This window comes from Schistocerca cancellata, chromosome 1, assembly GCF_023864275.1.
Source record: "Schistocerca cancellata isolate TAMUIC-IGC-003103 chromosome 1, iqSchCanc2.1, whole genome shotgun sequence".
Lineage (NCBI taxonomy): Eukaryota > Metazoa > Arthropoda > Insecta > Orthoptera > Acrididae > Schistocerca > Schistocerca cancellata.
In genome coordinates this window covers 67,892,943-67,965,031 of record NC_064626.1, presented here as the reverse complement: position 1 = coordinate 67,965,031, position 72,089 = coordinate 67,892,943, and positions in this window count along the sequence as shown.

The following is a 72,089-nucleotide window of genomic DNA, read 5'->3' as shown; positions in this document are numbered from 1 at the left end:
GTCTTCAGCGATGAGAGTCGCTTCTGCCTTGGTGCCAATGATGGTCGTATGCGTGTTTGGCGCCGTGCAGGTGAGCGCCACAATCAGGACTGCATACGACCGAGGTACACAGGGCCAACACCCGGCGTCACGGTGTGGGGAGCGATCTCCTACACTGGCCGTACACCACTGGTGATCGTCGAGGGGACACTGAATAGTGCACGGTACATCCAAACCGTCATCGAACCCATCGTTCTACCATTCCTAGACCGACAAGGGAACTTGCTGTTCCAACAGGACAATGCACGTCCGCATGTATCCCGTGCCACCCAACGTGCTCTAGAAGGTGTAAGTCAACTACCCTGGCCAGCAAGATCTCCGGATCTGTCCCCCATTGAGCATGTTTGGGACTGGATGAAGCGTCGTCTCACGCGGTCTGCACGTCCAGCACGAACGCTGGTCCAACTGAGGCGCCAGGTGGAAATGGCATGGCAAGCCGTTCCACAGGACTACATCCAGCATCTCTACGATCGTCTCCATGGGAGAGTAGCAGCCTGCATTGCTGCGAAAGGTGGATATACACTGTACTAGTGCCGATATTGTGCATGCTCTGTTGCCTGTGTCTATGTGCCTGTGGTTCTGTCAGTGTGATCATGTGATGTATCTGACCCCAGGAATGTGTCAATAAAGTTTCCCCTTCCTGGGACAATGAATTCACGGTGTTCTTATTTCAATTTCCAGGAGTGTATTTGGGCAAAAATTCGTTACCCTTTTTTATTATTTATCACCCCCTTCCAACACCACAGCATCGACGTGCAACACCCGACTGGTTACGTCAGAGCATCACCTGGAAGGTGGAATGGCGCAGCTGCTCTTCAGCGATGAAAGCAGATTCTGCCTGCATGCAAGCGATGGTCGTTCGTGCTTGTGGCACTGACCTGTTGACCTCTGTTTCGTAGAGTGCATTCGTCCAAGACGCACTGGCCTAGTTCCAGGCCCCATGGTCAGGGGTGCGATAAGCTACAACTTTCATTCACCTTTTGTTGTTGTGGAGGAGGTGCTAATGCAGAGTGTTGTTAACACGTTCTTTCGACGTTCTTTCAATGGGAGGGTGACGTGTTGTTGCAAAAGGAAAATGCTCGCTAACACACTGCCCGTGGAAGTCGACGTTCTGCGAATGCCGCGCAGCAGCTTCCCCGGCCAGCACGATCTGCAGACCTGTCAACAGCCGAGTACCTGTGCGGTGTGACGTGGCGACAAGTGGCTCGTGCGACTCGTCAGCCGACAACTCTCACAGAGCTACGTGAACAGGTGGACCAGGCGAGGCGCGGCGTATCCCAGGACAGTACTCGCAACCTGCACTATCGACTGCATGCCAGGGTCAGCGTAACGCTGCCGCCTGTGGCCGCTGCACTACGAGGTAATACGGGTGTCACACCAACGGTCGATGCCTGGTACCTCAGAACGACTTATGCTTCGTGCTATTGATCTGCAAGTGTAATCATTTTTTGCACTCAATATGCACTGTTGCAACAATAAATCGAAAATGAACTGGAAACCTCTAGATGGGTGTACTTCTTTCCTGGCAGTGTACTTCAGCCGCCTTTTGACGGAAAGGTATCTGCAGCCAAGGCGTAAAGAACATGACAGGGGCTTCATGATGGATAATATTAGGTTTAATAAGTTTTAGAAGTCACTTCCCCTGTTTCACGTAATTTATCCTTTTGAGTTTTTATCAGAATATCAGCACGACAATCTATAAGTGTCAGATGTATTATATGAAACAGTTGTGGGCTATGCCAGAGGAAATGGTACCTCAGAGTGAGTAGACCTACGGAATGCTCATTAAGAGAAGTTATTATAATAATTCCCGTTCGAATCTTCATATCTTACACTATTCTCGTTCACTGATATTTACCATAAAACGAAAAAATTATTTACGTCATTAGAAATTGCTAGAAAAAAGTGCTCTGGATGATTTTTGAGCTGTTGTTAGAACAGGCGAAAGTATCTGCAATATGGATGGTCAGAATGAAAAGGGTACATCATTACACCTTGTCCTTTCTCGTAGTCAACAGCTGCATTTTTGATGTGAACAAATCAGTATTACGCAGTTATACGATGCATAGGATACAAGAGGGTATTGTGAAAAGTAATTTTTTATGTGTAGTTTTTAAAGCACTTTAAATAAAATTTATTAAATTTGTACATCTTTATTCTTCATGTGAAAATATTTATTACTCAACATAGCCACCCTAGCGAAGAATAAATTTCTCGTGACGAGTAAAGAATTCATTGATTTTCTGGGGGTCTCGCAGTCCGTTGCAGAGCTAATGGTGGTGCCATTGGAAGTGAATACCAAACGCACCGGAACTTGAACATCCTACAGTACTATAAGCGTGACTTTGCCTCCTGACAGCATGGCTGGTGATCTTTTGTAGTGAAACTCGATTAATACTCTCTTGCTTCGGAATCAAACTGGTGAATGTAGCTTTCGGCACCTGTCACAATACTGCTAGAGAGCCCATCAGTCTCACGCTCAAAATGAAATTTTGTGCCAGGCCTGGACTTGAGCCCGTGTTTCCAAATTTACGCAAGTGCCTTAACTGATTTGGCTATGTGATCATGCATCCAGGGCCGATCCGCATTTGAGGCAATCACCATGCATACTCGATTACGGGCACTGTTCCTCACACACCGAGACAGTTACATTACACAGCACCATGTCACACAGTACAATTCGGAGCACTGTAGCGGAAAAGGCTTGCAACCTTCGTCAGTTAAGGTGGAAACTGCACTGAGTAATATGCAAAGCGTGTAATATCTGAAGCGATAATCAGAACAGAGCAAGAAATTTGGTGGCATTGCCTTTCAGCACTCCCTTGTAGTTATTGCTTCCCACCCTGAATCCAACGGCCTTGCCACAGTGGTGACACGAGTTCCTGTCAGATCACGGAAGCTAAGCGACGTCGGGCTAAGTTAGCACTTGTCTGCACTGGTCTGCCGAGCGCTGCTAGCAAGCAGTGTGCAGTCAGCCCTTGTGGGGCCAATTGATGAGTTGCTTCATTGGGAAGTAATCAGCATGGTTTCAGAAAACATCGTTCTTGTGCAACGCAGCTAGCTCTTTATTCGCACGAAGTAATGGCCGCTATCGACAGGGGATCTCAAGTTGACTCCGTATTTCTAGGTTCAGTTAAGATGAAATAAGCAAATACGTTTTAGTTCTAGTAGGCATTAACTCGGGATAGAGGAGGGATAAGGAAATTACGTTGTTAGATACAGACTGGAAGGGTTGTAAAGGGCCACGTATCATTACCGTAACCATAATTTTAAAGGCAGTTATCGAAGGCTGAGTTTTGTTTCACGGAAACCCCTGCTTGTGTTGTTGCAATTGGAAAGAGCAAACACAGATTTGGTCTTTAAGATTTAATGAATGAATTTATTGGTAAAAATAAATGTATCACAGTGTCTAGGTTTCATTGGGGCATTTGCAAAACACAACAAACATAAATAAAACGTAGATCATTGATTTACAAGTCGTTTAATGACCCCCTCCTCTCTCATTCCTCGGTATGCTCCCTCCAATTGGTATCGAACATTATATTTTGCTGTGCCCTTCTCTATTTATGTGAATAATCTCTACTAGAACAATAAAACATGTTTACTTATTTACCTTCATTGAGCTAGCCATGACCTGGAATAATGTATCATTTTATGCATGTAATTTTCCGTCTTTTTAAATGTTAAATCAAGTATTTGGGTTCCCATTTAAAGAAAATGACTTGCACCTCCACGTTATCTTGAAAATCAGATTCCAGGTCAGGGCCATTAGTTGCATTGCGTGACCGTCTTTGCTATTTACAACTTACACCTAAAACAGTTTGCTGTATCTCATCTCTATCCCGCATTATTCTCATTTATAGATTAAAATGGTCCACCCCGCATGACTTTTAATCTTGTTTCTGGTTAAAAATGCCAGCCTCGTCCCAAGAGTGGGCAGTTTTCACTCAGTTAATAGCAGGTAGAAAGCCAATCTGCATTTGGATTGTACCGCCTTCACTCTTCTACAGAACTGGGTGCAGTATTGTGCAGCATCCATTTTCCATAAGCTACCACAAAAATCAAAAAATCTTAGACGTAATCCACGCGTTTTCAAATCCAAGCTGAAGAGTTTCCTCATACGTCACTCCTTTTATTCGGCAGAGACGTTCCTTGCAAAATTAAACTAATTCCTGTGTTACATTATTGATTACGTTTATATAAACTCATAATCTGTCGTTTTTTGGAATTCATAAACATTTTAGTTTGTCTGATACTCCTTTTCTATTGTAATTTCATGAACTGAGATTTTCCATGACCACAGAGATCTGATCTTCAGATTTATCCAGCGGAACTAGACGTGTAACATAAATAAATTAAATAGTATCCTACACTTCAAGTACAAGTTAATACAACAGATGATATCAACATGGATTCCGGAAACAGCGATCGTGTGAGACCCAACTCGGTTTATTTGTTCATGAGACCCAGAAAATATTGGACACAGGCTCCCAGGTAGATGCCATTTTCCTTGACTTCCGGAAGGCGTTCGATACAGTTCCGCACTGTCGCCTGATAAACAAAGTAAGAGCCTACGGAATATCAGACCAGCTGTGTGGCTGGATTGAAGAGTTTTTAGCAAACAGAACACAGCATATTGTTATTAATGGAGAGACGTCTACAGACGTGAAAGTAATCTCTGGCGTGCCACAGGGGAGTGTTATGGGACCATTGCTTTTCACAATATATATAAATGACCTAGTAGATAGTGTCGGAAGTTCCATGCGGCTTTTCGCGGATGATGCTGTAGTATACAGAGAAGTTACAGCATTAGAAAATTGCAGCGAAATGCAGGAAGATCTGCAGTGGCTAAGCACTAGGTGCAGGGAGTGGCAACTGATCCTTAACATAGACAAATGTAATGTATTGCGAATACATAGAAATAAGGATCCTTTATTGTATGATTATATGATAGCGGAACAAACACTGGTAGCACTTACTTCTGTAAAATATCTGGGAGTATGCGTGCGGAAATATCTGGGAGTATGCGTGCGGAACGATTTGAAGTGGAATGATCATATAAAATTTATTGTTGGTACGGCGGGTACCAGGTTGAGATTCATTGGGAGAGTCCTTAGAAAATGTAGTCCATCAACAAAGGAGGTGGTTTACGAAACACTCGTTCGACCTATTCTTGAGTATTGCTCATCAGTGTGGGATCCGTACCAGATCGGGTTGACGGAGGAGATAGAGAAGATCCAAAGAAGAGCGGCGCGTTTCGTCACAGGGTTATTTGGTAACCGTGATAGCGTTACGGAGATGTTTAGCAAACTCAAGTGGCAGACTCTGCAAGAGAGGCGCTCTGCATCGCGGTGGAGCTTGCTCGCCAGGTTTCGAGAGGGTGCGTTTCTGGATGAGGTATCGAATATATTGCTTCCCCCTACTTATACCTCCCGAGGAGATCACGAGTGTAAAATTAGAGAGATTCGAGCGCGCACGGAGGCTTTCAGACAGTCGTTCTTCCCGCGAATCATACGCGAGTGGAACAGAAAAGGGAGGTAATGACAGTGGCACGTAAAGTGGCCTCCGCCACACACCGCTGGGTGGCTTGCGGAGTATAAATGTAGATGTAGATATTCTATAAAACCGTAGTCACAGCATGACTGTTTTAGGTTTCGCTGGAGAACTCCCCACTGTAAGCAATACTGCTGTTATTAATTCTTAGAACTAGTTATTCTTCAGAATACTGCCCAGAAAGTCGACAGTATGACAATACAGGTTGTGATGAAGGACAAGGACGTCACCAACATCCGCAGATCCAACGGAGTGACGCCGCACAGCTGATGAGCGGGACTCTGGCTGCGTGCCAGGCGCCAGAAGCGACGCAGCTCCACCGCTTCTGTGCTGCTGAGATTCGAACCCAGCAGTAGCCGGCACAGGGCAGGAGCTGTCTGTGCCGCCTCCCTGGACAGCGCGTGCGAGGCCGGCGTTACCATCAACACACGTGACGACTGCCACGAGAGAACCAAAATATATATCACGTGTGGCCATCCGTCCAGCTCTAATAAAATTATTGCAACAACGTTCCAGGAAATGCTGCACAGTGCTGTCACCATGCAAGAAACTAAGAACGGCTCGTGCGCCGACAGAACCTCCTGCGACATGCGGCACAGTGCCGAGCAGACTCTCCTCAGTTTCCGGTAGCGGTCTGCAAGTGGTCGGCGCTGGCTGATCATTTGCTCCGAAGCTCCCAGGCACTGGTTGAGTTGTCGTATGTCAACCCTCACCAGAAGAACAAGTACCACGTACTTGGAAATAACAGTTGGTACAATACTATTTGTGAAGAACATGGGGATAAGTTCCCAGCTCATGCCGTTTCTCGGGCAATCCAACGAAAAAAGAGCAACAATCAGAGCTAGAGACATGGCATAAACTGCCACATAGGAGGTCTTTACTGCCCCGTTGGAGAAAAGATGAGAGTCCAAGACGCCGCTGTCCCGATATGACAAATGTGTGAAGATCTTCTGGTACCTGCGCGTGTTTCGAAACAGGTCTGTAGCGACCGCCGTTATCATGGTGACGTTGCGCGCCGCCGCATAGGCAACCAGCCACACAAATTTTAAGGAATCCTTTCTTCTGACGTGCAAAGTTTGCACCCAATACCACATATGTGTTGATGATACCAGGATCATGATGAGAACAACCGCTGGGTACAGTGTACCAGCACGTGTCCTCCGTAGTTGACACCTCTCAGCGTCCACTGTGAATGGCGTCAGCCCGAAAACCTTGCAGATGGCGTGGCTTCGTGCTACAGACCTTAAGAGGTCTCTGCTACTCTCCATTTCAGCATCGGCTAGCACTGCAGGAATCTCCAGTACCTGTGATGGAAGAAAACAGATCTTCAGTTAAAGTAAGGGAGAATGTTGCGTTACATACAGAATTCTCGATGTATAACTGAATAACAGTGTTAACACAGCCATGAGGTAGCATTTACGCAACGCATGCATTTAAATCAAATCAGAAACTCGACTATCCGTATATGCCGCTGGATCTCTTCACAACGCAAATAAAGAAATCTGAGGTAAGTCAAATGAGACACAAATTACTGCGTATGAGGGTATATAATCTTGAGTGTAAGTAGCTATACTCGTTCCACGCAATTAATAGCACTGACGCTACCGTAATACTGTGATCAACTGCGAGAATTACTATAATTCTTTCCTAATAGTCAGCGACTTAGCACTTCCCAATGTTCAGTACAATGAGTATCACAGTGGAAGCCTTGACAGATGAAAGAAAGAGCCTGAGAGCGCTAAACATTATGAGTAGAGTAAACGAAAATAAGGAACATAGCAAATAAGAAGACATGAGAAGTCATACACACTCATGGTCGGGAGCAGCACAGACGGCGCGCTAAATCTCTTGGAGAACGAAATGGCGGTTGCCTGTTGCAGGAGTAATTTCGACAGTCATCTAGATAAACTAAACAAACCTAAACCATCGGGAGAAACGAAAATTCTTGCCCCATTTGTCCTACACACGTGTTCCTAGACTAAAGTACTCCCTCTCGCAATTTACTATCAAGTTTGCCGCTTTTCTATTACAATTGCACTGTATTTTCTAGTGTGTGCTTGCTTGAAATTACGGACGTGGTTTACCTAAACTGAAACGACGTGTTACATCGACATCAAACCAGTGAAAACACTCATTTACAGAATTTGGGTAGGTTTGAGAATCATTATCTCTCCACGTAACTCTGTCGTAATGAACGTCATAGGATATTCAGTTCAACTACGTATCTTAATCCCAAGCTGAATAACGCACCTGATTCAGTTATTTGTATTAAACCCTTTCCATCACTTTATTTTCACACGCGTTTCTACGAACTCCAGCACAGTTGGTCTGTGTTCATAAAAAGTAATAGCATTAACAATACAGCTTATATAGTTAAACTAAAATTAATAACTACACTGCAAACATGATGAAGGAGGGGGGGGGGGGCGGGGGCGGAGATGGATAGATGCACATGATGCATAGTGTGAGAAAGAGGCAATCTTTGGACACTGTCGTAGATTTTCTTATGTAGAATCTACATTCTATTTTCTCGTTTGTGCATATGAACGAAGCACCCAAATCAGGATAAATGTAATTATCTTTTGTTCAGTTATTACGTGAGCTAATACCCTTTCATGATATCGTACGTCTCACTTACTATTCTATCGATGGGTATTTTGCGTGACAACTGATACACTGTATCGCAATACTACTAAGCTGCGTGCCGATAAATTTGTTGAATTTCGCACGATAACACGCGTTGCTTTATAGTTAGCTGAGGACATCAGCAGAGTAATACAAAAACACCTATGGGCCTCTCACAAAGTCCAACAATGTGGTGGCTAACTCGTCATGCACATTACAGCCGCAGGTTTATCTTCCCATTGAGTGGTTTTCGTTGTCATAGCACCAATATAAATTTTTATTGTTTTTAATTATTATTTATTCATTTAAATATTGTAGTTCTGTTTTGATATATTATGTTACGCTGTAAAGTAAAAATATTACTGATGACCAGACTTTCATTCCTCAATAAAGGAGAAGAAGAAAGAAACGAATTTTTCTCTCTTTATTCCAAAACAACACATTGTTTCTTGTAGATGGAGTGCTCTGCCGATTGCAACAGCTGCACTACAGAAGACAAAGCACCTTCCGGAACACATTAACTTCTAGTGTGTGGTGTTCCATACTGTTTAATTTGACTGCCATTTCTGCATGTAATTAATTTCGACTTATACATGCACTGCTTTCTTAGCCACAGACATATTGTTATCTTGCTGTATGCCAGTGGTAATCAACTATAGGTTTGCATACAGTGCAGTTGTCGGTGACGGTCGGCCGTATATCTAACTATAAGAATTGAATTGTTCGTGACAGAACTTATGTAACTTCATTCCTAAATTGTATTATCTGTGTTAATGGAATTTCTAAACACAAGGTATTGACTTCCACATTCAACACTTACAACAACTGTGATGGAATTTTCGATAAATTTCTTTACGTTTTAGGTAGGTCTATTCGTTCTAAATGATATCAGGATGATTCCTCGTATATGTGAAACTCTCTATTTCTTCTAAAATATTTAGCAGACTACCTTTTCGGCGGTTGTGGGGACCGACGGACATCATATTCTGTCATTGGCTGAGGTTTAGGTGTGAGCAAAATGAAGACAGTTTGATGTCTGCGTGATTCAGATCTTCTGTGATTACTGCTTCGAAATTTCTTCCTCTCTGTCCGGTGTATACTTTCTCTAGGCTACCCCATTTTAACTTAGAAACAATGGAATGGGTAAATTTGTGGGATTGTTCTAGTTTCTGAGAAATACGAGGTAGCATTCTGTTTATGATTTGACACTTGTTGGCAAGTTGATTGTCCGAAGTGAATTTTTTATTTTATCTCAAAATTTTCCCAAATATTTTGTGACATTTACAGAACTGTTTAGTTTCCGCGTGTTTTTCTTAGCGTAATACTGTCTTTTGTTTTATTTTAATTCGTGTACAGCTATTTAATATAAAGTTGGTTGACTATAGTGGATTTATGCCGTTGTATCTATCATCTTTATTCTATTGTTTTGTTTGTATTGAGGAGGTTTATTTTATTATGTTAATCATGCTTTATTATAGATGTAATATCTTTGTTGCACTTATTCCATTATCAATAATATATATATATATATATATATATATATATATATATATATATATATGTGTGTGTGTGTGTGTGTGTGTGTGTGTGTGTGTGTGTGTGTGTGTTTGTGTGTGTGTGTGTATGTGTGTGTGTGTATGTGTGTGTGTGTGTGTGTGTGTGTGTGTGTGTGTGTGTTCCAGAGAATACATACACAACATCAAAAAACAGATATTGGAAACGGAAAAGATACCGAAAGCGTGGCGCTAAGCACTGATACACCCTCTACACAAGAAAGGGGATGAGTCGGACCCAAGCAACTAAAGGGGGATCTCACTGCTACCTGTCACATATAAGATACTTTCGAAACCACTGCCAAATAGATTGGAGAAGCAAACGGACCACCTGACTGGCGAATACCAGGCTGGGTTTCGTAAACACATGTCGTGCGCTGAACAGATATGGAACCTTGAGATGATATTGCAACACAAACAGAACATAACCATCACCTCCGTCGACTTCAAGAAGGCGTACGACTCAATGGACAGAGAAACCCTCTTTAAAATACTGAAAGAATACAGAGTAGATAAGAAGACACTAACCACAATTCAGCAAACACTAACAAACGCGACATCTAAAGTGAAGTTCTGTTGAGAGCTCTCAGAAGAATTCGAAATCAGAAAAGGAGTCAGGTCTCTCGCCATTGCTGTTCAGCATAGTACTGGACAAAATAGTGGAGGAATGGGAAAGGACACAGAAAGGAGTCCTGTTAGGAAAAGTAAGAGTCAAGTGCCTAGCGTTCGCAGACGATTTAGCCATCGCAACGGTACGAGAAACAGAGACAATAAGACGGCTACGAAGGCTTTCGCGACGTATTTCTTGAAGAAAAATCTCTCGGTGTACATGCCGCGACAAATCAGGATAAAACTCCAAGCTTTCGACCACTACCTCCATGGTCGCCGTCAGGGCTAAAACTGACTGTCGTGAACTAGCGAGATTCCCACTTTTATATGCAAAGGACGGCTTCTGATTGGCTGGAATACGTCATAGCAACAGCGATATGGCGCGTAGTGAAGTGGTGCCCTCTACTTCCATAGATGTAGTTTCTATCCCGCGTTGCTTGCAGCGCCATCCCTTGAATCAGGAGGTAAAGTGCGGGAAGTTTTTCTCTGCGATTTTTTCTTTATCCAGTGCACCCTTCCAAGGCATACTCGGCTGGGTGTTGTGTGCTGTCCTTAGGTTAGTTAGGTTTATGTAGTTCTAAGTTCTAGGGGACTGATGACCATAGATGTTAAATCCCATAGTGCTCAGAGCCATTTGAGCCATCCAAGGCATACTCGCAGCGATAGCCATTTACTCAACAGACGGCTATGTCATCGTGGATGATGGTGGGCACCGCGACCACTCCCATAAGAAAGTGCCGAAAGCGGCTGCCATTGTTGAGCCCTGGGCGGGCACCAATCCCAAAGACGGAATGAGCCTTGCATAGCCCTATCCTGCCGTGGCAGCGAGGTATAGTGACTGCTGCTGGCGGCTCCATATCGTTCCCTCAACGGGTGAAGCCTGCGTGTTCTACTGGTACTGCTGGCTTCAAAATGACAGCTAGTGCTACAGGATAGCAGTGCGCCTGTCATGCCAATGCACCGTTTTTATTCGCTTTCTGGACACCACTGAAGCCTTTCAGTGGAGGAAATCCCTTGCCAATATGCAGGAACCTTATCTTACCTTTGTGCTGGCAGATTTTTCAGGGCCAAGCCTGGTCTGTCTCAATTTGGATAAACAGATAAACAGCCCTGTCACTGTAAATGAAACGCCGAAACCACGCACATGCCAGCAGCAACCATTTGCAGCAAAGCTTTGCCACCATACTCCCACATATTTGTCCACAAAATAGTAATGGCACCACATTTCCCACTCCAATGGTCAGACATAGCTTCTGGGTCCACATTTAGAAGAGATCTACATCTAAGATTACGACATCGAGAGAATACCATATCACATTTTACAGAAAAAAATCCCATCACAAGAGTGTCTGGTGGCTTATACGATACGGTTTAGAGACTGCATTTAACATGTTATCATAACCCATCATATTTCTTTTTAGACTACTTATTTACTTCTTGACTTAACAGGCCACTGGATCTCTTGGAACGCATATCACATTCTACCTTTATTATCCTGCTTTTCTTGTGCCCTTGGCAATTCTTTCACCTTAGTACACAGCATGCTCAGGGCCTTCTATCCTTCTAAGCTGAAGGGAACACATTCCTCATGAAGACACACACTACAATATTTCCCACGCACTCACCCTCGAGACCCAGGGATCCATTCTACGAGAATGTATACTATCAGTCGATCACACTTATGGGTGGGTTTACATATAGGCAGATGAAGTCTACAAACAGTAGCGTCAGAATCACAACAGTACCAGGTATCTTGTGCGCATGGTCGCAGTTTGGTCGTTCCTCTGCCCCATTCTCCTGCACATGCTACATCAACAGCTCTTATAAAATCGGTATTTCTTGCACAGCTGTGAGTCGTTTCAGGGAATGGATACATTCGGAATTCAGGATGTTACTGAAGGAGGCTGAACTCCGCATCGGAAGAATCTCTAGTGGTTACTCTAGCCGCTGCAACTGCGTTTCCTTACATTCAGCTTGGTTGTCCCCATGAGCATAGCTGGTAGATGGAATATTTCCCATGTTATGCCATATGCGTCTCCATTAATCAACAACGCACCTTTCAGTTCCAGTCGCCTTGTCGCTGAGCTCTGTAATCAGTCCCAAGTCTGGCGGAAGTTACCCACGCACCTTTTGTAGCTACAAAACTATTGCTCTGATGATAACACAAATGGACTCAGCTGCCCATGTAAGATCTGCTGAAGAGCTTCCTACAAGTTCGTCATCACCAACCACGTGTCCCAAATGCAGTCCACTAGTGGTTACAACAGCCATTTCACTCTCACAGCTAATACATCCACCAGCGCTTGTATGATTCCCGTATCGCTATTTATGGCCTCCCCTGATATCTTTGGATATTCCATCACTTCGCTCTGCACTTTCCGTTACATACGCGTATTGTTGAAGGAGTCACGTTCCTAGCGTGTTATCTGCGTGGTGTGCCACTCGACCAATTACGTGCTACCCGCTGCCAATTTCTTCACTTCTTCTACATGTGTGTGTGTGTGTTGGGGTTTATGGGCGCTCAACATCGAGGTCATCAGCGCCCTGACACACATTAAAAGGAACGAATGTGGACATACCTAAGAAAACTGAAAAACACATTCAAAGAAAGCAGGAAAAGAGGGAAAATACTACATAAGAAAGTAAAACCTAAGGGAAGGGAAAACATAGCAACAAGAATGACACAGGAAAGTGTCATTGGCTGGCCACTTACATAAAAGATGGGCGAGCTTGTCACACAGTGAGCAAATTAAAATCCTCTCCCTAAAATCTTTGTAAAAACATTGGACAAGGCACAGAACTTTAAAACTTTAACCACATTCGTCCGAGTGTTGTCTAAAAGAGTTGGCAGGTCCGTTGGCAAATCAGCCGAGGCCCGCTGGTCAGAAAATAAAACGCAATCCAGTAAAATGTGGCTCACAGTGACCTGGACGCCGCAAGCATCACACAATGGAGGGTCTTCTCGCCGGAGCAGGAAGCCATGCATCATAGGGCTGTGGCCTATTCGAAGCCGAGTGAGGAGAACCTCGTCCCGTCGATGGGGCTGATAGGAAGACTTCTTCTACACTCCCGTTGAGCTCTTAGAGGTTAGTGGTGTTTGCCATATCGAAAACACTCTTCAAAATTCTCCAACAAGCAAATCGCCAACCTTTATTTCATCGACATCGCGAATTCTGTACAACTTTGACTGGCTGCTGCTACATGTGTTCCCGAAACCGTTCATAAGATTTCTGTAGCTTTTCGCATTTCCCTGAAACTTTTCCGAGCACACCCTTGGTCTTGGCTCCTCGCTGAAGACATGAAACACGACCTCCAACATCCTCACTTCATTTCTCAATTCCCAAGCCTAGATAACTAATCTTAGCGTGCATTGACGGCTGATCACCACCAAGTGCTCTCCCTTGTAAACAGAACTCCTCCCTCCAGGTGCTGACATTGTGGCGCCTCCATTTCGCTCCAGGCGAAGAGATGCAGTGCGGTCGCGACCGGCACCTACTCCACCCTCACAGAAACTTGAGCACAGGGACTACTATGACCCTTCCACGCACCCCACAAGGACCGCTGTCATTGGTCAACTTCCTCAAGCAAAGTAAATTCAAATGAATCCTTACATTAACCATTATTACGCAGGGAACTCACTCCTTACCTACAACTCATTACAATCCGTCACTCCACTCATAAGACTCTAAGCAATTTTAATAAACGCAAAAAAATAGCTGAACTCAATGCAGTCGGTAAGTTCCAGATGTATCCATCCACGTTCTCATGTCCACGTCTATGCTTCTGCCTTTTCCCAAACGCGACGGAAGTGCTACCCTTTCGCAAACTGCTGCAGATTTCAATGTTGAGCCTTCAACAAGTGTCAGCCTGCGATGAAACATCGCCGATATGGGCTTTCGGAGCTGAAGATCGAACCGTGTACTCTTGATAAGTGCACGACATAGCTTTAGGCCTCGCCTGGGCCCGTCAATACCGACATTGGACTGTTGATGGCTGAGAGTCTAGTTTCAAATTGTATCGAGAGGATGGATTTGTATGGGCTTGGAGACAACCTCATGACTTCATGAACCCTGCATGTCAGTAGGGGACTTTACAGGCTTGTAGAGGTTCTGTAATGGTGTGGGGCACGTGCATCTGGAGTGGTATGGGACCCCTGATACACCTAGATACGACTCTGACAGGTGACACGAACGCAGGCACTGTATCTGATCACCTGCATCCATTCATTTCCATGGTGCATTCCGACGGACTTGGGCAAGTCCACCAGGACATTGCGACACCCCGCAGGTCGAGAATTGCTACAGAGTGGCTCTAATGCACACTAATGAGTTTAAACAATTCCGTCGGCTACCAAATTCGCTAGACATGAACATTATTGAGCATATCTGGGATGTCTTGCAACGTGCTGTTTAGAAGAGACCTCCACCCCTCGTGCTCTTACGAATTTATGGACAGCCCTGTAGGAAGCATGGTGTCAGGTCCCTCTAGCGCTACTTCAGACATTAGTCGAGCCCACGCCACGTCGTGTAGCAGCACTTCTGCTTGCTCGCGGGAGCCCTACACGACATTAGGCTGGTGTACCAGTTTCTTTGTTTCTTCAGTGTAGTATCCATTTCCTATGTTATTAGCGTATTTTTATGAATAATGTTGCCCAGTCTGTGATTCACGATACTGAGAGTGCAACAGTCTTCTGTGTTCGAGACGCACAGTGTTTGATAGTTTTTGTTTGGACGCAGAGCGAGTAACAGTTGTTATAGTATCGATTATACACAACATCAAGGTAAGCACTGCTTTTTTTGCACCGCATAGTTGTTGATGATTAATGAAATCAGGCGCCGCCCATTTTCTTTATCTTTCAGATCGTAGCACACTGCAAACGATTTAGGTAGCACATCTATACCTATCACAATTAAGTCAAATTTAGGGAATAAATTTCAACATAAAAATGCGTCTGGTTCCTCTATTTCTTAAAATAACATAAAGTACAGACACTGAACACAACAACTAATAAAGTGAATAAGTCTATTTTTTGTTTCTTGTTGGTTTGATGTAGCAATCATATCCACATACCGAGAAAGGTGACTTGTTATTATTGAAAGAAAACACTTTCCATATGAAGCCCGGATGAATCTTCCTTACACATCCATCCCAATCATCTCAAATGGGTGTGATGTTTCGCGTTTCGCTTATGAATTAAGTCCGCGTCCTGTGAACTCTGCACACAAGTTTTTCACATACTGATACACATTTTCCTTCCTTTACTTTCACGAGACCTCTCAGCCACCCGTCAGTCTGTGACTCTGCAGCCTCCAAGACCAGAGAGCACGTGATAATGTGGCTCTCTCAGGATTTCCTTGTGCAACTTAGCTGTCACCACTACCTGTCACCCTGACCTAGTTACCTTGCACAACAGACCGTCGCACATGCTGAGTTGCAGCTGCTGTACAGCATGCGGTCACTGTGAGCATTCTGTGCTGCTTGCCGTCAAGTAAGGCCGTGACTCATTACGTTAGTGGGAGTCTGCTGGGAGTGAGGAATACGTGAAGGTTGCCAGGGACAGTTGAGACAGTTGACTTTGAAAGCAGGCGGGGTTTCCTCTTTGGGCACGTGGTGGGTAGCAATATACACAGTAGTCGCTTTTTTGCCGTCTCCTATACTGCTGATGCAGAGAATAAAGCATTTAAAAGTGATTACAAGTAAAATTTAAATACGATTGCTATACCAGGTAAGAACATAACTGATGAAAAAAATTTAATAAGTTAACGAGCTCTAGAACTTAACTGTTCTTACAGGGTGTTTCAAAAATGACCGGTATATTTGAAACGGCAATAAAAACTAAACGAGCAGCGATAGAAATACACCGTTTGTTGCAATATGCTTGGGACAACAGTACATTTTCAGGCGGACAAACTTTCGAAATTACAGTAGTTACAATTTTCAACAACAGATGGCGCTGCAAGTAATGTGAAAGATATAGAAGACAACGCAGTCTGTGGGTGCGCCATTCTGTACGTCGTCTTTCTGCTGTAAGCGTGTGCTGTTCACAACGTGCAAATGTGCTGTAGACAACATGGTTTATTCCTTAGAACAGAGGATTTTTCTGGTGTTGGAATTCCACCGCCTAGAACACAGTGTTGTTGCAACAAGACGAAGTTTTCAACGGAGGTTTAATGTGACCAAAGGACCGAAAAGCGATACAGTAAAGGATCTGTTTGAAAAATTTCAACGGACTGGGAATGTGACGGATGAACGTGCTGGAAAGGTAGGGCGACCACGTACGGCAACCACAGAGGGCAACGCGCAGCTAGTGCAGCAGGTGATCCGACAGCGGCCTCGGGTTTCTGTTCGCCGTGTTGCAGCTGCGGTCCAAATGACGCCAACGTCCACGTATCGTCTCATGCGCCAGAGTTTACACCTCTATCCATACAAAATTCAAACGCGGCAACCCCTCAGCGCCGCTACCATTGCTGCACGAGAGACATTCGCTAACGATATAGTGCACAGGATTGATGACGGCGATATGCATGTGGGCAGCATTTGGTTTACTGACGAAGCTTATTTTTAACTGGGCGGCTTCGTCAATAAACAGAACTGGCGCATATGGGGAACCGAAAAGCCCCATGTTGCAGTCCCATCGTCCCTGCATCCTCAAAAAGTACTGGTCTGGGCCGCCATTTCTTCCAAAGGAATCATTGGCCCATTTTTCAGATCCGAAACGGTTACTGCATCACGCTATCTGGACATTCTTCGTGAATTTGTGGCAGTACAAACTGCCTTAGACGACACTGCGAACACCTCGTGGTTTATGCAAGATGGTGCCCGGCCACATCGCACGGCCGACGGGTAATTTCATTCAGAGACTACGCCATATTATTGCTACGCATGGTGGATATGTGGAAAATATCGTACTATAGAGTTTCCCAGACCGCAGCGCCATCTGTTGTTGACAATTGTAACTACTGTAATTTCGAAAGTTTGTCTGCCTGAAAATGTACTGTTGTCCCAAGCGTATTGCAACAAACGGTGTATTTCTATCGCTGCTCGTTTAGTTTTTATTACCGTTTCAAATATACCGGTCATTTTTGAAACACCCTGTATTTTGCCTGTGTAAAACGAATGGGATGTCCCGTTGCGACCAGTGTCAAACGCAGATATCAGTATCGTGGCAAAGTTTTCACAACGAGGCCTTGGAGTTAACCAGCATAACATCTGGGTTGTAATTTAACATGCATCATTGGAAATTTGTTTGTACTAAGTTTAAATCCATGGAACGGTAAAGAGGTATTTTCTAATTGCTGGGTCTATTAAAATAAACTATTTTTATTACATTGTATGTTTGTTCATTAAGGTTTAAATTTTTTTTCATGCTGGATTATCATATGTTAAAATAGACTTAAGCTTATTCAGAATTTTCAGAGGTTGCTTATTGAATGTACTAACCAAATGCTAGAATACCGTGGTTAACTGCAACGCCAACGTGATGCCAATTATGTATAATGCTGCATTCCACGTTATTTAGCTACTATCAGTCTGCTAATTAATTGGGATAATTGCTGAATTTCTGCAGAGTGTTGGCTTACTTGGGCAGTCTGGAGGAAACTTCTTTTTGATAATTTGGAACCCATAGACTAAAGAAATTCAATGACCAGCATTTTTTCGGGGTACAAGCGATGAACGGATCTTTAGGGGATTCTATTGAGAGTGTCCGTACGGTAATGATGTCGCTCTGCTTAGAAATTTTGAACAAAAAGCAGTACTTAATATTTCGTAAGGAATGCGATCGAAACCGGGTCAGGTTTGGTTTACTGATAAGCCACACACGTTTGATAGTTTAGATAAAATGGTTAAGGAGATTGGGAATATGCGATTTAATGACGAAAAGTGGATTGCTTGTCGGGGTAGGAGGGGGGGGGGGGGGAAGGCTACGTACTACAGCCGTTTCTACTGCCACAACTGAATGCAGGACTAGTCCTGTAGTACGTGACTTGACTGTGATAAGTTCGGTGATTTTTCTGAGGATTGTGAGCAGTCGCGGCCGAGGAAGAGACGCAGCTGAGACGTTTTGAGGTACGGCAGTGGCAACTCGGCTCCGAGTGGCTGACGTAAGGTACACGCCGTTGACAGAGAGCGTCTCCTTGATACAGAAGTAGCTTGTGCTTACCTCGATTCCAGCAGTAAGGTTTCTTTAATTGATCACGGATGGTATTGTATTTACCACCACACAGGAAGCGCAAACCATTTGCAGGAACTGGCATTCCATTTTAGGTGAAGGTGTACTGCAGGCCTAATGGTAAACAGTAAACATTAAACGGTTAACGGTAAACGTTAAATGCTAAATGGTGAACGCTGGGTGCCTAACAGTAAATGCTAAATGGGAAATGCTAAACGATAAACAATAAGTGATTAAGGGTAAACCCTAAACGGTATGGAAATAGGCAGGTATAATTACAGTTGTCTACGAATAGTTATGATGCATAAAAATGTTGTCTAGTTCAATCATTTCTATGAAAAGTCAAAGATGACTGTGTATGTAAACATAATTAAAGCATAATATTAAAAAATTATTCCAAGGACAAAGTAACGCATCATTTATATATACACATATCTCTATATTTTTTAATGCTACAAATATCGTACACATGTCCATTGTCCCTTTTGCAAAGTAATAATATCTTGTTTCACACACAACCGCATCAAAATGGTTTCTTATTTTAATAAATTACTTAGGAAAAATCAATCAGAGTGTAGTATTTAAATAATGTCCTCATTAAATCTGATCTCTCACATGGTTTGCGCACATCAGTCTCGTCACTATATGTCACATCACAATTTCTTTTATTGCAAAGAAATATAAATACTAGAGCTCTTAAACTTTTTTTTCATCGGTTACTTTGCGTCAGTTCAGCTTTTCACCTGTCACTGCCAGACAGAGGGAGCAACCTAGCCCAGGCTGAGGTACCGCCGCCCCTCTTACCTATACTGATGAGACACAGCCCAGCTCAGAGACAGACACATTCGCTAATTTTGTATGGGAAAAGACCATAGAGTGAATATTGGTGCACATCAAATTCAACTCCTCGGTGCGTCTGTACCTTTTTGATGTTATTACTTGGCGCAGGTACCAAGGAACCAGATCAGGCTCATACTGTGAGTTACAAGAAGATCTGGGGCAAGGAAGGAGTGCAAAGTTGCAGAGGGCAACTTTTCCACACCGAGCCGAGCTGTAATCAAGAAGTGCAGACGCCACCTAATGGCTCATTCTGCGAGGCTCGCACTACAGACCCATAACCTCTGAGTTCAGCTGCTCCACGGCGTGGTGGCGCTGATGGAAATCCCGAAGGCATGGGGAACTGACAATAATTGAGTCAGCACGACTGTGAGAAGTCCACTGACACCTTTGGATAAAGAGGACAAACGAATGCATCGTTGGCTGCGATGACGTTATATCCGGCTTAAATACGACTGTTTCCGAGCTCACAGTCTCAGTGCTTGGTCCTCTTGTCTGCCCCTCTGGTTCTGGAGCAATGGCAGTCTCGCTACTTACAGTACACAATGAGGTGACGAAAGTCATGGGAAACCTCCTAATATGGCGTAGGACCTCCTTTTCCCCAGCGTAGAGCAGCAGCACGGTGTGGCATCTATCCAGCTAGTCATTGGTAGTCCCCTGCAGAAGTATATAGGCATGCAGGCCCTGTAGTCGTCCATTATTGCCGAAGTGTTGTCGATGCAGAAGTTTCTCCACGAATTGATCTCTAGATTATATCGCAAAATGCGCCATGGGATTCACATGAGGCGATGTGGGAGGCCCAATCATTCGCTCGAATTGTCCAGATTGTTCTTCAAACAACACTTGTTTGCCCGCTACATGTCACATTGTCATCCATAAAAGTACCATTGTTGTTTGGGAACATGAAGGCCACGAATAACAGCAAATGGTCTCTGAGTAACCGAACTTAACCATTTGCAGTCAATGATCGGTTCAATTGGACCAGAAGACACAGACAGTCCACTTCATGTAAGTATCGACTACGACGCCATTATGGAGCCGACACCAGCTTGCACAGTGTCTTGTTGACAACTTGCTGTACATTGCTTCGTGATGTCTGCGCACATTTGAACAATGAAATCGGGACTCATCTGACCAGGCCACATTTTTACCGTCGTCTAGGGTCCAACCGATATTTTCACGAGCCCAGGAGGGGCGCTGTGGATGACGTCGTCATGTTAGAAAAGGCACTCGCGTCGGATGTCTGCTGCCACAGCCCATTAACACCAAATGTCACTGCTCTATTCTAACAGATAGCTTCGCCGTGCAGCCCACATTGGTTTCTACGGTTATTTGACTCATTGTCGCTTGTCTGTTACCACCGACAACAATACGCAAACGCAGCTGCCTCGGTCGTTAAGTGGACGCCGTCAGCAACTGCGTTGCCCACGATGAGAGTCAATGCTTCAAATCTGGTATTCTCGGCACACTTTTGACACTGTGGTTTTCGGAATAATGAATTTCCTAACGCTTTCCCATCCGTCAAACTCCAACTACCATTCCGTATTCAAAATCTGTTAATTCTAGTCGGGCGGCCATAATCATATCAGGAACCTTCTCACATGATTCACTTGAATAAAAATAACAGCTCCGCCATGTCACTTCAGTGGAACTCAGGCGCGTGGTTCGGAAGCAAACGGTTCGAAACCATTCTCTCAAATGACACTTTCTTTAAATCGATCACTGAGCAATACAATAAATTCTTTGAAAGGAGGTTGCAAACTCAAAATCTAAAATTGTACATTCGTCACACATATATTTTTTCTCAGCTACTTATGGATATGACTTTTCCTCGGAATAAAAACACAGGCAGCGTTCGAATATTACTATATAATGATGACAGGAAGTGGTGCTAGTCTTCACACAGGTCTACAGGTTGTTTATGTAACTCAAATGACATGTATCTATGTTATCAGTACTTAGCAACATTAACAGACAACAAGTTTCGCGCGACGGTGTTTTGTAATATGTACCCCGATCTCTGTATTTTTTCGTTTATCTACTACAATTATCCTATCATAATTTGAATGCTGTATGCGATAGACACTTATAAGCACGTCTTTAGTCTATTGTTCGAACATGTTTCAACTCCATAAGGAACAGTAGCTGGCCAAATTTAATTTATTGGCGTATAGCATATATTTAAAGACACGATATGCATCTTGTCTTATAGGTTATAACCCTGCTCGAAAGGGCATCTTAAATCATGATTTATCATTTGACTGGACGTATGTTTATTTGCTATTACCTTCGTCAGTTCAGTGTGTAGTCCTGTGTAAAACCCTTATTTTCATTGATGTTAGCGTCCATTAGAATAACTTCTTTCCGTGCCCAGGCTGAAGCACGAACGTTGAAAGTCTCCGTTTTTTCAAAAGTCGCACTGAGACATTGGCTGAGTACCATTCACTAATGTCATCAAAAGCCAATAGAGGTATGCTCTTCGTGTTCAGACTACGTTTCCCTAATGTCATCTGTCTTGAGCAGCAGAAGTTTACAGAGTAATGTGACGTTCATCTTAAATTATCGATTCGGCTCTTGAACTCTGAAAGTGAAAATCTGCGGACATCTGACAAGAAACTGTTTCGGATCTTTGAACCCATCGTGACTGAGTATTACGGCAGTAAGTACTCGATTTTTGAAAGCTGAATTCTCACAAACACATTCTAGAGCACCATCACTGGTTTCCATGCCTCAATCATTATTTATAGTTGCATAAAGTACTATTTTACTTGATCACAAGCTGAGGACGATGATGATGATAATGATGATGTTAGATCAGAAGGACCGTATATTCTGTAATATTAAGTGAGGAAACAAACATCAGCGGTGAGTAATATTGTTAATAGTAAAATATATACTAAATAAAAATAAAACATGGGTGAGGTATTAGAATTTATATGTGTGCGTGTTTCACGATTATATTTTTTTTGGTTCCACAGCAGCAAGAGCTATAATAACAGGTATGATTAGGGTGTAAAATTGTCAAGACAGCTGCGATGACGGTTGTGGTGGTGGTGGTTGTGGTTGTGGTGGTGGTGGTGGTGGTGGTGACCTCAATTATGGCTAAGCTCCCACACCAAGCTTCCCATTGAGCTTTTCCCAACTTTTATAGCATCCCTCTACTGGATAGCATCCCTCTACTGGATCAGTATCACACAGTAACATTCCTGGGAATACCTGTCTCCTATAAACACCAAGTATGAGATAAGAGATTAACCTAACGAAGCTGGGGAAGTTTTTTTTTTTTTTTCGGAGAGACAAGAAAGAAACGAGTGCCGAAAATTGGAAAGGCTTACTGCACTCAGCTGTTTCTCACAACTGCAAGCCTCTACAGAAGCGTAAGAGATACTCTGCATTTAAAAAATTGTTGTGTGAGACGCACTAAAATTTGTCTTACAGAGAAAAAAGATCCTGCACCTAATAATCATGACGGTTATTTTCCAAGAGATAAGATTACACGCACCTGTTATATCGCAGGTTGTCATCTGAAGTGAACTCGCTCATTTGCCTCGCTCCACACTCTCAGTAGTACTGTCTCCAACATTTTGTTTTTCTTTTTAAATTCTTCTGCAGTAATTGGGTGGACTGTTTCCAAAACTGATCTTCTCAAACATTAAAACCTTTAAGCAATAATCAATGTTTTGTTAATTTACTCTTCGGTAGATATTATTTGATTGTAGCGTGAATTAATGTCTACTGCTTTAGAAGCTAGTAAGCATACTAATCGCAAGTCATTCAAATTATTCCAGTGAACAAAACTGTTATGTTCTAGCCATTTTTTGGAGACTCTTTCAATCGCTAACTTCAAGCGCGTTTTCGTCCCCTCTCTTACCGACATGTATATCTCACTGTTGATACACCTACTTTATTTAATGCAGGCTTCACGATCTGAGTGTATTTATAGCTACAATTTGAATGCAATGCTTTGCGACAGGGACAGCTTTGCTTATGGGCGTTTTTAGACTTGAAGATGTTAAACCTCTAGTGCTGTGTAGCTCGTTTTGGTATATCTAATTTTAAACAATAAATTATACAATCCTCTCGCTTTAGAGTAGCCTATATTGTGAATAATTAAACCAACCCCATAGGCATCTACTGGTGACTCGGCAATTATCCACACTCTTGCTGTAGGTTAGATCTGATGTGTGCAGTATAATGCGTTCTGTCTGCTAGTTTGCTAAAAAAAAAAAAATAATCATGTTTCCAGTCCACCCCATGCATCCAATATAATTTTTGCTCAAAACTCTACTTCACCTTTATCACCATAATCTCATTTTTCATAAGAACTAAAAATGTCTGTGTTATTCTCCTATCCGAATAGTTCTCCCAATTCATCTAGCGGCTGAACATTTTTCCAGTACTGTGCCAGCAGCTTCAGTTTGTCATTTTAGAAGCAATGCCAGTTTCAACATCTGAGTTTTAAGTCTTACCTTTCGTTCAATCTAATTAAAAGACATGTTGATAACTGCAGAAACAGGCAAGCTGGGATCTGGTGGTTGAGATAGGTTTCTGTTAGGACTTACCTCCGACTAGAAAAACGTGCAGGCTTCCTCTCTAGAAGCAAAAAAGATGTTCTGCGTTAAATAAAAGCGTAACTGGTTAAAAAGAGTTTTTTAATTAATATTTATTTATGTTATGACGAGAGGTGGGTGATGGTCTACTCATAAAAAAAATGTAGAGTGGATTCCCTCAAGAAATTTCTTGTGCATCAGATCGAACATACCAAGAAAAAAGGATGGAGAAGATTCTTCTAAATTTGTTGTGAATCATATCTGAAAAAAAAGATTGTTGTGAGGCTTCAATTTTTAATTGAAAACCACAGGAAATGGAGACAATGAGACCATCATGACAAAGAGCATATTTAAAAAAAAGTACTTTTGTCCATGCTGGTCAGCACAACAATACACATGAGGCGCAGTGTGAGCTATCTGAGTTACGATTCTGACCGAGTGAGAGTGTAAAACAGGTCAATTGTCGCATACTATTGATTATACACAGAATCAATCCTTATTTTTGCAACACACAGTTGTTGCATGAAATATACCATTTTGGGCAATGGAATTTTCCTCATTACTGCCCTAATAGTATCCATTTTGTATGCTATATTGCCCAGCCTCTAATTCACGATAGACATAGTGTAAGCTACCTTTAATATGTGTTCTTTGGACACTGAGCGAGTGACAGTTGCCTGGTAGCAACTAGGTAAGCCTTACTTTTTCTGCACCACATAGTTGTTGATGATTAATGAAATGATTCGTTGCCCAATTACTTTATGTTTCAGATCGTAGCACGCTCCAGACGACACTAAAACTATTGGAGTGGGATGGTCGACAAATTTCTGTTATCAGGGCTAAGCAGCACTTGAAATGGTACAAAGATCGACACCACTGAGCCGTGGACGACTGGAAACGAGGGATCTGCAGTGGTTTACTCTAGCCGTCATCAGTGAAGTACGAAGGTGATTGTGGTTTATGGCGTGGGGGTGTTCTTCGTAGTTAGGGCTTGGTCCTCTTATTGCACTTAAGAGGACACTAAATACGTAAGGATATCAAGATATTTGACATAATTATGTGTTACATGCAGCCGAGGAGTAGTGCGGAGGAAATGATTGTTTTATCAACACAATAACACACCTTATTAAAAAGGAGCTACTGTGAAATAACGATTTCTGGACAATAATATTCCTGAAATGGACTGGACTGCCTAGAGACCGACATGAACCTAATGCAACAAATGTGGAATGAGTTAGAACGCCGAATTCGCTCCAAAGCTAAGCAGCCAACATTACTGGTTTTGGTTGTTACAGAAAACTGGGCTGCCATTTCCCCACAGACATTAAGACGTTTCATTGAAAGTGTTCCTAGCAGAATAAAAGCCATCATAAAGGCAAAGTATAGACACATGGGGCACTAATTGTTGTATGTTACAATTTCGTTATGCTAGGACAATTTGCTCTAACATGCTTCAGTCTAGAGCGACAGGCAATAATTTGTAACGAACATAAGAGCATCGATTTTTGTCTAAAAGACTCTACGTTGCGTACGGGGATATCCAATTTGAGAGACGTCCCCCACAGAAGTTCACTCATAAACAGTCCATGTTTTTATTTGTCTGGATTCAACCTATGCTTTAGATTATGAGCGACAGAATGTATCCGCTTTTTCAGAAGAATTAAAAATGTTTATGAAGTAATTGGGCCAGTTTTATGTCTACACTGCATAGCGATAGATGCAGTTGAGATCCCGAGCTTCCCCGCCTGCACACAGTGTGTCGTCGGAGCCACGCACTGGGGCACCTTGCACGCAGACCAGCAGTGCGTGTGACTCGCAGACAGGGCACTTGGCTTCTGTACAGCGCCGGGACAGGAAACTGTTTGTGCGTGCGAGCACCGCTGGACGTGATGTACGATAGCAGTTAGATGCTGGTTCTTCAGTTTCCTTGTTAAGTCGTAGCACATACGACTTGCTGGGCAGACGACAATCGCAAAGGTATGTGTTGATCCATTGTGGGCGTGGGACAGCGGCTGGTCAAATATTTAATAAAGTATTTCGTCTAACAGCTATGCAAATAAAGAAACTTCTTTCTTTTGTTTTGGCTACAAATTTCGGCAGTCCATCATGCGATCTTCAGGCGCTATATGCACCTCTAACAATTATCTACATTGGTATACTGGGGTCAACAACTCAGTTGCAGTCAACTCTTCCAAGCAAGCATTTGAGAATTCGCGACATCCAGAAACAGATTTTGTATTGGAGCAGCAAGGTCCGTCTGCTTACTCCGTTTCTTTCGTGAACACACATGCATGCATATACAATGAATTCCCAGATAAACTGGTATATAAATGAGTATTCAAATACAGAGGTATGTAAACTGGAAAAATACCATGCTGCGGTCGGCAACGCCTGTAGAAGACAACTAGTGTCTGGCGCAGTTGTCAGATCGGTTACTGCTGCTACGATGGCAGGTTATCAGGATTTAAGTGAGCCTGTACGTGGTGTTGTAGTTGGCGAGCGAGCGATGGGACACAGCATCTCTGAGGCAGTGATGAAGTGGGGATTTCATTTCACGCGTGTACCGTGAATATCAGGAATCCGGTAAAACATCAAATCTCCAACATCGCTGAGCCCAGAAAAAGATCCTGCAAGAACGGGGCAAACAACAAATGAAGAGAATCATTCAAAGTGACAGAAGAGCAACCATTCCGCAAATTGCTGAAAATTTCAATGCTGCACCATCAGCAAGTGTCAGCGTTCGAACCATTCAATGAAACAACACCGATATGGGCTTTCGGAGCCATAGGCCCACTCGTATATCCTTGATGACTGCACGACACAATGTTTCACTCCTATCCTGGGCCCGTCAACACCGACACTGGATTGTTGATCACTGAAAACATGTTGCCTAGTCAGACGAGTCTCGTTTCAGATTGTATCGAGCGAATGGCCGTGTACGGGTATGGGGGTACATCATGAATCCATGGGCCCTGCACGTTATCAGAGGACTGTTCAGTCTGGTGGGGACAAGTGCAGTTGGAGTGACATGGGACCCCTGATACGCCTACATACGACTCTAACAGGTGACACGTACGTAAGCATCCTGTCTAATCATCTGCCACCGTTCATATCCATTCTGCATTCCGACGGACGGGCAATTCCAGCAGAACATTGAGACACCCCACACGTCCAGAATTGCTGTAGAGTGGCTGGAGGAACACTCTCCTGAGTTCAACCACTTCCTCTGGCCACAAACTCCCCAGACGTGAACATTATTGAGCAAGCAAGCTTTCAGGAGTAAGTGGAAGATAAAAGTATGTCCAGGCTACGTGAATACATAAGAACCTTGATTCCGAAACCCATCCTGTTCGACAGGCTTATTACATCCTGTTCGACAGGCTTATCACTTCTCAATTCCATCAGTTTCATTACCCAAGAGATTTTGTGACTAGGAAACAGACTGCGAAGGTCAGAGATGGGTATTTGGTAGAATTCCATGTATTCCCTTGCAAGAATATAATTTATTCGTTAACTGAATATGCAGGTTCGCCGAAGGCAAGTAATTTTTTGACCTAAAAATATTTTATAGTAAGGTGAAGAACGTTTAACATTACGTTCATCCCTATGTGTACCCATATAAATTCTGAAGATAGTGTCCGCTTGCAGTTAGTATGATTCCCTGCTGCGTGTTATGAAAGTCAGTTACATTCGTTTCTGCCAGTGACGCATTGTTCACCCTGAGCCACGGCTTTACCTTGACGGCGAACCTCTCGCTGTGGTGGAGTCACATAGGTTTTTGGGTGTGGTTGTGATGCCCGGTTGACTTGGCTGCCTCATATTTGGCAGCTAAAATGGATGTGTTGACAGCATCTAAATGCTCTGCGATGCTTGAGCCACAACAGGTGGGGCGCCGACCGATCTACCCTCTCACAGCTCTACCAGGCATTAATCCAGTCTCGTCTGGATTATGGGAGTCTGGCTTATGGCTCAGCATCCCCATCTGAGTTGTGGGTGCTGGACCCAATCCTAGACAGCGGAATACGACTTGCCACTGCTGCCATCCGGACCAGCACGGTGGGCAGCACACTTGTGGAGGCAGGTGTCCCTCCACTGCGGTTAAGACGCCAACGTTTACTGGCCGCTTATGCTGCCCATGTTTGTAGCTTGCCCGGGCATCCAAATTATCGTCTCCTGTTCCCACAGTCATTCCTCCATCTCCCAGAACGTCGGCCCCAGTCGGGTTGTACGATCGCCGTCCGCGTCCGAGAGCTTCTCTCCGGGCTTATGGTTTTCCCTGTTCCACCTCCTTTCTGGACCGCTCTACGTACACCCTCGTGGTGTGTGCCTCGCCCTTGCCTTTGGCATGACTTGGCACAGGGCCTGAAAGACTTAGTACCTCCAGAAGACTTCCGCCGCCGCTTTTATTCCATCTTCGCCATGTATCAGGGCTCTGGCGTTGTTTACACTGACGGTTCGATGGTTGATGGTAGTGTTGGTTATGCTATAACTCTAGGGGACCATTCCGAACAACGTTCATTGCCAGCTGGCTGCAGCGTTTTCACTGCTGAGATGGTCGCCATCTTTCGTGCCCTAGAGTATATTACCTCCCGCTCAGGTGAGTCCTTCATGAACTGTAGCGACTCCCTGAGCAGTTTACGAGCTATCAACCAGTGCTTCCCTCGCTCTCATCTGGTGATGGCTGTCCAGGAGTCCCTGCATACTCTTGTCCGTTGCGGCCGATCTGTGGTCTTTATGTGGACCCCTGGCCATGTTGGGATACCAGGCTATGAAAATGTTGACCGCCTGGCGAAAGAGGCCACCAGTAAACCATCTCTGGAGATTGGCCTCCTGGCGACTGATTTGCGGGAAATCTTACGCCGCAAAATTTTCGATTTATGGGACACTGAATGGCGCAACCTGCCCGTGCCAAACAAACTCCGTCCAATCAAGGCGACGACGACTGTGTGGCGGTCATCCATGTGGGTCCCTCGCAAGGAGTCTGTTGTCCTCTGCCGGCTGCACATTGGGCACACTCGGCTGACGCACGGCCACTTATTGCGCTGTGAGGACCCACCTCTATGTCGCTGCGGATCCATTTTGATGGTGGTCCACATTTTGTTGGCCTGTCCGCTTTTAGCTGTACTCAAGCAGACGTTTGCGCTGCCTGACACGCTTCCTGCCCTTTTAACAGATGACACTGCCATCTCAGGCTTAGTTTTGCGTTTTATTCAGGCAGGGGGCTTATCACTTTGAGGTTTTTTTGTTTTCAGTCTCTCCTTTGGCCTACGGTTTTAGACTGGGTTATTTTTTTAGTGTGTTTGTAGATGGTTGGCTTTTCCTTTTTTGTCTCTACAGTCGGCCAACCACTGTCACACTCTGTGTGATTTTACTTCCTTTTGTCTGGTCTCTGTCTGAGTCTTTCTTGTCCTGTGTCGTCTGTTGTCATATCCATTGTTCGTTTTTATTCTGTGTGGGTGTTTGAAGTTTTGGAAAAAGGGACTGATGACCGTAGCAGTCTGGTCCCTTCAGTCCCACAAACAAACCAACCAACCAACGAGCAGCAGCAGACTAGCACTGACCGACGATTCCTTGCCTCCAGAGGGGCGCTGTGGATGTTAGGCAGCGAACACTGGCGCCCTCCTACACTGGCCAGTCAGGGGGCCCAGTGAGTGAGGAGAGAAATTTCAAACTTGATACGTCAGCTTGAGAGACTAAGAAGAGGAACAAGGTTGGTCATCACCTAGTATTCAAACAGGTCCCACGTGCTCGACATATAACAACGATCGAGAGGGAAATGTGGCGCCATCATGGCTACAGTGAAGCTGCTGGACTGACTACACAAATAAAGGAAAATGCCCTGCACACATCCTCTCTCACTAATCAGTGTGACACACTATGTGATCGAGAGTATCCGAACACCTGGCTGAAAATGACTGAAGAGTTCGTGGCGCCCTCTATCTGTAATGCTGGAATTCAGTATGGTGGTGGCTAGCACTTAGCCTTAAAGGCAGCTTCCACTCTATCAGCCATACGTTCAATTAGATGCTGGAACTTTCTTGGGGAATGGCAGCCCATTCTTCACGGAGGGCTACACTGAGAAGATGTATCGATATCCGTCGGTGAGGCCTGGCACGAAGTCGGCGTTCCAAACCATCCCAGAGGTGTTCTGTAGGCTTCAGGTCAGGACTCTGTGCAGGCCAGTCCATTACAGGGACGTTATTGTCGTGTAACCACTCCGCTACAGGTCTTGCGTTATGAAGAGGTGCTCGATCGTGTTGAAAGATGTAATCGCCATCCCCGAATTGCTCTTCAACAGTGGGAAGCAAGAAGGTGCTTAAAACATCATTGAGGCCTGTTCTGTAAAAGTGCCACTCAAACCAACAAGGGGTGCCTGCCCCCTCCATGAAAAAAACGACCACACAATAATACCACCGCCTCAGAATTTTACTGTTGGCACTACAGACGCTGGCAGACGACGTTCACCGGGCATTTGCCATGCCCACACCCTGCCATCACATCGCACGATGTCTGATGACTATTGAGGTTGCTGATATGGAGCACCTGGCAGTAGGTGGCAGCACAATGCACCTAATCTGGAAAAAGTATATTTTTAGGGGTGTCCGGATACTTTTGATCGCATAGTGTTTTAACATAAAAACTCATCTAGCCGTATAGGCATTCACCTAGTATTAGAAGAGAGTGATGGAAAGTACTTTCGTTAGAAAAAAAAAGTAAATAAGTAAAATATATAAGGCGTGTAAAGTGAATGAGAATGAAGTGCATGTCTTTCAACGTCAAAGGGAAATGGGACGCTCCTACTGTACGTCATCTCAAATGACGACAAGTCCATTGTGGTATGGACCGTCGAATTATAGGCGCGCAGGACAGAGGGAAGAAAGATATGCCAGTCATCGTCCCTGGAATGAACGAAATAAATGTAAAGGTTTGCAACAGTCTTGTGCACGCAATCGGTTCTCCCGTTGGTCTGCATACAAAGAGACTCGTCTGTAACTGTCGTATTCGCCGCACTTGGCATAATCGTTTCTTTAAATCTAAGGCAGATGAGGTACTCTGATCTTTACCTATATTATCAGGTCCCCACTGCTTAATAACGCCTGTGCCACGGTACTCGCCAGTTAGTCTGGCATCGATACGATTGCCAAAACTCGAGATAAATTATCGACGATCGTGATAAAATACCTGTTCCCTGCAGGTGTTGTATTAAATGGCCCTGAGGACATCCATCCCCAACATATAAAACGCTCTGGACGCATCTGATAGTCTTTGAAATGAAACTTCGCGATACCAAATGTCGGCCCTTTGCTCGCGTGGCACACAGTTCTTAACATACTGCTCCATCTCCCGCTTTCTGTTGCTCCACTAAAACTGCTCTGATACATGTCTATCCGTCGCACGAAGCTCTCCGTTTCCTGACAACAAATGATCACGAGCGTGCTGAAAAACTCCCGTCTCAGAAACAGCTGGAACCACAACAGGCGGTCTACACATCGTCTTTCTACACAACAGAACAACGTGAATAAAAAAAAACAACAGTGGCCATAACTGAAATATGTGGCACTCCTTATCTTTTGCCTGTGCCCGCTACCATCTTTCCATGCCCCTCCCCCCCCCCCCCCCGCACCTAACGTCAACAACAACGCTAATCAACGACTTAATGCATCTATGTCTGCATGTGATCTCGCTGGCTTATTAATTACATGGGAGATGAATTCACTGAGCTTAAGTATCCACAAAATTAATATGGTAGACGCATCTTTGAAACCAAGCAACCATTTAAATAAGGCGTAGTCTGTCGCGACCATAAGCTTCCTACCATACAGGTAGAATCGAAAATACATACTACGTTATATGACCGCCAGCATGTGATTTTTAGTCATTGAGTAGCTACGCTGTTTCTGCAAAATTTGATAGTTACCTCCCTTCTACCAAAGCTATCCACACAAACCGGAATCATCCATTATCTGTGAATGTCACTCACAAGTGCAAAACTCCAGCGGGCTAAACAATGTGATCCATCCAACCCTTTACTGCTTGAGAGCGGCTCAATCACGTATAATGTTTCTTTCTACAAATCAGTATCGACTGAAAGCCACACTATCTTCCACATACCTGCTGGTATTTTGTCCTACTATTCAATCTATACTGAAAACGTACACAGTTCATTTGGCGTCGCCCCATGATAAGTGAACGGTGCGCCATTGCCTTAGTTGCAATTGTTTCTCCCAATTGAAACCAAGTTTCACTGAATTCTACTATGTGTTGCCAAAAATCAATCTTTGTCAAGTGTAGCGAAAGAATTGCTGAATAGCCTCACCTATGCACAGCAATACTTCCATCTGTTCCCTGAAGTTGGTTTCCCCAATCTCGGTACTGCTGTACCCAATGAGTACACACTTTTATCGCCCCAGTCTCCTCTTCCCAATGAGGAGCGGAATGATAACCAGCACAAGCGCCCTTGTGTATATCAACAATCTGTTCTTGCCACTCACCAAGCTTATTAAGCAGCATTTCATCTCTGTACTAGCTTCTGCCATGTTACGGTCTATATTGATTGCTTTCCAATGGTTGAACCACTCTCGTGCATGTTTAACAGATGCTTCTCTTGCCAGTTCTCACCACCTTTTCCACCTCTACAGTCTAATGCCTGGTGACCCACTCCACCACGTAACACTCTGGTTGTCTACATTGCTTCCCTATAAGCCCCTCCTGACAGCATACGTAACTCCTGACCTCAGAAGAGAACACTCAACGGTCCACTCTTTGCTTTGTTGCTGTATCCATCTCCTCTATACATGCAGCGGTTTGAAAAGTTCCTGCTAAGTCCTCCAGATTTCCCATTAGTACCTCCGTGACATCTCCGCAGGTATATGACGCAGAAAAAGCGCCCACCTGCCTCATGCAATGACACCGTATTAGCTTCCACACTCTGGCACCGCCCATATATCTTTGCACTCAGTTCATCGACTCTCTTAGAGAACACTTCCACAGACTCGTTGCTCTACATTGATAAAGTCCTTAGTGTCCATGTTAAAACCGTGCACTAGTTTGCTTTTGGTTCCGCTGGCACAGTCCAGTGGCCCACTTCTGAAACGACTGAGCTTTGCTCAAGGGCTCGTGGTGTACAACGTGTGCTTTGGCGTCCCTGCCAAACGCAGTTTCATCTGAACTCCCGTGCTCTGCGGCAGCGCACCTGATCTCATTAATATTGTCTTGTCAGAGAAGGAAGTAACTAAAGTGACCACTGCCGGGTCGTTTTGAACAGGAAGCACACTGCATTCGGATCTGATTCCGTGCAATTGCGACTGAATCTGACTCCCTTTCTTAGCTTCTAACTCAGTACTAATTTCGAATTTTGTCTACCTCTCGTGCTCCAGTTTCTCTCTTATCACGTGCACTCGCTGAGTTAAAGTTCCAGCTGCTTTCATATTAGTGGCAACACGTATATCTACCTTTTTGAGTACTCTACGTCTACCTTAATTAAACAGTTGCACAAAAGAAAAAAGCACGCAGAAACTCCCGTTTAACCACATTACACGAAAAATTGAAACGCAAATTAATACCTCCGGCTAATAATCACCCATCTACTCTCAGCAGAGGTACTAGCCAGATGATGAATTCGCCAACACACAGAACAACCAGGTGCTACAGCACAGGTACACGGCAGTTCGTTCCCAGACAAATTACAGAATGAACACCTAAAAGGCACTACATTATCATGTTCACCATTACCCCTAAACGAAGGTAAGTAAATGGGTTCCTGTGGCTTTACAAAAGTACCTCTAAACATCGCATACTGCAGCTGACACCATTAATTCTGACACCAAGTGCTACCGCCAAATACAACGCAAAAAAACTAGACCCACTGAACGACATTGTGCTGAACTGATACCACCGAACCCACATAAAGTGCCACTGCCTCACTCACCACTCCCTAAGCCAACTCTCTCTCCAAACCGTAGTGTTTTAAATCGATGAACTCTTTCTGACATGACTTGTTACGTTGCGGAGCAAAATGGCCAATCTGCCAACAAATTGTTACGATCCCATGGTCTCAGGAGGCAGAATGTACCCGGATTACTGGGAGAGAAGGGTGAATCGGACCAGCCGTGCAAAGATGAATAGACAAGTTTGGCCTTGACCTTCATTCCGCAGAAGAATCTACTGTGCCCGTGTTGATTCAGACGACGATGACGCGACGTTCGTACGTGTTTCAGCGCAAACACCACCGCCGGAGTCCGCTGCTACGGCACCTGACGTTCCGCCCCCTTGACGTAATGGCTCCTGTCCTCGCCCAGGCGGTGTGGCCGGCAGCGCGTGTCGGCTGACACGGACCACTGTGCCTGCCCTCCGAAGCGCGGCCGTCTGCTCTCTCAAGCGCTGCTTGTGGCCACCGTGCAGGGTGCGAAAGGGTAACAGCCAGCAGCCTCAGTTGTGGAAGAAGCACAGCACGTCCAGTCGCCCGCTCAGGGTGACTCTGTCGGTGGTTGGGGACAGCCTAGGGACCGGGAGGCTGCGAGGCCGTGACTCAGCTCTGTCCTTGCAGACGGCAGCTTGCACCCCGCCGGACGTCGCCACACAGAGGCTGGAGACTGGTCGCCCAGCTGCTCACAGCACCCATGGAGTGCCAAGTGTGAGACATGCACTCCCACGGGAGTGGCGTGTCTGTACCACAGAGCTTGGCAGTTTGGTCAGTGGGCCAGTTGGTTGTCGAAATCCATCTCTAGATAGTCGTTGTAGTTGGCTTGGAACTCAAACAATCGTCGTTCGGTCCAGCTTTTTCTACACCTCATCACCCTCTCCCCCTCCCCAGCCCCCCCTACACTCCCACATACAGCTAGTTAGACTCTGTTGTGACTGCAGTGTACAGGTATTTCATGGCACCCAACAGCCCTGTGTTGTGTCTGATTACTCTACACCTGTGACGACATTAATTGCTTATAATGCCTGCCAGGTCATGCTTCCTCACGTGCGCGAGGTGTCGCAAACCTGCCTAGCAGAACTGATCGCTTAATAAGTACCTTGCAAGTGCCCACTAGCCAAATGTCTGTAGGTCCTTTAACTTCTACCTTCTACCCACAGCTGCACAAAATTTTCAAGAATTCCGCAAATTGTGGCGCAGCAATATGCACAGTACAAACCCGTATTAACATACAAACTTCTGCATGTACGGCATACAGTGGTACTAGACTAGTAACGTATCCACGAAACTGTATGATATACACGAATACTAGTGGGTGTGTCCTATTCTGAGCTGTAAGGATACTAATTGGCTATGAATTTTTTGTATTGATATCTCTGTGTTTTCCTTAAGTCTTGTATACCTTTCTCTTAACAGTATGTGCCATAAATTTATTGAGGTCCATCACTTACAAGAGTGTCCCTGATGCACATGTTGTGTCTTAGCCTCATTTTACAAGCAGACAGTACATATATTTTTATAATCAGTATCTAATTAACACAATGTTTTCTTATTACTGTTTGTTACTGTGGTTTAGGTCGATATGGTCATTCAAAACAAAGTGAATTTTTCTGATTCTTCTAAAATATTTAGTAGACATACTACCTCCATTGGCGGTCAAATTGAAAGGCATTGTACTATTGGTTGTGCATTCCTGTTCTTTTTGGTGTAAGGTAAACAAAGACAATTTCATGATGGTGAGAATTCAGATGATCTGTGAACATTTTCTTGGGACTTCATGTCTATCCGTGGCATCTGTACACATATTAACTTTTAAAAAACTCAAAGGCTAAATTTACAAGACTGTCTGAGGAAATGACAAATTCATAATCGTACGGTGTTATGTGGTGCGAGAAATATTGTAAAGTTTTTCTACACCAAATTTTTTCCAGTATGTTATGACAGTGCATAGACATTTTTTGCAATGAAGTATTCTGGTTTATGTAAAGCTCTCTTATATTTTCCTTTTATTAATGTATAGCTTATTAGTGTAAATATTTTGACTAATATGTCACTGTAACCACATGAAGTTTGCTATTTCTTCTGTTTTTAGTTCAGATATTATGTTTCCTTCATTGAGTAAGTATTTTTCTCCATTCAGGTTCTTAAATCTGTCAACGGACGTGATTTTTGGTGGCAAAAGCAGCTGTTAATAATGCAGTCTGTGGTTGTCTGGCGTGTGTATTCAAGTGAACTATTTGTAATTTAGAGATCTAGAAAGTTTATTTCTTCTGTTGCCCTTGCTCAATACGAATTCAATAACCTTTGTAACTTATTCCACTATAAGTGGATATATATATATATATATATATATATATATATATATATATATATATATATATATATATATATATATATATATTGAAAGGTGGCTACACTGAGCCACAGCGCCAAAAATCGCGCCAGAGAGTATTGTTCCGCCGCCTCCACTGGCAGTGATTATTGAGACGCAGCGACAGGCAGTTCTTGCCGAGAAGTTGTGGTGGACACTGCTTGTAGCTGAAGTTGGAATGAGATGGGGTAGTAGTGAGTGTTTGTTCGATGTTTTATGCAGCTATGTGATGGGAGAGATAGCAGATGTTATTCCAATGGAGATATTGTAATGATCAGAGTGCTTTTCGTCAATATATATGAAGGTAATGAATATTATGTTGTCTATTTATTTGTGTGTCCTGAATAATGTGTCATTACAGGTTCAGTCAACAAAGCATCTGGCTTGTGTTCTTGTATTAGAGTGTAATTCTGGGTTTCTTGCACAATTATAGTATTTCTAATTTTCTTTTATCACGTCAGTATAAATGATATTTAAAAATTCTTGTCTTGTTGAAGAAGAACCGTGCCAGATGTGCGTTGAGTCATACTACCACATACAGAACAGCTACACTTGTGCTTTGTTGGATTCGTAGATTTTATAGTTGCTGGGGACTTAATTAGTTAATTGTGTTAACAGAAATTTTCTTACATTCTTTGTTGTCATTCTATGCAGTCAGATAGCGTAACAATTAGTTGTCAGGGCCAGCCGTTTACGAGACTTGCGTAATCGGACATACAGCTACTAAAAATATTTGCATTCATATTTAATTTTAATTTAGCCCCCATGCAATATATATATATATCGTTCTGATTCATCAAATGGAATTAGTTTGCCATGTGCATATTTTCAGTAGTAATGAAACCTACTAGCCTTTGGAGTAGTTATAAATCATTTTTATGAATATTTTGTGTGGACACATTAGCTAGTGCACAAGCAAAGCAACTGGATAATGCTAAGCTCTATCCTTGTACATGTAATTAGTCGCATATACAATAATGAGACAGTGCTAATATATGATGTGTTTGTAAATTATGTTTAATAACTTAATTAGATTTGTCAAATCATCCACTGGTGTACAAGTTTGTTCCATCTAAGATAAAATCTTTTGGTATCTCTTGGATGTGATACCTGTAATGTGTTGTATCCCATGAATCGAGCTCTAAATTGGACACTGATTTCTCAATACGTAGTTCTAAGTAAAAATGTAATTGATATTGTGCGTGGTAGGAATTAAAGTTTAATCGCGTTCTTTACTATTGGTCTGATAAGACTGTTTTATTTATGGTTTTTTTGTTGGGTCTGCAGTTTAGAAGGAAATGGATTACATTTTTCTTTTGTAAAATAGAAATTCAGTTTTGATTAGGAGTCGTTTAATTTGGGTTTTTTCACATGGACTTTTTTTGCTGAATAGCCTTTTGTTCTTTTCGCTCAGTCTGTTTTGTTTATGATTACTGCTGTATTATCTTTGTTAGTATTAAATAATTTGCCTTTATAGTTCCTGTTTTCTCTCAAATGGTGGAGATACTTTTGTTGATAATTCTTCCCGGTTACATGGCAGTGGTCCATGGAATTCTTCTATTCCTAACTTTTCGTGCAATACTACGTTGGCCATCCTCAGAGGTATGGCTGGTCCTGCTGAGTCCTGCCGACTGACGAGTCGAGCGTCGGAGAGCGACCTAAATACCGAGGAAAGTGGGCGTGGTCTAGCTTTCACATAAGAGCAGAGAGAAAACTAGTCAAAGATCGATCATAGTCCGTCATAGATAAAAATCCATAAAGTCTGGGACACTTAGCTTCACTCCTTAGCAAAACTTTTTTATCCTTCTGTGGAATGGAAGTAGAAGACTTCATTAACGTATTAGTTTTTCTCACAATAACAGCCATCAGCTCTCTTCTAAGTTTATTGTAATGTCCCGCCACTAATAGATCCAAAATCTTACTTCTGTAGTCCTCTTTGTTCATCACCACAGTGGCTTTGCCTTTGTCAGATGGAAGAACAACTATCCCTTCGTCCGCATTTAAATCCCTGAGGGCCTTTCTCTCCCCCTTAGTTAACTTACTCTCCAATGGCTTATTATGGCATAAGACCATTGTGATTTCATTACGAATTGAATTAGCAGTTGCCTTAGGGAGGGTTCGAATCCCTGCTGCCACATTCACTCTGCTACTATGTGCAAGTTAGACCACGCCCACATTCCTCAGTATTTAGGCCGTTCCTCGACCCCCCCCCCTCCCCCGCGGGTTCGGGGGTAAGAATTGGCCCGCGGTTTTCCTGCCTGTCGTAAGAGGCGACTAAAAGGAGTCTCAACCGTTTCGGCCTTATGTGATGGTCCCCCTCTCGGGTTTGACCTCCGTCTTTCTAAATTGTTCCGAAGAGCGAGCCAATTGGCGAAGGGCGCCTTACATGCTGCACTGTATCTGTCGTGCATTGAGACCTTTAGCCGGCTTTCTTGTCGTTGCAATGGTGTCCCGCTCGTTTTCCATCTCTTGGGCGAGGATACGTCCTTGGGTGCGATTACCACGCTGCACTGTGCAGTGTTGCTTTTAGCTGCGACGACGACCTTATACGTTTCTGCACCTCAGATCCAGCACGGTAGCCAGTCCCTTGTGGTGGGGCCGCCATGTACCCTGTTGTTTGTAGCCCCCTGACAAAACAGGGATCGTTCTGCTGATGCCTGCGCCGTTTACTCCCCATGTATGCCAAGGAGTAGATGCCCATCTCCCTGGGGTATCAGGACTCCCAGCAATGGCCATCCTGCCAGGTGGCTCTTGCTGTGGCTGGGTGGCGCCCATGGGGAGGCCCTTGGTCGGAGTAGGTGGCATCAGGGTGGATGTCCCGCAATGAAGCGTGGTACATCATCTCTTGCTGGTAGCCAGCCACCAGCAGTCTCTAAGCGTTCAAGGGCTCATTTTAAAGCTAAAGTTTATGACCCCAAATCGTTCCCATCCCTGGCCACACCTTGGGAGGAACGAAAGGCAATGAATGACAGTGACATGTATTCGCCCAGGTATCTCGTCTGTACCAGAGCTGATGGGGAATCCTTTGTATCCGTAAAGCCTCAGTTCTTTGTAGAGCATTTGGAGGACAAGTTTGGGGAGGTGGAGGGCTTGTCTAAAATGCGCTCTGGGTCAGTTTTGATGAAAACAGCATCCTCCGCCCAGTCATGCAGGTTGCTTGTTTGTGACAAGTTGGGGGATGTTAACGTTACCATCACACCTCATAAGAGTTTAAATTTGGTCCAGGGTGTTACTTTCCATAGGGACCTACTTCTGCAGTCTGATGACGAGCTGCGCGCCAACTTAGAGCATAGAGGTGTTCATTTCGTCCGGCGCGTTCATCGGGGTCCGAGGGACAATCAGGTTGCTACCGGTGCCTTCATCTTGGCCTTCAAGGGTGATACGTTACCAGAGAAGGTCAAGGTGATGGTCTACCGTTGTGACGTCAAGCCCTATGTCCCTCCCCCGATGTGGTGCTTTAAGTGCTGGAAGTTCGGCCATATGTCTTCCCACTGTACTGCCAGCGTCACATGTCGAGATTGCGGACGCCCATCTCATCCCGATACTCCATGTGCTCCGCCTCCCATCTGTGTCAACTGTGGAGAGCCTCATTCACCTAGCTCGCTAGACTGCAGGATCTTACAGAAAGAACGCAAAATCATGGAATATAAGACCCTGGACCGACTGATTTACACTGAGGCTAAGCGGAAATTTGAACGGCTACATCCCATGCGCATGATGTCATCTTATGCCTCCACTGTCACCATCTACGTCGGGAGCAGCACCCACTAAACCACCGGGGACACCAGTCCCCACTTCTAAGCCGGAGAAGCGTAAGTCTTCTTCGGCTTCTCTCACTCGAAAGGGATCCCTTGGGTCCCTCCCTTCCCAGGTTCCCACCAGCGGCACAGCAGACACCAACCAGTGGCTGAAGAAGCCACAGGTCGCTGGTCGTCGAGCTTCGCGATCATCTTCGGTTCCGCAGACTGACACCAATAAGCCCTCTCAACAACGGCAACCGAAGGAACAGCGAGAGAAAACGACACTGAAGCCCCACAAGACCAAGGCACCTGCGGTGGCTCCTACTCCACCGCTCCCTACAAGCTCTGCGTCTGAGGATGAGGTGGAGATTCTTGGGTCCGCTGAGGACCTCGATCTCGCCGGTCCCTCAGACGCAATGGATAACATTTGCACGGGTGCTCCATCAGAGGCAGCAGGTGACCCAGCGGCGTAATCTGCCTTCCCAGTCCTGTCACGCATTTCTCGGACATGGACAATATCCTCCTCCAGTGGAACTGCAGCGGTTTCTTCAATCATCTAGCTGGCTCCGAAAACTTATCAGCCTTCACCCTTTCTTCTGCATTGCTCTTGGTTTCCAGGAATGCGAACCCCCGCCCTCCATGGCTATTGGGGATATTATAAGAACCGAGCAACTTATGAAAGGGTGTCTGGTGGCATCTGCATCTATGTCCTTAACTCTCTTCACAGCGAGTCTGTCCCTCTACAAACAGCTTTAGAGGCTGTCGTTGTTAGGGTGTGGATGCCACAGGCTATTACCGTCTGCAGTCTTTACCTTCCAGCAGATGGTGATGTCACACAGCATGAGCTGCCTTCCCTGCTAGCCCAATTGCCGTCACCTTTCTTGTTACTGGGCGACTTCAACGCCCATAACCCTCTGTGGGGTGGGTCAGTGGCAAAGGGTTGAGGCTCCACCATTGAGCATTTATTGGCACAGCTCGGTCTTTCACTTTTAAATGATGGTTCCTTCACACACTTCAGCGTGGCGCATGGCACGTACTCCGCCATTGACCTTTCGATCTGTAGCCCTCGCCTCTTACCGTCTGTCCAATGGCGTGTGCATGATGACTTGTGTGGCAGTGACCACTTTCCGATCCTTCTGTCACTGCCACAACGTCACTCTCCTGGGTGCCCCAGCAGATGGGCTATGAATAAGGCTGACTGGGACTTGTTCTCTTCCATTGCCGCTATTGAGCCTCTCTCTAATGACGACATTGCGGCGGTTCACTCAGTCACCACCAGCATCGTTACTGCTGCAGAATCTGCCATTCCCAGTTCTTCTGGGTCCCCTCGGCGGCCGACTGTGCCTTGGTGGTCGCCTGAGATCGCTGAAGCGATTAAAGATCGCCGGCGGGCGCTACAGTGTAACAAGCGACATCCCTGCATTGAACACCTCATCACCTTCAAACGGATGCGTGCGCGGGCCCGCCGCCTTATCCACCAAAGCAAGCAGGAGTGCTGGGAGCGGTATGTGTCCACCATTGGCCTCCATGTCTCTCCATCGCAGGTCTGGGCCAAGATCCGCCGCCTCTATGGCTATCGGACCCCTGTCAGTGTCCCTGAGTTCTCACTGAATGGAGCAGTTTGTACAGACTCCGACGAAATTGCCAACAGCTTGGCAGAGCATTTTGCTCTTAGTTCCGATTCTTCCAATTACCCACTGGCCTTCCATCCCATTAAGGAGCTGATGGAACGTCGGAGCCTTTCGTTTCGCACCCTCCATTCTGAATCGTACAATGCTCCATTCAGTGAGTGGGAATGTCACAGTGCTCTTGCCAATTGCCCTGATACCGCTTCTGGGCCATATCGCATTCACCGTCAGATGCTGAAACACCTTTCAGTGGACTGCAAGCGACGCCTCCTCGACCTTTACAACCGTCTCTGGGTCGAGGGTGAGTTTCCGTCGCAATGGCGGGAAAGCATTGTCATCCCCGTTTTGAAACCGGGCAAGAGCCCTTTGGAGGTGGACAGCTACCGCCCCATTAGCCTCACAAACGTTCTTTGCAAGCTTCTCGAACGGATGGTGAGCCGGCGCTTGAATTGGGTACTAGGGTCTCGGGGCCTTCTGGCTCCGTCTCAGGGTGGGTTCCGTAAAGGCCGCTACGCCACCGACAATCTGGTGAGTCAGGAGTCGGCCATCTGTACTGCCTTTTCCCGCCGTCAACACCTGGTCGCTGTCTTTTTCGACACGCGGAAGGCGTACGATACGACATGGCGTCATCACGTACTTTCTATGCTTCATGGATGGGGTCTTCGGGGCCCTCTGCCGATCTTTAACCGATATTTTCTGTCGTATCGTCCCTTCCGCGTGCAAGTCGCGGCCTCTCATAGTTCCTCCCGAGTCCAGGAGAACGGGGTACCACAGGGATCTGTCCTCAGTGTCTGGCTGTTTTTAATCGCAATAAACGGGCTCGCTACTACAGCTCTACTGGCATTGCAGCTGTTGAACGTCAGCTACAGGGGGCTAACCGCAAGGCGCAGTCTTGGGCTGTAGCGCATGGTTTTCAGTTTTCGGCTGCAAAGACCCGCGTTATGCATTTATGCCAGCGCTGAACAGTCCATCCTGAGCCGCGGCTTTATCTTGCCGATGCACTCCCTGCTGTGGTGGAGAGCCACAGGTTTTTGGGTGTAGTTTTTGATGCCCAGTTGACTTGGCTGCCTTATATTCGGCAGCTTAAACAGGCGTGTTGGCGGCATCTAAACGCTCGGAGATGCTTGAGCCACACCCGCTGGGGCGCCGACCGATCTACCCTGTTGCGGCTCTACCAGGCGTTAATCCAGTCCTGTCTGGATTATGGGAGCCTGGCTTATGGCTCAGCATCCCCATATGCGTTGCGGGTGCTGGACTCACTCCTCCATAGTGGGATACACCTTGCCACTGGTGCTTTCCGGACCAGCCCAGTGGACAGCATACTTGTGGTGGCGGGTGTCCCTCCAATGCGATTACGCCGCCAACGTTTGCTGGTTTCTTATGCTACCCATGTTTTCAGCTTGCCCAGGCATCCTAACTATCGGCTACTATTCCCACAGTCGTTCGTCCATCTTATGGAATGCAGGCCCAGGGCTGGATGTATGATCGCGGTCCGCATCAGAGAGCTTCTCTCCGGGCTTGGGGCTTTACCTCTTCTGCCTCCCTTCCGAGCACCTCTGCATACACCCCCGTGGTGTGTGCCTCGCCCTCGCCTTCAGCTGGAATTGGCACAGGGGCCGAAGGACTCAGTCCCCCCAGAGGCTTTCCGCTGCCGCTTTCTTTCCATCCTCGCAACCTATCAGGGCTCTGGCATTGTTTACACTGACGGTTCGATGGTTGCTGGTCGTGTCGGTTATGCGCTGACTCTAGGGGACCATTCCTAACAATGTTCGTTGCCGGCTGGCTGCAGCGTTTACACTGCTGAGCTGGTCGCCATCTTTCATACCCTAGAGTGTATCCGCTCCTGCTCACGTGAGTCCTTCGTAATCTGTAGCGATTCCCTGAGCGGTTTACGAGCTCTCGACCAGTGTTTCCCTCGTTCTCGTCTGGTGATTGCTATCCAGGAGTCCCTGCATACTCTTGCCCGTTGTGGCCGCTCTGTGGTCTTTGTTTGGATCCCGGGCCATGTTGGGATACCCGGCAATGAAAATGTTGACCGCCTGGCGAAAGAGGCAACCAGTAAACCATCTCTGGATGTTGGCCTCACAGAGACTGATTTGAGGGCAGTCTTACGCCGCAAAGTTTTTGCGCTATGGGACGATGAATGGCGCGAACTGACCACGCGTAATAAACTCCGTGCTGTCAAGGAGACGACAGCTGCATGGCAGTCATCCCTGTGATCCACCCGCAGGGACTCAGTAGTCCTTTGTGGGCTATGCATTGGCCACTCCAGGCTGACACACAGTTATTTACTGTGCCGTGAGGACCCTCCTCTATGTCGCTGTGGGGCGGCTTTGACAGTGGCCTACATTTTGTTGGCCTGCCCCCTTTTAGCTCTGGTCAGACTGACATTTGCGCTGCCTGATACGCTCACTTTTAACTGACGACAATGCTATGTCTAGCTTAGATTTACGTTTTATCCAAGCAGGGGATTTTTATCATTTAATATGGGTGTTTGTTTTTATGTTGATTCTGGCTTTTGGCCTCCGATTTTAAACTGAGTTTTTAATGTGTTCTCGGTGGTTGGCTTTTCCTTTTTTTTTTTCTCTATGGTCGGCCAATCACCATCACACTCAGTGTGATTTTAATTTGTTTTGTCTGTTCTCTGTCGGAGTATTTCTTGTCCTCTGTCGTCTGCCGTCTTTCCTGTTGTTTGTTTTTTATTCTCTTTGGGTGGTTTTAGTCTTTTGGATAAAGGGACCGATGACCGTAGCAGTCTGGTCGCTTTAACCCCACAAACCAACCAACCGCTCCTCGACGCCCGACTCGTTAGTCGGCAGGACTCAGCAGGATCAGCCATACCTCTGAGGACGTCCAACATAATATTGGACGAAACGTTAGGAATAGAAGAATTCCATGGACCATGGGCATATAAACCGGAAGAATTATCAACAACAGTACCATCCGGTCGTGAAAGCCTTCATTGTATGATTGGTAGAGATATTTCCCATACTGAGGAAAAATATTGGATCAGATTAAACTTCCACTTCAACAAAAACTAATTTGAGAAAAAGCAAGAGGATACACGATCTAACATGATCACAAATTAATCATTCTCTAGGTGAATCGGATACATTTACTCTATCAGGTCCCCCTGCAGGTTTGGGGGTTAGAATAGGCCCGCCGTATTCCTGCCTGTCGTAACAGGCGACTAAAAGGAGTCTCAAACGTTTCGGCCTTAATGTTATGGTCCCCTAAGGGGTTTGACCACTAGATTTCAAAATTTTCTGTTAGTGCATAGTATTTGGAGAAGGACGCCTTACGTGGTGCATTCTATATCCATCTTGCCCTAAAATCTGGCACAACCGAAATTGTCATGGAGTTGGCCTTCCACCGAGCTTCTGGCCACATCAGCTGCTGTGTGTTCCGGATAGCAGACATGCCCTCCATTATGAACTTCCATCTTCGCCCTCCTGACACATATGGATATTCAACGCCTGACATCCAGCATGGTAAGCAGTCCGTTGTGGTGGGGTCATCATGTACCCTCTTGGTGGTAGCCCCCTGACTACACAGGGATCGCACTGTTGATGCCTGAGCTGCTACCTCCCCATGTATGCCAAGGAGTAGATGCCTATCCCTCTGGGGCATTCGGACTCCCAGCAAAGGCCATCCTGCCAGGTGGTCTTTGCTGGGTGGCGCCCGTGGAGAGAGCCCCTGGTCGGAGTGGGTGGCATCAGGGCGGATGACCCACAATGAAGTGTGGTACATCATCTCTCGCTGGTGGGCCTCCACCAGCAGTCTCTAAGCGATCGAGGTATAACGTCAACGGCAAGAAATATGAACCAAGATCATTTCCCTCCCTGGCCACTCCATGGGAGGAACGTATGGCTAAAGAAGGCAGTGGAGAATATTCACCCTGGTACCTCGTGTGTACGCGAGTTGATGGGGAATCGTTTATGTCGACCAAGCCCCAGTTTTTTGTGGAGCATTTAGAGGACAAGTTCGGGTAGGTGGAGGGCTTGTCCAAAATGCGCTCTGGTTCAGTACTCATCAAAACAGCATCCTCTGCCCAGTCACGGAGGTTGCTCAATTGTGACAAGTTGGGGGATGTTTCAATTAGCATCATGCCGCATAAGAGTCTCAACATGGTCCGGGGAATTATATTCCACAGGGATCTTCTTCTGCAGTCCGACGATGATTTACGCGCCAACTTCGAACGACAGGGTGTGCACTACGTCCGGCGCGTCCATTGGGGTCTGAGGGATAATCAGATAGCCACCGGTGCATTCATCTTGGCCTTCGAGGGTGATGTCTTACCCGAAAAGGTTAAGGTGATGGTTTACCGTTGTGATGTGAAGCCATATATCCCTCCTCCGATGCGGTGTTTTAAATGCTGGAAGTTGGGGCACATGTCATCCCGCTGTACTTACGGCATCACATGTCGAGATTGTGGACACCAATCCCATCCCAATACTCCATGTGCCCCGCCTCCTATCTGTGTTAACTGCGGAGAACACCATCCCCCCTGCTCACTGGACTGTAGGATATTCCAGAAAGAAGGGAAGTTATTGGAATATAAGACCCTGGACCGCCTGACCTACACCGAGGCAACATCCTGTGCCAATGACATCCACCTATGCCACTGCTGCAACACCAGTTCGAACCTCTACCATGTTGTCACATACAGTTAGATCTCAGCTCTGTCAAAATTCACCGGCCCCTTGGTTGTGTGGGCACTTCACTCCCTGTTGCTCCTGCTCCATATACTTCAGGAGCAGCTCCACCCCAACCATCGGGGACATCTGTTCCTCCTTCCCAGTTAGAGAAGCGTGAGCCTTCTTTGGCTCCTCACGCCAGGAAGGGGTCCCTTGGGGCCCTCCCATCCCAGGCTTTGCCCAGTGCCAAAGCGGACACCCACAAGTATCTCGAACACCCACCGGCCGCTGGTCGTAGGGCGTCACGGTCGTTGTCAGTCCCTGAAACTGACCCAGTGAGGCCCTACCAGCCAAAAACACCAAAGACACAGCACGTAAAGCAGTCCAAGAAAAAGGCTCCCAAGAATCCTGACATTGCGGTGGCACCTGTTCCACCACAACCTGCCAACTCTGCACCTGCAGATGAGGTTGAGATTCTGGCGTCCACTGAGGACCTGGATCTCGCCAGTCCCTCATACGCGACGGATAGCTGTTGCGTAGGTAGTGACTCGGTAGCAGCAGTGACCCAGGAGGCGTAATCTGCCTCCCCAGTCCCTTCACGTCTTTCTCAGCCATGGATAATACTATCCTCCAGTGGAACTGCAGCAGTTTCTTCCACCATCTAGCTGAGCTCCGACAATTTATCAGCCTTCACCTTTTCTTCTGCATTGCCCTTCAGGAAACTTGGTTTTTAGCATTGCCAAACCCCGCCCTCCATGGCTATCGGGGTTATTATAATAACCGGGCAGCTTATGAAAGGGTGTCTGGTGGCGTCTGCATCTATGTCCATAACTCTCTTCACAGCGTGTCTGTCCCTCTACAAACACATTTAGAGGCTGTCGCTGTTCGGGTGTGGACCGCACAGGCTGTTACCGTCTGCAGTCTTTACCTTCTACCGGATGGTGATGTCGCACAGCATGTCTTGGCTACGCGAATAGCCCAATTGCCACCACCTTTCTTGTTACTGGGCGACTTCAACGCCTATAACCCTCTGTGGGGTGGGTCAGTGGCGACAGGTAGAGGCGCCACCATAGAGCATTTATTGGCACAGCCTGATCTTTCGCTTTTAAATGATGGTTCCTTCACACACTTCAGTGTGGTGCATGGCACATACTCCGCCATCAACCTTTCGATCTGCAGCCCTAGCCTCTTACCGTCTGTCCAATGGAGAGTGCATGACGACCTGTGTGGTAGTGGCCTCTTTCCGATCTTTCTGTCACTGCCACAGCGTCAGTCTTCTGGGCGCCCTGGGAGGTGGGCTATGATTAAGGCTGACTGGGACTTGTTTTCCTCCACTGCCGCTATTGAGCCTCTCTCTAATGATGACATTGATGCGGTGGTTCAATCGGTCACCACCGGCATCGTTACTGCCGCAGAATCTGCCCTTCCCAGTTCGTCTGGGTCCCCTCGGCGGCGGACTGTGCCTTGGTGGTCGCCTGAGATTGCTGAAGCGATTAAAGATCGCCGGCGGGCGCTCCAACGTAACAAGCGCCATCCCTCTATCGAACACCTCATTGCCTTCAAACGGCTGCATGCGCGAGCCCGCCGCCTTATCCGCCAACGCAAGCAGGAGTGCTGGGAGCGGTATGTGTCCACCATTGGCCTCCATGTAACTCCATCGCAGGTCAGGGCCAAGATTCGACGCCTCTATGGTTATCGGACTCCTGTCAGCGTCCTTGCGCTCTCACTGATTGGAGCAGTTTGTACTGACTCTGACGTAATTGCCAACCGCTTGGCAGAGCATTTGCTCTGAGTTCCGCTTCTGCCAATTACCCACGGGCCTTCCCCTCCATTAAAGAGCGGATGGAATATTGGAGACTTTCATTTTGCACCCACCATCCTGAAGTGTACAATGTTCCATTCAGAGAGTGGGAATTTCGCAGTGCCCTAGCCGCTTGCGCTGATACCACTCCTGGGCCAGATCGCATCCACTGTCAGATCCTGAAACGCCTTTCAGTGGACTGCCAGCGACGGCTCCTCGATCTTTACAACCGTATTTGGGTCAAGGGTGAGTTTCCGTCGCAATGGCAGGAAAGAATTGTTATCACCATTCTGAAACTAGGCAAGATCCCTTTGGAGGTGGACAGCCACTGTCCCATTAGCCTCACCAACGTTCTTTGCAAGTTGCTTGAACGGATGGTGAGCCGACGCTTGAATTGGGTACTGGAGTCTCGGGCCTTCTGGCTCCACATCAGGGTGGTTTCCGTAAGGCCGCTCCGCCGCCGACAATTTGGCGAGCCTGGAGTCGGCTGTCCGTACCGCCTTTGCCCGCCGTCAGCACCTAGTCGCTGTCTTTTTCGACATGCAGAAAGCGTACGATACGACATGGCGTCATCACCTCCTTTCTACGCTTCATGGATGGGGTCTTCGGGGCCCTCTGCCGACCTTTATCAGAAATTTGTGTCGTATCGTACCTTCCGCGTGCAAGTCGCGGCCTCCCATATTCCTCCCGAGTTCAGGAGACTAGTGTGCTACAGGGATCTGTTTTAAGTGTGTGCCTGTTTTTAATAGCCATTAACGGGCTCGCTACGGTGGTGGGAACATCTGTCTCAGCGTCCTTGGATGCTGACGACTTCTGCCTTAACTACAGCTTTATTGGCATTGCAGCTGCTGAACGTCAGCTACAGGGCGCAATCCGTAAGGCACAGTCTTGGGCTGTAGCTAATGGGTTCCAGTTTTTTGCAGCCAAGACCTGCGTTATGCATTTCCGCCGGCAATGCATTGTCCACCCTGAGCCGCGGCTTTATCTTGACAGCTAACTTCTTGCAGTGGTGGAGTCACATAGGTTTTTGGGAGTGGTTTTTGATGCCCGGTTGAATTGGCTGCCTCACATTCGGCAGCTTAAACAGATGTGTTGGCGGCATCTAAATGCACTGCGATGCTTGAGCCACACCCGCTGGGGCGCCGACCGATCTACCCTGTTACGGCTCTACCAGGCGTTAATTCAGTCCCATCTGGAATATGGGAGCCTGGCTTATGGCTCAGCATCCCCATCTGCGTTGCACGTGCTGGACCCAATCCTCCACAGCGGGATACGCCTTGCCACTGGTGCTTTTTGGACCAGCCCTGTGGACAGCATACTTGTGGAGGCAGGTGTCCCTCCACTGCAGTTACGGCGCCAACGTTTGCTGGCCGGTTATGCTGGCCATGTTTTCAGCTTGCCCGGGCATCCTAACTATCGTCTACTATTCCCACAGTCGCACGTCCATCTTTCAGAACGTCGGCCTAGGGCTGGATGTACGATCGCGGTCCGTGTCAGAGAGCTTCTCTCCGGGCTTGGGGCTTTACCTCTTCCGCCTCCTTTCCGGGCACCTCTGCGTACACCCCTGTGGTGAGTGCCTCGCCCTCGCCTTCAGCTGGAATTGGCAAAGGGCCTAAAGGACTCAGTCCCTCCGGAGGCCTTCTGCCGCCGCTTTCTTTCCATCCTCGCAACGTATCAGGGCTCTGGCATTGTTTACACTGACGGCTCGATGGTTGCTGGTCGTATCGGTAACGCACCAACTCTAGGGTACCATTCTGAACAACGTTCATTGCTGGCTGGCTGCAGCGTTTACACTGCTGAGCTGGTCGCCATCTTTCGTACCCTCGAGTATATCCGCTCCTGCTCAGGTGAGTCCTTCGTGATCTGTAGCGATTCCCTGAGCGGTTTACGAGCTCTCGACCAGTGTTTCCCTCGTTCTCGTCTGGTGATGGCTATCGAGGAATCCCTGCGTACTCCGTTGCGGCCGCTCCGTGGCCTTTATTTGGACCCCAGGCCATGTTTGGATACCCCGCAATGAAAATGTTGACCGCCTGGCGAAAGAGGCCACCAGTACACCATCTCTGGACATTGGCCTCCCAGATACTGATTTGAGGGCAGTCTTAAGCCGCAAAGTTATCTCGCTTTGGGACGCTGAATGGCGCGGTCTGCCCACCCCTAACAAACTCCGTGCCGTCAAAAAGACGACGACTGTGTGGCACTCCTCCTTGCGAGTCTCTCGCAAGGAGCCTGTCGTCCTCTGCCGACTGTGCATTGGTCACACATGGATGACCCACGGCTACTTATAGCGCCGTGAGGACCCCCCTCTATGTCTCTGCGGCTCGGCATTGACAGTGGTCCACATTTTGTTGGACTGTCCACTTTTAAGTGTGTTCAGGCAGACGTTTGCGCTGCCTAACACGCTCTCTGCCCTTTTAATAGATGACTCTGCCATAGTGGACTTAGTTTTGCATTTTATTCGGGCAGGGGGTTTTTATCGTTTAATCTGAGGTTTTATGTTTTTTAGTGTTGATTCTGGCTTTTAGCCTCTGATTTTAAACTGAGTTTTTAATGTGTTCTTGGTGTTTGGCTTTTCCTTTTTTTTCTCTATGGTTGGCCAACCACCATCACACTCTGTGTGTTTTAATTTGTTTTGTCTGATCTTTGTCGAAGTATTTCTTGTCCTGTTTCGTCTGCCATCTTTCCTGTTGTTCGTTTTTTATTCTCTTTGGGTGGCTTTAGTCTTTTGGAAAAAGGGACCGATGACCGTAGCAGTCTGGTCCCTTTAATTCCACAAACCGACTCTATCAGGTGTTAATATTTTGAAGCGGCAGGTGAAAGAAAAAATATACTGCAGTAGGCAGAAGGAATTTTCAAAACAGTATCTGAATTTCACTGGCATGGAATTATCTTCATTTTCTCACTGTTAGAACAACAAGTTTAGTGACATTATATAATGGCTGCCAATTCCACCCTCCAGTGAAATAGGATGTATGCTAAACATTTTACAAGAAATTGAAAGTTACAAATGTCTTATGAAACATCGAGACATTATTTTGAACGAAGAGATGGAACTACAAAAAGAACCATTGAAGATTTCACCAATGTTAATTTAAATGTTTAATTTTAAAATACATTCCTTTCTTCAGATAATGTGTTAACATTGAAGAAATTATTTACAGGTGAAATTATGAAATCTGTGTTAAGGTCAAATTAATCATTATCTTTGGATGTAAAGCCCACTGCCACTGAAATCACACAATAATCAAATTTATATGCTGATTACCACTGACATAGAAGAAGATAATTTTATAACTTACTTAAAAATGTCTGTCATAAGCTATGAAGTAAGTTTATGTAACCTGAAAGAAAATGCAGTCGTATGTTAACTAACAAGAAACACTAATCATTCAACGTAAATCTATTTGGAAAGATGTTTTGTTTTCTGTATTGCCAGTAGCGCTAATGATGGACAGTTACGCTCCTTACTATAACAGCAACGAGTAAATGAAGATGTTCCCTACTGCTAAGCTTATGCCAGTCAGCCCCAGTCAGTCACCAGCCCGGACGGCTCACACGTTTCGTTACCCAATGCAAACCATCCTTTTGCCAGTTCAGTTTTTACAATATGTACATAAAATAGTTCCAGAGACGTACCCATTTGTTAACTTTAAATGTAGCACAGTAGTCATATCACCACAGAAGGCTCCAAATCATTCTCTTCCCGTAGAATCCACGTTCTTACACACCAAAAATTAGTTCCTTGCCTCACAAATATCGGAAATCTTTTTCTTCTAACTTTATTCCCTATCTTGCTCTGATCATTATTCCTTACTTGTTGCTGTCAGCAGTCCCCAGAATCAGCAACTTCATTCATTACGCAAATACCTGGAATAATTAGATGAAAAATGGATGTGAAGAATCTGAATGCAGTGCAAAACTATTCTTGATTTTGAGTAATGCACGTACGCCGAAAGATGTTTATGCAACATAATAATCAAAGAATCCTAAGTGTAAATTGATGGAAAACTCTTCCAGGTTGGTAGATTTATCGCTTCCGATCTCAACAGATTTCTATATCTAACAAATTTTGTGGCTAGGAAAAGCATTTTAACAGTGATAAATGAGAATCAGGTAGAATTCATTAATTAAGCTGCAACGATAGAAAACTGAAAAACTGATAAATTGAGTGCCTTGATACAGAGGTCCATCGATAATAGGTACTTTTTTCACCTCAAAATTATCTCTTATTACCAAATGAAGAATGTTTCTTATTAAGTCCGTCCTTACCTGTATATACTCGTAAGATACAATCCGGTTTCTGTCGGCGTGATTCCTTTCTATGTACAATAAAAGTTAGTTAAATTCGTACTGATATTCTCACCTCGAAGTTTCTGTCATCAAGCGTTTCGATCTTTCGGCGTCCATCACTGTCAATACAGAGCTTTACAATTACTGTTTACTGATATCAGTTGCTCCAATTCAGATTCTGGTATTCACAAGCACAAAAATTCAATTTTGGTAGTAAATAGGGTAATAAAATTATCGCTAAAAAGGTGAACATAAAATCTCAAATTATGACATTAACTGAAGCTAGCAGCACATAAATATGCAACACATCAACTGCACTGGAGTAACAACATCAGAAAACTGGCACAGGGAAGAAGCTACGTCAGCACGAAACGTGTGGAGTAGAAAAAAAATTCAAAAAAGAGGATCTAATATCGTGTGAAGTAATGATGTTCCGTATGTAACTGGCTGTTAACATTGTTAATAATAACTGTTCCTCAGCAAAGCTACAAGAGAAACAAGACACAATACCCTTATTATCTGGGGAAGAATGTTTGTTTGAATCTCGTTAAACATCCAGAGCTCACCGTGTCATAATTGTGTTTCAAGCACAGGAAATCCCACTTCTGATGCCCAGCGGTGTACAGTGCGATTGTTCGGTAAGTAGCTTCTACCTACTGGTTGTTTTCTTATTTTTTACACTTGGTTGCTCATCTACGGAACAACCAAGACCATTGTCGCAATGGTCTTTTAATCTTGTTAGTATCAGTTTCGTAGATTGTAGGCAGGATTTAAATACATGTATATGATGCCAAAATCCAAACAACATTCTCAACTCACTTTGGGTTTCGTTTAACGCAAGTACGTTTATTGATTCCTCTTTGAGGTTGAATTATCACAACAATAGGGCTAAAGTTTCTCGAATTTACAGGCTAAAACTGTGCACGACATTATCTAGCATGTGTTCCTAGAAAACTACCAAAGCTTCTTTCATGTCCAGTCACCTGAGTTCAAACTTAAATAATTCCACAATAGCTAAACTTCGTGAAATTTTTCTATGTCCAGCTCACCCCAACATTGTCCAACATGCAAATACTTGCAACTCCGAACACTCGCTAACTCGTGGAAATATTCTGTGTTAAATCTTTCCAACTTGCGAGTATTATTACAACTTCAAAACGCATACAAACGTGAAAATATACCACTTTGAGATTGTCCCATTTGCAAGAATTATTGCAAGTTCGAAATCCCACTAACTCGAGACCGTATTCTATACATGATCTGTTTATCAAAAATTTTGCATTTAAGCTGCAAAGCATGTAGTGCACGTCAGCCAATTTTCCCTTTGTTGCATGCCCTCTTGCTATACAAGATCCTGAAATTTTTAATGGCAGTTGTGTGCATTTCTTTCTTCCGTGTTAAATTAAAAATTACGCGATTGGTAATTATTCGTCATTGAATATTATAGACTTAAGCACAAACCTCTTTGCCAAGAGCAATTACGTCTAAGAATTCTGCGCCTTCCTCGTCAGTGGAGATCGCTGCAATAACGACTTGCAGGTAACAGGTCTGTATGTTCGTCTGCGAGAAATGACGCAGAAGGTTTGGGCTATCTCTCAACTGTACGCTAGTATTGAGCGAGAAAGTGAGAAAAATATGAAAAATGAATTGGCCTGGAATCGACATGGTGTAGGACGGAAGTAATATTTTTTAAGGTGGCTGTTAATTTAATGGACACTGCAAGGACTGTCGAATCAATACAGACGGGTAAAAGCCAGTCGTTCTCTTTGCTCCATAGTTTCTTTGTTTGTGTACTTCAATATTTCGTATTTTCTCACTCCCTTTGCTGTCAATGTTGTATTTTCCCGTCTTTCATGCTATCGGAAATAATTATCTAAGCCGGCCGGTGTGGCCGTGCGGTTCTAGGCACTACAGTCTGGAGCCGAGCTACCGCTACGGTCGCAGGTTCGAATCCTGCCTCGGGAATGGATGTGTGTGATGTCCTTAGGTTAGTTAGGTTCAATCATTTCTAAGTTCTAGGCGACTGATGACCTCAGAAGTTAAGTCGCATAGCGCTCAGAGCCACTTGAACCCATAATTATCTAACGATTATGTAGCACAACACATGCTCATAGTCATGTCACGAGAGAAACACAATTGGCAGGGAACTAACAGGTTGGGAGTTAGCATTTTCAGTGCATGCGATGAGAACCTCTTACTGGGTCACAGTGACGATTGTTACGACACTTATTTTGTTATTATTTATTTGCTGGCAATTTTTAGTCAATTATTTCAGCTCTAAAATACAACATACATTACATGCGAAGATTCTCATAGAACATGTAATGTATTAAGATACAGTGTAAAATGTATTCATTTTTGTACCCATCCTTATCACAAAACAGCAAAAGTCTCCTGGTCACAGTTGCAGTGTATCTATCCAAAGGCTTCCAGTGGTAACAAAAATCGATTACCAACGTCTAATACAATTATTAACACATTTAAGCAGTTCAAAATGCTATCACATTATAATTATTAAGAAACATATGAGTACTGTTACATTAAATGTTTATCATAGTAAGTAAAGCATTAACTCATTTGTAAAGTAAAATTACTTGTAATGGAAATAAAGTAGTTTACTTATTATGGATTGCGCCTCTGACACGCAATTTTTCAAATTCAGAACTCAGAAAGCACACTACGTGCTAACGTTCTACAGTACTCCCCCTCATTGCTACACCAAAGGTACTATTTAGAATTTTACATCACACTGAACCTCAGTGGTCTAGTGAGCAATTTAACATCTCTTTGATGCCGACCTATTTTAAAGTCACATTTTTATATTTTTTTGGCAGATTCAAAACAATTTTAACTTTTCTGTGTATTTAGTAAATCTCTTTGTATTGCAGAATAACATTCTGATGTCAAACATTTCTCTGAAAAAAAAAAACGTACTTGCCCTTTCTCTCTCTTGACCTTTTAAATGTGCCATGCTCTTGCGTGAACGTTACTGGCACTAATGAAATCTTCTTCAGTTTCTATCTGTGTGGCTTCGTCGAAATTCCACGACGTTTCGATGAATGCCACTTCCATCATCTTCTGGCGAAATGTCGAGGTTCCATGGGTGTCCCATATATAGAATGTAACGCATTTAAGTGCAGATATATTTGTATGTGGTACCTTAATATTTACGCTTTCACTGTCTTGGTTGTTTCTTTATGTCGAACTGTCTTCTCGGAAACATGTCACGAATTTTTACTTGTTGTTTTCTGCGTCGTCGTGAGTACACCACTAAGCAGACAACGCATTTCGTTATAGACTAACCGTTTTCCATCCACGTGTTCACGCTTCAATCCCTGACCATCTGCCCAGGGTAGAATAGCCATTATTGGCTCGCTCTTGCCACACCTACTTGGAGATACCGACCAACCTGCAAATATATGTCTTGTAACAGCTATAATTTTTGGTCTGCAAATGACGTGAATACTGTTGTAATGTCGATCGACATGCCGTCCTCAGTCAACAGCACAAATATCGGCACTTAACAGCCGTTACACCCTGTGTATACCTGAGCGGTGGCCGACTCTCCCTAGGAGTGGCGTGTGGTGGAGGTTGTGTACCGCCGTTCGACTCTCGGTGCATTCAGTGCACAGACTCGCAAGGAGTGAACTGCTAGCTGCATGCTTGGCGTAAAGCTGCTAGAACAGGATCTCTTGCCGAACTCGGGTGATAGCTGTCGTCCCTGCTGACGAGATTATCATGGAGCCTTATCTCACTAAATTCTTTGATTATACTCTCCCAAAATCCACTAGCTCGGCACAACAAATTAGCTTTCTCAAATTTGAACATATTCCCTCGTTGAGGCTGATTTTTCCAGTGCTGATTTGTCTTTATGTCCCAAAAGTACGCATCTAGTGTGTTCCATCCAGCGTTGCGGGTTGCTGTGCTATGTTTGCCGGATCTATTGGGAGCCACACTCTCAAGGAATGTCATATATACCCGGTATTCGCAAGCGTATATTGTACTTTACCGAACCAAACTCATTATCCGTTTTTCGTAGCGATCGAAAGGTGGCCCTGATGTTACCTTTTTTCGAAGATTCTTCCAGTTGTGGCTTAGACGAGGTTCTGTTCTTCTTCCTGTACGTATTATTTCCTGATGGCTGTATCATTCGTTTTCTTCGATGCACGTCAGTCTGTTCTTCGCTCTACATTTTTTTGGCAACATACAGTTCTATGGTGTTGCAGAGTACCTCTGCACCGGCTGATGTTAGCTCGTTGCACGAAAGTACAGATCTGAGCGAGTCTTTTTCATGGATTGCATGTCTCCGTCTTCTTTCTTTTAGTGTTCAACCCTGAGGTTGGTTTGCAGCAAAGCTGTATCCTCGCTTCTGTCTGCCATCCTCTTCATTTCCATGTATGTGTTACATCCACCGTCGTTCATGATCTGTTGCATGTATGATATCATTGGTCTCCTCCGCCGATTGTTTCCCGCAATAGCTCCTTCTGAAATTGTTCCAATGATGTTGTTTTGCCCTACAAGTTGGTCTCTTCTTGTTTGGATGTGCCTCCACAGAGATCTGGTTTCCTGTACTCTTCTAAGCACCTCTTAATTTGTTACCCTGTCTCTCCAGCTGATCTTCATCATCCTTCTATGGCACCACATCTCCAGGGTCAAAATTTCACATCCGTATTGGGCCACATTCCAAACGGAACCTTTCATGATACGTTTCCTTATTTTCAGACTGATGTTGTCGCTGGTGAGTAAGTTCTTTCTCCGATTAAATGCAATTTTCGCCTTTCGTATTCTGCTCTAGTGTACCGTCTGCATTCCTCTTATTAGAATGTCCATACCTGGAAGACATTCCTTATGTTCTGACTCTGTCGTCAACTGTACAGTTTGATGGAAGCTGTTCAGACGGTCTAGGAACTGAGTCATGGCCCCTCTTCCATGGTCCCGAACAGCGACATTGTCATGTGGGTAACTCATTGGCACTTTGTTTGAAATATTTGCTGTGTAACTGATACCTACCATCGACTTTCTGTGGATGAAATCGAGAGGAAACGTTTAGTTTCTTAACCAGTTCGCCATCGTTGAGACCTTTGTGTTCCATGGTAGGTTATCAGAAATCCGGTGAGCATTTGCTCCATATTGTTGTTACGTATTAATGACCAATTGTTGAAGAGAAGCCTGCTAATGGTTTGCAGAATTGTTAAAATTAGAGACTCCGCCTGAAGGTTGCGCTCTCTTAATTTTCGTTGTTAACGCTCCGCTCCACATTGTTCCATGGCTATAGTTGGCACCTGCAGATTGGCACCCTGATGAACGTATTTGCTAAACGGTTTGCTATCACACTTTCCTGGACAATTCGTCTGGATGAACTGCTCACACGTACCGACATTTGTCGCGTACAAGCCGTACCCATACTGAGAACCCGTAGCGTGAGTTACAAACTTGTAGCGATGCTCTGTCCACTGATGTGTGTCTTACTTCTCCGTGTGTTGTCGTTTTCACACAGCTGTGTTCTGAAACACCACATGTCCCCCGAAAAACACTGTATGCTATATACCTTCCTGTGTTGCAAATTGTGATGATGCAAATTTTTTTTTATATTAATGGTTCTCAGTACATCACATCTTGCTTTCAAATGTCCAAGGGAAATTTTTTTTTAACTGTTTGCACCCAAGCTGCTAATTATTTATTGAATAACTAATTTCGGATTTTGCCCATTTTCACAAGCCACGTATTTTGTACTTGGGGAATGCTTGTGTTCAGCTGTACCGATGTCATAATACTTACATGCAGCTCAGATATTTATTATCCTGCACGATGTGATCCACATGACTACCACATTTTATATAAAACGGAAAATATGTTGCCATTTCGTACTGACAGATAAGCCTATGTGACACAGAGTGTACTGCAGTGAGAACATATTCCTGTTATAAATAAAATATTGTAATCACGTGGACAAGATCATCCTGAACAATGAAGCTCTGAGCTATTCTTAAGTAGAGACAAAATCCATAGCTTGTGAGAATGGGTGAAACCCATTAAATAACGAGCAGCTTCGGTGTAAACATTTAAAAGTGTCTTTCATTCTTTTTTTCATATTGTTAGCTCTTACTACGGTTAAAATAACCATGTGTTAATATAGACCATTCCAAAAAATAAACAATAGCAACTCGTCGTGAGAGAATAAAACCAGTGTCTCTTCATCTGTCCGCCGGTATGGGTAACACGCCTCTTCCACTTTTCATTGTAAGCTAAATAAATTAATTAATTCGATAACGAAAGCATTTAATGATTTCTTAGTTACATTATTACTTAACTACAAGTCTAACAATTTCTAGAAAAAAATTCTGGGAAAATATCTTCAGTGAGGGTTATTGGTGATCCGTTGGAATTTGTGGGTAATGCGTAAAGACGTCCAGAGGCAAAACTTTGCTTCCTATGAATTACAAACGCAAAGAATAGGATTAATGGTGATTGCAGTAAAGTGATAAAATAATGAATGGTATTTTTCAAAGTAACCTCGCTACTCTCAAAGATAATTGCGTAGGTAGAAACTTCCCTTTTGAATATCATTTTATGTTTTGAGGGTGATAAACTTTCATAAACTCAGAAATTATGTAGTGCTTGTTCCACTGTTTTGCATAATAGTCAAATGGTCTAATGAGTACAGGAAGACTATCAATTGAATGATAAGATTCAAATATTAACTGTATACAATCTTAAGTTTGATCATTTTGACTGTAAGTGACAGTTTACCGACATACTAAGCTTAATGAATTTAGAAAATTTATAGAAATCTGTTTAACGCGCTAAACCGAAATTCTCAAATTGTATTTTCGCAATAGCATTTCTATTAAGATTAATGATAAAAGATTATAATGTCATGAGCTGACTACAAAAGTGTTAGGGAAATTAAGGGCGAGTTTTGTGTGACACTGTGATTTCAGGGGTAAAATACAGGGGGCGAAAGGCTATTTACAATTTGTACAGAAACCAGATGGCAGTTATAAGAGTTGAGGGACATGAAAGGGAAGCAGTGGTTGGGAAGACAGTGAGACAGGGTTTTAGCCTCTCCGTGATGTTATTCAATCTGTATATTGAGCAAGCAGTAAAGGAAACAAAAGAAAAATTTTGAGTAGGTACTAAAATCCAGGGAGAAGAAATAAAAACTTTGAGGTTCGCCGATGACATTGTAATTCTGTTAGAGGGAGTAAAGGACTTGGTAGAGCAGTTGAACGGAATGGACAGTGTCTTGAAAGGAGGATATAAGATGAACATCAACAAAAGCAAAACAAGGATAATGGAATGTAGTCGAATTAAGTCGGGTGATGCTGAGAGAATTAGATTAGGAAATGAGACACTTAAAGTAGTAAAGGAGTTTTGCTATTTGGGGAGCAAAATAACTGATGATGGTCGAAGTAGAGAGGATATAAAATGTAAACTGGCAATGGCAAGGAAAGCGTTTCTGAAGAAGAGAAATTTGTTGACATCGAGTATAGATTTAAGTGTCAGGAAGTCGTTCCTGAAAGTATTTGTATGGAGTGTAGCCATGTATGGAAGTGAAACATGGACAATAAATAGTTTGGACGAAAAGAGATTAGAAGCTTTCGAAATGTGGTGCTACAGAAGAATGTTGAAGATTAGGTGGGTAGATCACGTAACTAATGACGAGGTATTGAATAGGATTGGGGAGAAGATAAGTTTGTGGCACAACATGACTAGAAGAAGGGATCGGTTGGTAGGACATGTCCTGAGGCATCAAGAGATCACTAATTTAGCATTGGAGAGCAGGGTGGAGGGTAAAAATCGTAGAGGGAGACCAAGAGATGAATACACTAAGCAGATTCAGAAGGAAGTAGGTTGCAGTAAGTACTGGAAGATGAAGAAGCTTGCACAGGATAGAGTAGCATGGAGAGCTGCATCAAACCAGTCTCAGAACTGAAGACCACAACAACAACATGATTTCATAAAAATAGTACAAATCTACTCATGAAAGTGTGGTCAGGACACTGGTCTGAATTTGACCATTCCTTTCCTGTCAGCTGTCAAATGTTCATCAAAATGGCCAGTTACCTCCGTGAAGTTCATAGAATGGGTAAAACATTGAATAGTACTTGTAACCAAGATTATTTAATGTGAAAGAGTTCTGAGGCAAGTTAATGACTGTTAATTTACTATGAGAATTTCCGTAGTACTTCAGGATACCTTTTATTAATCGATATCTGTCAAACACGGACTCATTTTATTAAAGCTGTGGTCACAAAGTGTGTGTGTGTGTGTGTGTGTGTGTGTGTGCGTGTGTGTGTGTGTGTGTGTGTGTGTGTGTGTGAGTGAGGGAGGCCTGAAACGGCTGCATTCCTGAGGTGAGGGCGCAGGAGGATGGGAGGAGCATTGGGCTTAGAGGCAGAAAGAGTGGTCGATGTGGTGTGGTAAGCGTGGAGGCCGCTCCAGCCACAGCTGGTGAGAGTGACGTGTCAGGATCTGAAAGGGCAGCACTGGATGGGCCAGCAGTGGACGGACCAGAGATGCTGGAGCGCCAGAGTGAGCAGTGCAGCAGACGGTTGTTGCGAGCACTGGAGTCTCGGCAACTGCGTCTGTTGCACAGGAACCGGCAGAGATAATGGCACAGCAAACGGCGAGACTGTGGCGCGGGAACCAATGGTGCCAGAGTAGAAGCACCGTGGCCAACAGTGCCAGAGCAGTAGGCGCTGGGTTCATCCGAGCTGTAGTAGGTGACGAAATCTGCAACAGTGGTGTCTGGGGTGACTGAGTGGATGACGAGTTCAGAGAGAAAGAACAGGTGGAGGATCCAGTCAGGGGTCCAGATACTACAAGAAAGGAGGCCCAAAAATGAAACGTTGTGCAAGAGCATGAACTCCACTGGGAACAGTGTAATGAGCAATGTCAGACCAGTGAGGGGCCCATTTGTGAGAGTCCACAGTTATGGCGAAGGATACGAAAAAATGCTCCAGCTGGTTGGGAAAAGCGTACCATGGCACCGAGGTGTTTTCGAAATTCTGGAACGATTGGCGCTGTTGCGTCGATTTTGGAGAAAGGAAAACAGCTGAGGGAGTGTGGTGCTGCCGGAGAAGGACAGCAGTGAGCTGTGGTGTTGGCTTTCCTGACAAGGCCATTGCTAGATGGGCAGACCACTGCAAGAAGAGTGCAGCATTGTGCTGCATGGTGTAGAACAGGAACGATTGCCCTGAGACAACTGAGGGCAGCTGCAGAATGTGCACAATGGTGGCTACAGTCCAAATAATGCACAAAGCAGAGGTGACTCCAATAAGCTGTGAGTCGCCACTGCGGAAAACAGCAGGAAACTAATAATCGCCGTCATCTCTCTAATGTCAATAGTTGAATATTTTCACGCAAATGATTCATGTTTCTGCAATTAGTTTTGACTATATAAGTTTATTTTAACGTCACCACATAAGATTTAAACTTCCAAGAAATACAATAGTAACAGAAATGACCTTCCTTGATTTCATATGATCTGCCAGTGCGAAGAGACTGTCATCGCTTGATGTAGGTCGTGACAATAGCCCGTCTCTCCCAAGTTGATGCAGTAATCACTGGTGCAAAACTACACTGTAACACTGTGTGGTAATAATGTCGTGATGTGGTGGAGCGCTACAGCGTGGCACAGTGTCGCCTGAAGCTGGAACAGATGGGAAACCACAGGGGACCTGCTCAAGTGGCCTGGACTGGAGCTGCATCAGCAACTGACTATTGGAGTTCGCATTATGCCTTAAGCACACTGCGGCGGTGAGATATCCTCAGACTCTTGAGGACCACGTGACCCACAGACACAAGACAGTCCCTTATAGCAGAACTGCTGTCTCTGTGCACGCTTCATATGGACGATGGTGGCGGTAGTTGTTGGTGCCTGGTAGCGTTGAGTCTGTAAACAGAATGTTTACAATTTGCGCAGAATGCAAACATTCAAAGTACTGGCGAGGTGCATAACAGTCTACCCTGCGAGGGTAAAGAGCAGCAACCTCCAGGGTGCAGACTTCTTGCCAGAAACGGGAGTTGCCAAGGATTCTGGGGCCGAGCGCTGTGTCTAGTCCACAAGGCACCCTCCTTCATGCATCATATGATGGTTTCTGAAGTATGTATGTAGGTGCAGATTATCACTGTGTGTAAAGCACATTGCCATGAATAATTACACAATGACCCAATTCATATCCGCATTACCACTGGCATATAATCGGACATGTTAGTGGCAAATGACATTGATGTGTGCTTTCAGTTGCTATTACTTAGATCATGGTATTCACAATGACAAGAATTAAAATCGGAAAGTGACTCGAATCACTCACTTTTCGTGAAAAAGCTTGATAAAATATAATCTATACTGACACTTTGCAAAATGAACATCTCACATTCCTGTATAATAATCTCATTTAAGTGTATTATACAGCTGCAAGCAGTATTCTTTTTGCAAGACGTATTATCACATCTGTGAATGCCTGGAGGATAGAGTTGTATGTAAGTTCTGATGGGCTGTTACAAATGAATTGGGTTCCAAAAGAGGTGATAATTGATATGATTACTGCACATGAAAATGTAAGTATTGAAATACACTGATAGTCAAAACGAAGACTTATCTTTCGTTATACAACTTCTGCCGATTTTGATACAACTGGAAGGAGTGTTCAATAGAAACTCTTTCTCGAAGCCCTGTTCAAAGACAAAATACACAAGCACGCGCAAGAGTTTGCTGATTAACTTGAAGAATCTAACTGGTTGTCTACCTCTGTTGTCACCAGACAACATATCCTGGCGTAGAACTGACCTCGTGACTACGTGTCAGTCTATTTCAAGTCATCTGAAGCGGACGACGTGTCTTTGTTATTTATATGACATTATAGTGTTCTCAGAGACATTTGATAAACCCATAAAAAGACTGAGGGCCGTTCGTAAGTGTCTCCAACACGGCGGACTGAAACTTAATACAAGACAGTGTCTCTTTGGAGCATAACAAACCAAAATACTTGGACACCTTGTGTCAAACGAAGGTGCGCCGCCAGACCCAGAAAAGGTGAGATCTGTAATGAAATTTCCTATTCGTAAAAGTATTAGGGATGTGACAAGCTTCCTTGGATTATGTTTTTATTGCCGTCGTTTTATCAAAGACTTTTGTATCAAAGCCAGTCCAATCCAAGAGTTGTCAAAAGCCGATGTTAAATTTATCTGCGGTGGTGCTCAACAAGACTCTTTCGATGTGCTGCGAAAAGCTCTGCCGACTGACCCTGTACTTGGTCTGCATGATGAGAGAGCACCTACAGAATTGCACACAGATGCCAGTGGGTATGGGATCGTTGCTGTTCTGGTGCAAATTTCGGATGGAAAAAAGAAGGTTATAGCGTATGCTTCTAGGACACTTACAAAAGCCGAGAGAAACTACTCGACTACAGGAGGAGAATGTCTTGCTGTGATCTGGGCCATGTGCAGATTTCGACAGTATCTCTATGGAAGGCCACTCGTAGTTGTTACAGACCACCACTCACTTTGTTGGTTGACAGGTCTTAAGGATCTAACAGGACGACTCGCCATTTGGGCACTACGTCTTCAAGAGTATGAAAGTACCGTATTGTACAAAAATGGAAGAAAACACCAACATGCCAACAGTCTCTCAAGAAACCCTGTGCAACACCATCAAGATTTTGATGAAAATAGTGACTGTCTCGCTGCACTCCAGGATCTCCCTGCTGAGCAGAAGAAGGACGCCAAGATATCTCAAATTATGCTTGTCTTAAATCGGTCAGGGGATATGAAAGGACAATTTAAGGTAGATAATGAATTACTTTGCAAGAGAAACTTGATCCGTTTGGAAGGAGGTGGCTACCATTGATTCCCAAACACATGCGCTTAGATGTTCTACAGAAATTCCATGACACACCTGAGGCCGGACAGTTAGGATTTATTAAGATATACTATAGGATCGGCAAGAGATTTTTCTGGCCAGTTTTATTTAGGAGTGTCCGTCAGTATGTGTCGCATTGTCGAGAGTGTCAGAGGAGAAAGGCAGTCCCTCAGTAACCACCTGGCCGACACGCTAATTCCACCAGTCGAGACGCCTTTCCGTCGTACTGGGGTTAACCTCCTCGGACGATTTCCAACGTCTGCCAGTGGCAATAGATGGACTGTTCTTTGCACTGGTTATCTGACGTGCTATGCAATTACAGAAGCCATGAAAACAGTCGAAGCATTCGAGGCAGCCAAACTCATCCTGGAAGACATCGTGTTAAAACACGGTGCCCCAAGGTCGTTAATTACGGATCGAGGGAAAGTTTTTCAATCGAATCTTGTGACAGAGATAAACCGTCGGTGCAACGTTACTCATCACGACTGTCAACCATCCGCAAATTAACGGGCCAACTGAACGCTTTAATAAGACCTAGGCCGACATGCTATCGATGTTCGTCAATGCTGAGCAGAGCAACTGGGATGAGGTGCTACCTTTCGTCATGTTTGCCTACAACACCTCCAAACAAGACACCACAGGATTTACGACATTTTTCCTGGTGCATGGGCGTGAGGCGACTACGACGATGGACACTGTTACCGTTACATCCTGATGACGTGGACGACGACTACATCGGCCAGGTGTTAACCAGAGCTGAGGAAGTTCGACAGTTAACTCGACTCCGCACGCTGCAGGCTCAAGAAAACTATCGCCGAAGGTATGCCACGAGCCACCTGTTGTCTACCTGCCTGGTGACCTCGTCTGGATCGTCACTCGTGTTCGGAAGGTTGGTCTCTCTGAGAAGCTCCTCAGGCGCTACATTGGACCTCATAAGGTTGTAGGACAGTTGTCTGATGTTACTTATGAAGTTGAAGAATTGGGAACCGACACAAGATGACGAAAGATAAGATATACGGTTCACGTCCTTCGGATGAAGCCCTATAAGGATCCTGCAACCCAGGGTAAATTCGGAGTTCCAGCGACAGGCAACAAGCGGAAAGGTGACGACGAGCGTAGCGGCAAAAGAAGCTCTAAGAAGCCCACCACCAGGATGAACATCAGTCATCGGGAGTCGGAGTATGCAGGACCGATGACTCGTTCCCGGACTAGGATGATGATGATGATTAGTGGTTTAGGGCGCACAACAGCGAGGTTATCAGCGCCCGTTCCCAAAAGTTCAATTCAGAGCCAAAATGTGAGAGAATTGGTATCGTTCAAATTGCAAGATGGGACACAGCACATCAAAACAGGGAGATGAAACTAAAAATAAAATAGCAGTACAAACATGTAAAAATAATTAACGGTGGCTGAGTGACCACTTACAAATAATGGGTGACCAAACCACTGGACAGCACATTAAGACTTCAATCCCAATATTTTGGGAAGAAGGCCGGACTAGGAGGACGTAACACCAAGACGCTGTTCCCTTAAGGAGGGAGCAACGTAGCATCAGGAGCTGAGGAGCACCATGGTATTAAACTGTTGCATGGAGGGTCGTGAGTTCAAGACTCACGTGGACTGTACAATTTTAATTTCTATATTCGTTTCGAATACATTCTAGAAGTATCCACAATATGTCAAGAATCACTGTACTGGAATGTTCTCTAACTGTATATATACCGTATGTGTTCTGGCCGGAGGCAGTTCGATTCGCGCTCTTGTATGTGCAAGTGCTTATATACCTTCGTTAAGTGAAGTTAGTGTTCGTCATTCTTTTCATTACTGTTTCTTCTACGTGACAATATGTTTGCGCTCTGACTCTCTTATTATTGACGCTGGCACTGGGACCAAGCTGACGTCCAAGCTGGTGCCACACATGTCCATCAGCTACTTATATGTATGTCTTGTTGGCCACAGGAGAATGTCAGCAACACGCAGACATGTTATGGAGATTGCGCAATTTGTATAGGAGTAGTTTCTTGTTGAAAGAGGGCACCAGGATAGAATAGCTTGGGAGTCAACACATGAATACGTAGGACGTATGTGACGTTCTAGTTTGCTGTCAACATCCCTCTTTCACTAACAGTCGTGACCTGAAATCACATCCGACGGCTCCTCGCATCTCAATACTGCTACTAACAGTACTAGGCTTCTCCAAAAACTGGAAATATGGCATCCCTCCCGGATTCGCCGCCATACCAGCCGATGAACATCAACCGGAGCAGTGTGCAACTATAATTCATTGTTGAAGAGAATTCTATTCCATTAACTGGCAGTCTCTTCCTACCGGTGACAGCGCAACTTCACACGCCACCATTTGTGTTGTGGTGTGAATGGCAGCCTGCTAATCAGTCGGTAATTATACATCCAAACCTATGTCGACACTAAAATTAAATTCACCATCGAGACAGACATCGAACTATATTTCCTACAAACACTGTGCACAGAACCAACAAGAAGAATTGGCGATATCCAGGAATACCACAATGTATCTTCAATAATTATTCACAACCAGTCCACCCACTGACACACATACTTAACCAAATCCCACTGTATGAACTCACTCATCACAGGAACTAAACACAATAAACCAGACAGGCAAACAGAATGGATATAGCACCAAAAATGTACAAACTAAACGAAAACTAGAAAAGTAGATTTGGAATGAGCCAACAAAAGATAAATGTCAGTCACCACAAAGAACCAACAACACCAGCTCATGACAAACACTTACATGAAGGGACGTCGTGAGTCAGTTCACAACACTGTCCAATAAAACACTATTTGCAACCTTTTATGAACTATCTATTGGATATATCCATTTATATACGATTCTAAAATATGTGACAAGTCTGCACTGTATTCCGTGTTTTGATCTGAACTTACGAACACTTTCGGTTTACTGACGACGGACTTCCAAACTTAATTCACTATTTCGTTCAGTTGTGTCTTTAGTTACTTTGAATCATATCGGAGATAATTTTGTAATTCATAACGTAGTGTAACATTACGAGTCAAGATAGCTGCAACGGAAATTGAATAGCGTAAAGTTATCATTAAAAACGCACGCCGCGCGATTTAATTGAATAGCGTAAAGTTATCATTAAAAACGCACGCCGCGCGATTTGTGACGATTTGGTTGGTCACAATAGTAGTAACATGCTTTCGAATACAATTAAAATATAACGGTGATACCTGTTTAGTGTTATTGGAAATAATATGCACTAAATTAATAAGTAAGGTAGCCGATCCTATAAGAAGAGGTGAAATTGGGCATATTAAGGTGTTTTGCTTTATGTCGACTAAGGCGATGATACGGCGTTTTTTTCCGTTTACTGTTAGAAAGAAAACAAATAAGTAACGAAGTGCTAATTGTGCGTTGTGAAAAATATAGGGGCAAATTTTAAATAGCTACAGTGTATAATCAGACTAACAAATGGACATTCAGTTACGCGAAATAGCGGACAGCGAAGTGTGGTCATTAAATTGAATACACCTACAGGGCGGTAAATTCCGGGATAAGTCTATTCGCATCTCACGAGGGACGCGGTATTGAGACCGGTTTTTTTTCTTATTATATCACGGAGAGCGGGCTTCAATTTATAAAAAGGAGAAAAGCTGTATCATTATCATTGACTGTTGGTGTTAAGCAACCAAAACTGTTCATCAAAGGGTTTCGGTGAATGAGTGGTGAATGCGAAATGAAACTGTGAACGAATTTATATTAAATAAAGCAGAAGAGACAAGACAGTTTGGTCGTATCTGTTATTATTCCATCAACCGTAACATTTCTTCTCGTTGTACGAAGCCTTTATAGACGATCGTTATGACAATTTGTTTTGAAGGGATCTCGTTACGAGTTAAGTTTTGGGGACCTGGTCAACAAGGGATAGTTCGTAGATTTAACTACTGCAGCTATTCTGGAATCAGGTGCTACCGTGACCGTTGTGCGTTGTCAATGGCTTAAGGTCATCATATCTCATGCTCTAAGATAGACGCGCCTTTCCTCTTGGTATAACGGTGTCTCACGGTAACAACGACAACGCAGACGGCGAAGGAAGATACGGTAGAAGTGGCGCCACAACGTGCGGCTCGATCGAGGATTGCTGCATCGAGTCGAGTGTCATCCGGATTCACGAACCATAGAGTTGGAAAATATTGTAGCAGCCAGTGAGTCTGTCCAATGAAAGAGGTATTCTTCAATAATCGCTAAAAGTGAGCGATACTACCAGGTATGATTAAAATAACTGTATAATTATAAAAAAAAGAAGTTGAGACTTCTGATTTCGGTAGATAAATATCTATAAATACATAGTGAAAATAAGTGTATGTCTTGGTAGTGAATAATCATGTCAAAACGAACGAAAAGAATACATGATAATGTGCGGTTGAGTAGAGTAATGAGTAGAGAGAGAGAGGAAAGTGAAGAAGATATGGATGATGCATCCCATGAGCTCAATCTGGGACAGGAGACATGTACAGATAATAATACAGTTATTGATTTAGAGCCGTTAGGAGATTCAAATACAATGATAAGTAAGGTAAGCAGCGTGGGAGAACATAAAGATCTTGAGGTTTCGGAAGTAGATCAGCAAGTTGATCCTCAAAATGGAAATATTAATCAAAAAATGTTTGATATGCTGGTATCAATAAATACTCAAATGGGTGTAATGAATGGAAGACTTGGTTCACTAGAAAAAGATAATAAGCAATTAAAAGAGGACAATCAAAAGTTAAACGAAAAATTTGAGGCCAAATTTGGTTCATTAGAAGTTAAAATGGATTCTTTGGAAAGCAAACTGAACACCTTTGATTATAAACTGGAAAATACTAAGAAAGAATTAAAGGCGGACTGGGAGACTCAATTAAATGCGAAATTTGGAGAACTAGATGTAGAGTTTTCTAACACCTTAGAAAGGCAATATAATAATTTAATGGGAAAACTTCATGACGTAGAAAAGAAATATGAGGTAGTTTCGAAGAGTTATGATGGCCTGTCCAATAGGATGGTTAAGTGTAAAAGCAGCTGTTTCAATGCTAGCGCACAGATAGAAGAGCTTTCGAAACAAATAGTCGAGTTTGAGTCCGATGCTCGTAAGGTGATTGACAAGTATTTAGTAGATCAAACTAAAAGACTTGACGAAGATCTATCTGAATGGATAGAAATAAAAAGAAATGAAATTGTAGACAAGGTTAAGACTACTATTGGATCCCAGCCAAATGAAAATATCAATGAGCACCTAAGTAGAAATGATGAATTAATTAAGCTCTTCACTAGCGAAATTCAGAAAATAAAAGAGAAAATAGTTGATGAGTTACCTAAATGGCAAAAGGAAACCAATCATAAATTGGCGGAGTTAGAACGAAAGTCATCACAAAATTTGTTGACAGAGGACGAACGTTCGGAGAATAGGTCGAAAAACAACCGAACATGTGAAAATACGAAGTACAATTGTGGTGAAAATTTGCATTGGGAAGTTGATGATTCGGTTGGTAAAGATGATGATTCTTTTGGTCAGCGAGGATATTTGTCTTCTTTAAAGGTGGAGAACAGCATTTTTAAAAGTAGACAATTCCCAACCTTCTCCACTGAAAAGAACAACCTGCATCCAAAAATCTTTATCAATAATTTCAAAAGAATATTTCCACGTAGCTGGTCAGAACACGACCGACTTCAATTTATAGTATCCAAAATTACCGGAGAAGCCGCATTATGGGCCGCTGAAGTAAGTGAAAGTTGCCATACTTGCGCTGAGTTTGAACAACTTTTTTTGGTTAAATACTGGTCGTCGAGTAAACAAGAGAAATTAAGAAAAGAGGTTTACCAACCTGAGTATTTTAACAGTAAAAGGAGTACTTTAAGGCAATATTTTGAAAAGTACATAAATAAGACACGTTATTGGAGTGATCCAATTTCTCACAAGGAAGTGATCAGAATTTTGAAGGGACGGTTGCCCATAAATATACGTGAAAAGTTAATAAATGTTCCTGACCACGATGTAGAACAGTTCTTGTCGGTGATTGACTCTATAGATATGATTATGGAGGACGCAAGACAAATGAGTGGTAATCAAATGTCGACTCACACTCATATTAATACGAATAATTATAATAATAATAATAATTTAACGTATGATAATAATAATACCGAAAACCAGGTTAAACCCGCATCACAGGAGCGTGGACAATCTTCATCCTATGGTTGCAATAAAAACAATGATTATAATAAATATAGAAGAGATACTTACTGTGCTAGAGGTAAACCTCGATATGGTGACGCGAATGTGCATAGTAGTTATAGTAATAAGAGTAACAGGTACCCAAGTGATGATCCCAATTGTATTCGACCTTGGGAAGATAATTCGAAGCATAATGTTCATTGGCAGGATGGAATAAATGCCTCGAGTCCTCATCCAGCACAAGGAGTTATACCAATGGGCAAAGGAGCCTTCAATGTGCGACGGGGTGAATACCATAACTCGGATCATACTGTACGGATTGTGGAAGTTCATGAACCCCCACCGATGACTCAACGAGATACATTAAGCTAATACCAGTCACCAAATGCCTTCCTAGGATGACTGGAAAGGAGAAGGAAGGCAGGCATCAATTTGAACTGAGAGTATTAAGGTACAATAATGATCAGGATATAAGGAATGAATTAATTGAAGAAAAACCTGAAGTTTCTAATAAATGTGGACAAATTTTACAGGCAATAATTCCAACAAGTATAAATAATGTTGATGTTGAAATATTAATTGATACTGGAGCAACTATTAGTGTCATGACGCTGGACTGTTTAAAACAGATAAGCCGAGGGGTAAAAATACCCACTTTTCCTATCACAGGATGTACCGTGTCTGGCGCGTTCAGCGCAAAAATGCAAAAAGTTGTGAAGCAGGTACGTGTCGACGTTACAATCCGGGGGGCTCAAATAGAAAGTACATTCCTGGTTGTTCCTAAAATGACAGTACCATGTATCTGGGGTTTGGATTTTATATGTGAGACCGGTGCAATCATTAATTTAGAGACAGGTGAATGTATGTTTAATTCCAATGGTAATGTTTTGACAGCCACACTGAGAAAGGGCCGAGTAATTCCAAATCAGTTGTGTATGAATCTAATGGTAAAATATGTCAGTATTGATGATGAAAATGTGTATGATATATGCCTCATTGAATGTTCTGAAGAAATGATTGATAAAATGTCATGGCAGGAAAAGGAGTTAGAATCAGAATATTTATCTGTTATCCAAAGGGACGAACTGTACTACTTGTTGGAAGCATATCAGTCGATTTTTAGTAAACGTCCGGGTATAATAAAAGACTTTGAATTCCATATAAAGACGTATGCACATAAACCCTTTTGTCATTCTTCCTATTCTATCCCATGGACAAAGAAAGAAGTAGTCAGAAAGGAAATCAATAAAATGTTAAAATGGGGTATTATTGAGCCCTCAGATTCCGAATATTGTAACCCTCTTGTGGCGGTAATTAAACCAAATGGTGACATCAGATTGGTGTTGGATGCCAGAGAGATCAATAAGATCATTATACCTGTACAAACGCGACCGGAGAACCTAGAAGAGTTAGTACAAAAGTTTTATGGTGCCCGCTTCTTAACTTCTTTGGATATGCGTAGTTCATATTGGCAAACTAGAATATCGAAAGAATCTAGAAAATATACTGCATTCATTTTTCTGGGCCGAAGTTACCAGTTTACCGTCATGCCATTTGGGTTGAAAATAAGCGGTGGTGTTTTCATATCGGCATTAGATACCGTACTGGGCAGAGACCTTTTGAATGAAGCTACGTTATATGTGGATGATTTGCTAATTGCTTCTGAAACTTGGGAGGAAC